This window comes from Mytilus trossulus, chromosome 8 (genome assembly GCF_036588685.1).
Source record: "Mytilus trossulus isolate FHL-02 chromosome 8, PNRI_Mtr1.1.1.hap1, whole genome shotgun sequence".
In the NCBI taxonomy this organism is placed as follows: Eukaryota; Metazoa; Mollusca; class Bivalvia; order Mytilida; family Mytilidae; genus Mytilus; species Mytilus trossulus.
In genome coordinates, this window is record NC_086380.1 from 9,286,898 (window position 1) to 9,358,986 (window position 72,089).

Sequence of the window (72,089 nt, forward strand, 5' to 3'; positions counted from 1 at the left end):
GAGCATATTCGCTTGACTCTAAGTGCCTGACTGTATGGAATGCTCTTGGTAAGATGAGCAGGATGGCAACTTTTAGGGGACAAATATTGATGAGTGTCAGTAGGCTTAGAATATAAATCTGTAGATATGATGCCCTCTGTGAGCGAACTTGAAGTATCGCGGAAGGCGATTTTGGATTTAGACTTCTCATGAGTAAATTTGATACTATGATGTATGTTGTTGGCATGAGTGATAAAAGTGTCTAAATCCTCGTCGCTTTTGTTCCATTTCATATCCACATCATCTATAAATCTAAACCAGGAAAGCGGTTTTTCGATGGAAGTTTCAAGGAGTTGTTTCTCTAATTTGCCCATAAATATGTTGGCATATGACGGAGCCATTTTGGTGCCCATGGCAGTTCCATTTACTTGCAAATAATGATCTCCATCAAAAGTAAAGTTGTTTTTCTTAAGTACCAGCGTGAGCATTTTGACCAGGCATTCAGTAGGTGGATATTTTACTGGTCTGGAATTCCAAACTTCTTTGCATGCATCGATGCCATCTGCATGTGGAATATTAGTGTAGAGGGAGGTAACATCCATGGAAACAAGAGTCGTGTCGGAGGGGAGTGGGTTTAAGGCCTGCATTTTTCTAAGATAATCGGTTGTATCTTTGATGTGAGATGGTAAGTCTTCAACATGTTGACGAAGATGGAAGTCAACAAATTCCGATATTTTTTCCGTCGGATGACCGTTCGCTGAAACTATAGGTCTTCCTGGGTTATTGGCCTTATGAATTTTAGGTAATAGATAAAATCTGCCCGGTTTTGGGTTTTCTAGTTTCAAATACTCAAGAGTTTTGTCATCGATGAAACCATCGTCATGCATTTCTACCAAACTATTAGTAATATCTCTGCTAAAAGATGTAGTAGGATCAGAGTCTAGTTTTTGGTAGAACCTTGCATCGCTAAGTTGTCGTTCAGCCTCTTGAATATAGGCAGTTTTATCCATGACAACCACTGCACTGCCCTTGTCTGCAGGTTTAATGACGATATTGTTGTTAGATCGTAAGTTTTTCAGTGCAGTCCGTTCTTCATTGGTAAGATTGTCAAAAGGTTTATTGTTATTTTTAGTATTTTTAATAATGTCCGACTTAAAGTTATCAATAAAAGATTCCAAGGTAGCATTTTTGCTCGGTCTAGGGATCCAAGAACTCTTTTTAATATATTTGTAGTTGTTCTCTACTTCTGAAATTTCTGAGTCCCCATCCGCGCTTATTATGTTATCCTCCTTCGACGCGAAATATTCCTTAATACGTAAACTTCTAGCAAAATTGTCAAGGTCTTCCGACAATTTGGTGTCATTGACAGGAGCAGGTAGAGGACAGAAGTTAAGTCCTCTAGAGAGAAGAGATGTTTCCGATTCCGTTAATTGGTGTTGAGAAAGATTGACCACGATGTTGGAGGGTGAATCAGTCTGTTGAGGTCTACGTTTAAAGCGTCTTATTCGTTTAGTCTTTCTCTCTGATGGTAATGAAGGGTGGGTGTATTCTATGCCATCCCTGCGGAATTTTCGTTTTTGTCTTTCACTTAAGTTGTTGGATTGTATAGTAGTTATGTCCTTGAGACGAGTGTTGATAGCATCACAATTGTCAGATGTTAGATCTCTTTTGCAGCTATTCAAAAGGGTGTTAAACTCGCCAGTGAGAGTTTTGAGATGTCCTTCGCAGTGTTGTTTAAGGAGGACCACTAACCGCTTTGAACAATGGAAGAGGGTTTGGTCCCATCTGCGAAGTAGTGTTTTGGATAAAGAGCCAGGTGCTTGTGGCTTGATCTTGATTTGTAGTCCGTTAGGAATACGTTCATTAAACTCGTAGTTAATCAAATTAGATAAATGGTGTTCAGTTCTAATTTGTTTTTGTTTAATAGCTCTAAGTTGTTTAAAATAATCATTGATGTTCATGATATAAGAGCTAAAAACTTAAATTTGCTGGGATTATGTGAGTAACATGATACAGGTCATTCAGGGGGAAAATAATATAAAAGTCTATAAAAAGGACCAACCAGCAAATTTACTATGTACCGGATCGTCTAGAATAGGCGATACTATGCAGATAAGGAAAACATTATATCAGTCTAAAGATTTGCACAACGGTACTGATATAAGGTGTTATAAAACGAAAATGTTGTTATAAAATCGTGTCGGAGTCTAAGCAGCCTTTCCACAAACGCCTCAATGGCCATAGGAGTAATATCTCGAAGAAGCCACTTCTTCCAGTCTCTCAGCACTTCAGACAGTCGGATCACAAACTTGATGACTTTAACCGCATGAAATTCAGTGATTGAACAGAACATTCACTGGAGTGATACACAGCGACAGGTTCGGGAAAGCTTTTGGATAAAGGAACTTAATGTACATCACCCAAACGGCATCAATAAGAAATACTAACAGTCTTGTTTTTCACTTATTTTTATTGTTAATATACACAGTCACGTATATTGATTTATAGTGTTTTGTTTAAATTATGATATGCAGGATTAAAATCAATCGACCAAAACTTACCTGTATTATCACTGATCTATTTTCACACCTTGTACATTATGTATCAGTATTGTTAAAACTTGTGACACAAGAAGAAGGCCATTTGTTGAGCCGAAATATTTGTCAACACGATTTTATAACAACATTTTCGTTTTATAACACCTTATATCAGTACCGTTGTGCAAATCTTTAGACTGATATAATTTTTTCCTTATCTGCATAGTATCGCCTATTCTAGACGATCCGGTACATAGTAAATTTGCTGGTTGGTCCTTTTGATAGACTTTTATATATATATATATATATATATAAACGAGTCTAAATTGAAAACTACGTTCAAACCTATGACTGCGTTGGATAAAAACCGCAATTTTTATACGTGTGCATGTCAAACAAATTTCGTTGTAGAAGGGTCTAAAAACAGCACAAACAACATTTTCCAAAAGACCAAAAGAGTGAAAAAGTATATTTAAACAAAACGCATTTGACTTACAGGTCGAACAACTGATGTTCTTTAACCCTGCTGACTGCCATTGGCGATTGCCAAATAAAATTGATCACAGGTTGTAACAAAATGGATCTTATTATAAATTTAATACGTCACAGAAAAAAAAATTGTTAACTTGTGGACAGGATGTTGTGCCACAAACATTCGGTGTCAATATTTCTTTAGTACACCATATCCGGATTTCGACAATAAATGTCTCTTCAGTGATGTTAGGGATCGAAACGGTATTTGGAAGGCCATATAAAAAGCACCCTCATTTTTAGAGAAAGTACCCTCATTTTTAGATTAACTCTTGAATTTTAAGAGTCAATATATAGGATGAACGGATCATATAAACCGGAGGGAAAATATGATACATGCCCAAACAAAAAAATATAAACGAGTCTAAATTGAAAACTACGTTCAAACCTATGACTGCGTTGGATAAAAACCGCAATTTTTATACGTGTGCATGTCAAACAAATTTCGTTGTAGAAGGGTCTAAAAACAGCACAAACAACATTTTCCAAAAGACCAAAAGAGTGAAAAAGTATATTTAAACAAAACGCATTTGACTTACAGGTCGAACAACTGATGTTCTTTAACCCTGCTGACTGCCATTGGCGATTGCCAAATAAAATTGATCACAGGTTGTAACAAAATGGATCTTATTATAAATTTAATACGTCACAGAAAAAAAAATTGTTAACTTGTGGACAGGATGTTGTGCCACAAACATTCGGTGTCAATATTTCTTTAGTACACCATATCCGGATTTCGACAATAAATGTCTCTTCAGTGATGTTAGGGATCGAAACGGTATTTGGAAGGCCATATAAAAAGCACCCTCATTTTTAGAGAAAGTACCCTCATTTTTAGATTAACTCTTGAATTTTAAGAGTCAATATATAGGATGAACGGATCATATAAACCGGAGGGAAAATATGATACATGCCCAAACAAAAAAATATAAACGAGTCTAAATTGAAAACTACGTTCAAACCTATGACTGCGTTGGATAAAAACCGCAATTTTTATACGTGTGCATGTCAAACAAATTTCGTTGTAGAAGGGTCTAAAAACAGCACAAACAACATTTTCCAAAAGACCAAAAGAGTGAAAAAGTATATTTAAACAAAACGCATTTGACTTACAGGTCGAACAACTGATGTTCTTTAACCCTGCTGACTGCCATTGGCGATTGCCAAATAAAATTGATCACAGGTTGTAACAAAATGGATCTTATTATAAATTTAATACGTCACAGAAAAAAAAATTGTTAACTTGTGGACAGGATGTTGTGCCACAAACATTCGGTGTCAATATTTCTTTAGTACACCATATCCGGATTTCGACAATAAATGTCTCTTCAGTGATGTTAGGGATCGAAACGGTATTTGGAAGGCCATATAAAAAGCACCCTCATTTTTAGAGAAAGTACCCTCATTTTTAGATTAACTCTTGAATTTTAAGAGTCAATATATAGGATGAACGGATCATATAAACCGGAGGGAAAATATGATACATGCCCAAACAAAAAAATATAAACGAGTCTAAATTGAAAACTACGTTCAAACCTATGACTGCGTTGGATAAAAACCGCAATTTTTATACGTGTGCATGTCAAACAAATTTCGTTGTAGAAGGGTCTAAAAACAGCACAAACAACATTTTCCAAAAGACCAAAAGAGTGAAAAAGTATATTTAAACAAAACGCATTTGACTTACAGGTCGAACAACTGATGTTCTTTAACCCTGCTGACTGCCATTGGCGATTGCCAAATAAAATTGATCACAGGTTGTAACAAAATGGATCTTATTATAAATTTAATACGTCACAGAAAAAAAAATTGTTAACTTGTGGACAGGATGTTGTGCCACAAACATTCGGTGTCAATATTTCTTTAGTACACCATATCCGGATTTCGACAATAAATGTCTCTTCAGTGATGTTAGGGATCGAAACGGTATTTGGAAGGCCATATAAAAAGCACCCTCATTTTTAGAGAAAGTACCCTCATTTTTAGATTAACTCTTGAATTTTAAGAGTCAATATATAGGATGAACGGATCATATAAACCGGAGGGAAAATATGATACATGCCCAAACAAAAAAATATAAACGAGTCTAAATTGAAAACTACGTTCAAACCTATGACTGCGTTGGATAAAAACCGCAATTTTTATACGTGTGCATGTCAAACAAATTTCGTTGTAGAAGGGTCTAAAAACAGCACAAACAACATTTTCCAAAAGACCAAAAGAGTGAAAAAGTATATTTAAACAAAACGCATTTGACTTACAGGTCGAACAACTGATGTTCTTTAACCCTGCTGACTGCCATTGGCGATTGCCAAATAAAATTGATCACAGGTTGTAACAAAATGGATCTTATTATAAATTTAATACGTCACAGAAAAAAAAATTGTTAACTTGTGGACAGGATGTTGTGCCACAAACATTCGGTGTCAATATTTCTTTAGTACACCATATCCGGATTTCGACAATAAATGTCTCTTCAGTGATGTTAGGGATCGAAACGGTATTTGGAAGGCCATATAAAAAGCACCCTCATTTTTAGAGAAAGTACCCTCATTTTTAGATTAACTCTTGAATTTTAAGAGTCAATATATAGGATGAACGGATCATATAAACCGGAGGGAAAATATGATACATGCCCAAACAAAAAAATATAAACGAGTCTAAATTGAAAACTACGTTCAAACCTATGACTGCGTTGGATAAAAACCGCAATTTTTATACGTGTGCATGTCAAACAAATTTCGTTGTAGAAGGGTCTAAAAACAGCACAAACAACATTTTCCAAAAGACCAAAAGAGTGAAAAAGTATATTTAAACAAAACGCATTTGACTTACAGGTCGAACAACTGATGTTCTTTAACCCTGCTGACTGCCATTGGCGATTGCCAAATAAAATTGATCACAGGTTGTAACAAAATGGATCTTATTATAAATTTAATACGTCACAGAAAAAAAAATTGTTAACTTGTGGACAGGATGTTGTGCCACAAACATTCGGTGTCAATATTTCTTTAGTACACCATATCCGGATTTCGACAATAAATGTCTCTTCAGTGATGTTAGGGATCGAAACGGTATTTGGAAGGCCATATAAAAAGCACCCTCATTTTTAGAGAAAGTACCCTCATTTTTAGATTAACTCTTGAATTTTAAGAGTCAATATATAGGATGAACGGATCATATAAACCGGAGGGAAAATATGATACATGCCCAAACAAAAAAATATAAACGAGTCTAAATTGAAAACTACGTTCAAACCTATGACTGCGTTGGATAAAAACCGCAATTTTTATACGTGTGCATGTCAAACAAATTTCGTTGTAGAAGGGTCTAAAAACAGCACAAACAACATTTTCCAAAAGACCAAAAGAGTGAAAAAGTATATTTAAACAAAACGCATTTGACTTACAGGTCGAACAACTGATGTTCTTTAACCCTGCTGACTGCCATTGGCGATTGCCAAATAAAATTGATCACAGGTTGTAACAAAATGGATCTTATTATAAATTTAATACGTCACAGAAAAAAAAATTGTTAACTTGTGGACAGGATGTTGTGCCACAAACATTCGGTGTCAATATTTCTTTAGTACACCATATCCGGATTTCGACAATAAATGTCTCTTCAGTGATGTTAGGGATCGAAACGGTATTTGGAAGGCCATATAAAAAGCACCCTCATTTTTAGAGAAAGTACCCTCATTTTTAGATTAACTCTTGAATTTTAAGAGTCAATATATAGGATGAACGGATCATATAAACCGGAGGGAAAATATGATACATGCCCAAACAAAAAAATATAAACGAGTCTAAATTGAAAACTACGTTCAAACCTATGACTGCGTTGGATAAAAACCGCAATTTTTATACGTGTGCATGTCAAACAAATTTCGTTGTAGAAGGGTCTAAAAACAGCACAAACAACATTTTCCAAAAGACCAAAAGAGTGAAAAAGTATATTTAAACAAAACGCATTTGACTTACAGGTCGAACAACTGATGTTCTTTAACCCGGCTGACTGCCATTGGCGATTGCCAAATAAAATTGATCACAGGTTGTAACAAAATGGATCTTATTATAAATTTAATACGTCACAGAAAAAAAAATTGTTAACTTGTGGACAGGATGTTGTGCCACAAACATTCGGTGTCAATATTTCTTTAGTACACCATATCCGGATTTCGACAATAAATGTCTCTTCAGTGATGTTAGGGATCGAAACGGTATTTGGAAGGCCATATAAAAAGCACCCTCATTTTTAGAGAAAGTACCCTCATTTTTAGATTAACTCTTGAATTTTAAGAGTCAATATATAGGATGAACGGATCATATAAACCGGAGGGAAAATATGATACATGCCCAAACAAAAAAATATAAACGAGTCTAAATTGAAAACTACGTTCAAACCTATGACTGCGTTGGATAAAAACCGCAATTTTTATACGTGTGCATGTCAAACAAATTTCGTTGTAGAAGGGTCTAAAAACAGCACAAACAACATTTTCCAAAAGACCAAAAGAGTGAAAAAGTATATTTAAACAAAACGCATTTGACTTACAGGTCGAACAACTGATGTTCTTTAACCCTGCTGACTGCCATTGGCGATTGCCAAATAAAATTGATCACAGGTTGTAACAAAATGGATCTTATTATAAATTTAATACGTCACAGAAAAAAAAATTGTTAACTTGTGGACAGGATGTTGTGCCACAAACATTCGGTGTCAATATTTCTTTAGTACACCATATCCGGATTTCGACAATAAATGTCTCTTCAGTGATGTTAGGGATCGAAACGGTATTTGGAAGGCCATATAAAAAGCACCCTCATTTTTAGAGAAAGTACCCTCATTTTTAGATTAACTCTTGAATTTTAAGAGTCAATATATAGGATGAACGGATCATATAAACCGGAGGGAAAATATGATACATGCCCAAACAAAAAAATATAAACGAGTCTAAATTGAAAACTACGTTCAAACCTATGACTGCGTTGGATAAAAACCGCAATTTTTATACGTGTGCATGTCAAACAAATTTCGTTGTAGAAGGGTCTAAAAACAGCACAAACAACATTTTCCAAAAGACCAAAAGAGTGAAAAAGTATATTTAAACAAAACGCATTTGACTTACAGGTCGAACAACTGATGTTCTTTAACCCTGCTGACTGCCATTGGCGATTGCCAAATAAAATTGATCACAGGTTGTAACAAAATGGATCTTATTATAAATTTAATACGTCACAGAAAAAAAAATTGTTAACTTGTGGACAGGATGTTGTGCCACAAACATTCGGTGTCAATATTTCTTTAGTACACCATATCCGGATTTCGACAATAAATGTCTCTTCAGTGATGTTAGGGATCGAAACGGTATTTGGAAGGCCATATAAAAAGCACCCTCATTTTTAGAGAAAGTACCCTCATTTTTAGATTAACTCTTGAATTTTAAGAGTCAATATATAGGATGAACGGATCATATAAACCGGAGGGAAAATATGATACATGCCCAAACAAAAAAATATAAACGAGTCTAAATTGAAAACTACGTTCAAACCTATGACTGCGTTGGATAAAAACCGCAATTTTTATACGTGTGCATGTCAAACAAATTTCGTTGTAGAAGGGTCTAAAAACAGCACAAACAACATTTTCCAAAAGACCAAAAGAGTGAAAAAGTATATTTAAACAAAACGCATTTGACTTACAGGTCGAACAACTGATGTTCTTTAACCCTGCTGACTGCCATTGGCGATTGCCAAATAAAATTGATCACAGGTTGTAACAAAATGGATCTTATTATAAATTTAATACGTCACAGAAAAAAAAATTGTTAACTTGTGGACAGGATGTTGTGCCACAAACATTCGGTGTCAATATTTCTTTAGTACACCATATCCGGATTTCGACAATAAATGTCTCTTCAGTGATGTTAGGGATCGAAACGGTATTTGGAAGGCCATATAAAAAGCACCCTCATTTTTAGAGAAAGTACCCTCATTTTTAGATTAACTCTTGAATTTTAAGAGTCAATATATAGGATGAACGGATCATATAAACCGGAGGGAAAATATGATACATGCCCAAACAAAAAAATATAAACGAGTCTAAATTGAAAACTACGTTCAAACCTATGACTGCGTTGGATAAAAACCGCAATTTTTATACGTGTGCATGTCAAACAAATTTCGTTGTAGAAGGGTCTAAAAACAGCACAAACAACATTTTCCAAAAGACCAAAAGAGTGAAAAAGTATATTTAAACAAAACGCATTTGACTTACAGGTCGAACAACTGATGTTCTTTAACCCTGCTGACTGCCATTGGCGATTGCCAAATAAAATTGATCACAGGTTGTAACAAAATGGATCTTATTATAAATTTAATACGTCACAGAAAAAAAAATTGTTAACTTGTGGACAGGATGTTGTGCCACAAACATTCGGTGTCAATATTTCTTTAGTACACCATATCCGGATTTCGACAATAAATGTCTCTTCAGTGATGTTAGGGATCGAAACGGTATTTGGAAGGCCATATATATATATATATACATAAGTACGTCTGAGTCAGTGACAACCCTACAACAGATGTATCCATCGGATCGCCATCAATGATGGTGATACATGGCTGTGTACATAATGTATTAACAACTCGTCTAAACATCAACCCAACAATGTTAGATCTGTAAATTTGCTTTCGCAAATTTTTGGTTCTTCCCTCGCCGGGATTCGAACCCATGCTACTGTGATATCGTGACACCAAATCGCCTGCACTGCGAAAGCAAATTTACAGATTGACTGAATAAATAGTGAACGATAAATCTTACGGGGCGATGGATCATATAAACATGATGCAGTACACTACATAATATAATATATAACAAGTCTAAAAGAATACAACATCACCAAAACACAATAAAACGAACAATATGTTAGATATTTCGGATAACAGATATCCTTCTTCGGTTTATTGCACGATGAAAAATGAATCATGTCAATTCAAATTAAGACTCTATCAAAATTTTGATTTATACAATTTAAGCGAACGCTGGAACAATTTTTAAATTTTCAAACACACCGCAAAGACTACAAAAATATGCCAAAAATAAAAAAAGTTATTTACGATGTGAACTGGCACAACTCTAAATTCCCAAAGGTGTTGACAGTTGATGTTAAACAACTGCGTTGGAATACAGTCCAAATAAACAGTCCTGACCGATCTAAACTGGTATGATATTTAAAATATGACAACGGTAGGGCAGTTGCATTAGAGACTGCGTATTTAAACATCGCAAAAATATAGTAATTTGATGATAAGAAAAGTGAGTAATAAATTTTTACTAAGGTTAAGTAATAGAACGTGGCTGCGTACTTACACATCCTTGCCAACTGTAATCAAAACTAATATAATTCAAATATTCCTGAAAAGTGTAAGGGTCCAGTACGGAAGCCGTAGTAACTGGCCACAAGTGATGGCAGGAAATTAGTGATGGTAGGAAAATTAGTGACTCTTCTATGTTTTTTCATTAATGCCCTCTGGGGAAACTGTCCGATCAATATAATCTTTTAAAACTTTTAATTCTGATGAAAATTATTTCTGATCGATGTAAGTAAGAGTTCAGTGATGATATGCGACTACATATCGATTGGGCAAATATGAATCTTATATCAAAGCAAAAACAACATTAAAAAAATATGATGAATTTTGTCAATTTTAAGCAAAGACGAACACTACGCTTCCTTACGATTATTTTCAAGATTTTCTGATTTCTTCAATTTCCACTTCCTTCTTTTTTTTCAGATAACTAAAATCTACGAATTAAAGCACCCAAGAATACATTAATTTTGTTAGAACCAGTTTAGATGAGTAGAAAAATGTTAAATGTTAATCTAATATACTACCTTGTAATTAGCATACACTTCAACTTCCGATTCCATTTTCTTGTGGTTAAATTCTGGTAAGGTCCTCCCACCTGTAACTCTTCCTCGTATAACTTTGATAATGAATAAACGTCCATTATATGATTTGGACCAAAACCTCATGCAAATATATTAATAACACAGCATAGCCCAAAGATATCAACTTGGAAACATAAGTCATCTGATTGAAGCAATATAAACGTTGCATATAGATTGACGTTCATCAATATAGAGAATAAACTATCGTTATCTACTTCGTGATTAACATGCACAATGAACATACAAATCTCCTTTTATTGTTTAGTATATCTCTTTTTCACAAAACAAAGTGATAGCAAACAATATATAGTTGGGTCGTCAGTATTTTCTACTAATCATCTTTATAAAGATTGTACTTTTTTAAATAGAAATGGGAACTACAGATACAAACATCTTGTTAAAGTTCTTGAGCAATCTTACTTTCGAAAAACCACACTGATTGCATAGACTGAGGCCGTGTTCACATTGACCTAAATTCGGTGTTGTGTAAGCGTAACTCACACGTAAACTAAACACAGTTGCGTTCCCATTGATAAAACTCAATGTTTACATGTAGTTTAAATCATGTTTTATCTACACACAGTCGATAGTCAATGTAGGCCTTGTGTAGGTTAAGTGTACACAAAACTAGGCATTTAGGACATTCGTTTTACCGTGTATATTTTTAAGGAGGAAACTTTTTTTGAGTAAAGTTGATATTTTTGATAATTATTAGTATAGTTCTTTACAGAAATTGTTGTCTAAATTTTACAGTTTTTTTTTTGTTAAAAAAAAATAACGTGATTTATTAACCCCTGATCAAGACTCAAAGCAGCATCATTGCCGAACCCATAAGGCAGCAATCAATTGATTTTCGGTGGAGCCTATTATAGTTGAGTATAAAACATAAAGGCACGAGGGGTGGGGCTATGGATTTTGTTTTGGAAAAAAAAAATGTTTCCAGTTTTTGGCCCTGAAAAAAAATTTGTATGTTTCACCCTCAGCTGCCACTATATATATAATGCTAAAATTGATTTCGACTTGTCACCAAAATTTGTCCTGAAAAAAATCTATAGCCCACGCCTCCCCCCTCCCAAAAAAATGAAATAAATAGTTGCTGCCTAATTCATTTGAAAAGGTCTTCCCGAATCGACTTGACTTTCACAGAAGTATTTGCCACTGGTCTTTACTCAAACAACGATTCACGCATAAATGCACATGACTAAAAAAGTGTGAGGTAAATGGTATGTTTGTCTAGTATCTCAGATCCGTTAAACAGCACTCAAAATAAAAAAAAAACCTTACCAATTTCCTTTACCAAAAACTCCTTGAAGAAGAAATACCATTTGAAATAAACAGAAAAGATAAAAATGTAATGATCCCTAATATCTCAATCCTTTTTTCGGCTGTAAGCACGCTACTAGTATATTAAAACTACTGCAAATTATAATCAAAGCGCGAAAGCGCTGTAAAGGCAGTTAATTACAGGTTGTGTGTATTTCTAGTCCAGTTATATCATTATCTTCCTTAGAACAGAGGTGGTTTGTAGAATTTAAGATTTAGAGATCTTTTGTACCTAAGTTCACCTATACATGTATCTATAGTCTACTGTTTACAGTATATTTTCTGTGCCTCGCCATGAAATGCATTTTTAGCCATGGCCTTGTCAGTTTTCTTTAAATTTATGAGTTTGACTGTCCCTTTAGTGTCTTTCGTCCCTCTTCTTTAGACATATAAGAACTTTTCCTTTTCAATATAAATAGACTATTTTTAATTATTGATTGTATACGCATATTCTATGACTCCCATAAAAAAATAGTTCACAAAGATTGACTAGTCTCTGTACTGTGTGTATAGCAAGAACATCAAGTAACATAATGGTAAATGTACATAGTAACATGTCAACTTTTTTGATGACCATACCTGCCAACTGTCAGTATTTGCATAGTATTTCCCCCATCGAGCTCGAGGCTCCCAAATGGAAATTTTGTAAGAGCAATTTTGTCGACTATTTAAAGAAAACAATTAATTCAACAATGGCTATAAGCTTGTTAATGCAAGAAGAAGCCAAAAACCACATTAGAATATATTTGAAGGGAAACCATCACAATTGCCCCACTTTTTCACTAACTCGCCCCACTTTAAAAAAAAACCTGCCCCAACCTGGATTACCAAATCGCCCCACTTGTGAACTGTGTTAAATCCCGTTAATATTACTCCTGCCAACTCGCCCCACCTAATAGAAAACGATAATATCTAGATAAATATATTATTAACCAGGAAGAATTTAGTAATGCCAACTCACCCCACTTATGTAAAAAGATGTTATCCCATTGTATATAAGTTAAATTCTGTTAATATAACTCTTGCCAACTGGTCCCACCTAATGGAAATCGGTGAAATCTAGATAAATATATTATTAACCAGGATGAATTTAGTAATGCCAACTCGCCCCACGTATGGAAAAAGATGTTATCCCATTGAATATAAGTTCAATTCCTTATATTGCATTATGATACAATTAACAGGTTTCTTTTCAATTGTTATGCAAATAACTAAGCTTCAAAACTTACATTTATTCTTCAGTATATATCAATAATAGTAATTAAATTAATTTTCGGTTTGTTTGTATTCTGCGTAGATTAGTTTTCATTAAAGTGGTGCGAGTTTTTATTTTTAATTATATATATATATATATTAATCTAAAAATTACCGTTTTTTTATAAGAAGGGCGAGTTGGCAGGAGTAATATTAAACAGGGTTCTCGCTAAGGCGAGTCCATGAGTCCTGGACTCAACAAAATCTGTCTGGACTCACCATTTTCAAAACTGGTGAGTCCACAAATACATCAATATTGAAATATTTTGTATAAACTGAACACAGTTACCATGACTCACCGTGGCCAAAAATGACGAGTCCCTGGACTCGCCTTCAAAAATCCTTAGTGAGAACCCTGATTTAAAATGATTTAACCAATTTCACATGTGGGGCGAGTTGGCAGGAGTAATATTAAACATGATTTAACCAATTTCACATGTGGGGTGATTTGATAAATCAGTTTGTGGTGTTTTATTAAAAAGTGGGCCGATTAGCCAGTGCGGCGACTTATCCTGCTTCCATTTGAAGGCCCCATTGAAGGTTTTGTATGACTATATGAACCATCTTTCACGTATAACCCCCATGTGCATTTTGAAAAGTTGGCAGATATGTTTCTTACTCCAGGCAAAATCTACCGGTATGAATGAAAAAGAAGTTTTCAATTAAGGCTCTGTGGCCATAACAGCTGTCTCATTAGCATTTTAACTACTTCCCATATTTGCAATTAAAACAATAGAAGAAAATTTATCAACGCAAAAACAAAACTTACTTGTAAATATGAAATTCTCTTTACGGTATGAGTTTTTCTCCTCGTTTGAGATTGTACAGTAGTACCTGTAACTGCTTATACCTATTTCTTATTCACTTTTGCTTGATAAACTCACTAAATATCATATACATTGTACCACATCTCCTTATTTTTACATGCATTCCAATAACATGAAAAATTATAATTCAATTCTATATACCAAAGCAAAATGAACTGCACCACTTTCATTCACTAGTATGCATCTTTTGGCAAAATACAAGACTTTGTTCTTAGATGACACAATTAATATAATATATATTTATTGATAAAAAAATAAAATTTGGTATACAACTCTTTACAGTATAAAAAAAAGCACAGCTGTGTCATAAATTGTGAAATTTGTGCTGAAAACATAGACATTGATGGTATTTGAGTAATTCCATATGTGAAGCTCAACATTAATTTAGCTCGTCAGTTGGTGGTGGACAGTTATAGTTCCTTTCTGCAGGCTAGGATGAATGACTTTTCAGGAAAACCAATTTCACAAATCAAAACTTTCCTCTAGCATGTCTAGATTTCTCCTACAATATTCATCCAGTTTAGTTCTTTTGTTTTAATTGGAAACCGTCCTGATTTTTAATTTTGCAAACCATTCAGTCTCTTGCTTGCAAATGGTGCATGAAAATAGGATGGGTATGGCAGTAGACAAGTCTCTTTAAAGTGGGTTTGTGCCCTGAAAAAAAGTTTTATAACTTAAGTTTAATTGAAACTTGTGCAACACATATACCTAAATAACTATATAACATAGAAGAGAGCATCATTCGTGTCAATGTTTTGTTCCTGTTTACATTGTCATTGATATTTTTTCAGAAAGCCTGAGGCATAGCTCATGAATTCCTGTCATTAGACATTACATCCTAAATTAACATAATTACTGCTAGAATGATTATCAGTATGATATACGTACACTATCATTGTACAGCCCAAGTCTTCAGTATATATAATTGTTGCATTCATTCACTCCTGTGTTCAGTCATTCAAAAATTTCTAAACATCAACAAATGAACTTTAATAACAACAAGAAAACACTAGAAAAGATACGTACATACAACCCGTGTTTAAGTGTATTTGAAAGAGAAATAAATCTGGTTAAACGATGTAAAAAGGAGAAATATATCTGGTTAAACGATGTATAAAGGAGGAAAGATTGTAGATATTGCATTACGATGCGTTCTACCTAATAGCACGTGGATATGTGTTTACATATTTAGACTTGACCCAGTATGACCCGTACCTTGTAGGTCACCGCCGTCGTTTAAACACTTGACTACAGTCGTGTATAAGCTAGACAATAAAAAGCTTAAGCCTGTACTATTTGTGTGAAGTAAATGTGTTTGTTCTGTACATTTAAATTGTTTTACCTGATAGCAATAACGTATATCTATCCGTTTCCTTCTCAACTCACTTTGTCAAATTCTTCGAGCTTCTTCAAAACATACGTATTACTGCGCCCCGAAGTGAAAAAAATATGAGAAATCCTCGTAAAATAATGCTATTATCAATTTTGTGGAATCCATTTTGTTATATTAATTATACAAAGATAAAAAAAAAGTTACGATTAATTATGAATTTGCATATCATTATACGGAACGTTTATGGACTATTTTTTAAGTCGGTCATTTTGGCGGTAAATCATGTACACATACACACGTAGATTGGCTGGTACCCGATTGTAATGTTACACATCAAATATATCAAATAGCTAATACCCGGAACGTAGTACCGGGAACCAGGATAATACGTAGATAACATACATAACTAATACCGAAATTGAAAACGCTTTACGGTTTCTCGTTCATAAACCGAATTCCGCTTTGAATTATAGAAGATGCAATATGAATCATGTTCAGTCGACTTTTCATTGTTATATCAACGTCTGAACTAATTAAAGAATCTTTAGATGTCAGATAACACTTGAAATTGACCCGACCTCTTTCCACACGGAATATACAACTATTGATAGTTTGTAGTCAGGTTGACTGCTTATAATGCAAAATACACACTTATAACAAGTTCTATAAAACGAACAATACACACTGATCGTTTCTTTAATCCCCAATGTAAATGAAAGAAACAAAAACCATATCATACCATAAAAAGAAGAGGAGAAATTCGAACATTTCCGGATCTATTTCTGGCCAAAAGACCCCCAGCATGGATTGCGTATGAAAAGATGAACCTCATGACTTAAAAGTCAGGCCTTAAAGCACTGCCTTTAAAAATGACTTTTATAAAGTAACAACCACTTAACTCAAAAAAAGGGGGAGGTGGTTTTTTTTTATCAGAGAAAGATTTTTTTTCGCGCGTACGTATTTATTCCGTTTTTTTTTATGCTGGTGATCAAATACTTTTATTCAATATTTAACACTATAATGTATGGGGAAACTCTTGATTCAGATTTTTTTTTTATCATCTGTATGACCAGATTCTTTTTTTATCAAATTGGGGATCGGAATATTTCCATCCCCCCTCATTTTGAAGTCAAATGGCCGTTCCCTTCCTGCTAGAAAAATTGTCCGAAAAATTTGCATTCGGTTCTACGTAATGGACATTTAAATGACACATAGTTTACAAGTGTGAACAAATCTTATGTACAGGTAGCTAAACAAGGTGTATAGATGTGAACAAATGTAATGTGAAACCAGTGTGCATTACGGTAAACTAAATGTAAACATGTTTACTGTACATGGCTTTTGGTGTGAACACGGCCTAATGCAGCGAATATAAATGTATGAATATGCTGAACATGATGATCGAGACATTCACTAGTAACCTTATGCTGATATGAAACTGGCATTTTGTTGTAAACAGCTCTCATACGACGAATTGGCAGTAATTTATGCTATTTCCAGTCTTTCAGTCAATTTTTAGACTTATCCATTTTACCAAATTCACTGAAAGCCAGGTACGTAAATATTGAAATAGGTAAATGTCATACAATGGAGTAGAGGATATTTTACTGCTGACAACTGGACAAAATAGATAGTTATAAAGAAATTATAACGTTTTTGATGATATCATCTTCGGTATATTTATTGTGTGAATCCCTTTGATTTTATACAAAGTAAAAATTCTTATCATATAGTCAAGCTTTCAATTGAATATGGAGAATAGTGATGTACAGCATTGCAAACGGTTCTGATTGAAAATGATCAGAAAATGGCAGTTTGTTATTAGGTATGTTGGATTAGATCTTTATAATTTTGAAAGAGTCCATACCTAATTGCAATAAAATGTTTAACGGTCAGCATCACAAATTGGTTGGGCAATACGAAACATTCGCTTTTTTATGTAATTCATCAAACAAGAGACAAATATTCGCGGCCTGAGATCTTTCAATATCAAAGTCTGTCGTTCTAAATGTACATATATATTTTTCTGTTTAAAACCCTTTTATAGCATTTTGACTTAGTTTGGTACAAACGGGTTTCTAATTTTTCTTTTTATGACTTTTTATAAATTTTTAAATTTGCTTATGATATTAAATCTGTAAAGGCCATTATTATTTTTTCAGGCTACTTAAATCGTTGCGTTTCCTTCTCGCAAATTACAAATCAAAGCTTCTTGAATATTTCTTCTTTCAAACCATGACCAGGCAATTATGATTATAATCTTTCTTTTTTTTCTTTCATTCCATTTCTTCGATATTTCTTTAACATGGCTTGCAAACTAGGATCCGGCTCTAGTATTTAGTGTCATTTAAAATTATGTCTCCTATTTCTTTTATAAAGAAAAATATTTAATAATCGTTAAACATACCGAAAGTAGCCCGACAGAACTTCTTTTGATTTGATTCATATTTTCTGCATTTTTGACATCTACCATACGCCTCAGAAATTATATTGATAAGCACAAGACAGAAGACAATAACAAAAGTTGACCTCATGGTTACTCTGAAAAAAGAATATTGAAAGTGAAATATTCTTCGTCTTTTGAAAACATGCATATGCCTTACACAGAAAATATATTACGTTCACTTTGGAAGTTTCAAATTTAACTGAAAATGTAGTTACATACCTGTAATAACAGTTCGATTTTTTATATATAATTATTTCTTGAAAAATAACTGACTACGCCATTTCTTCTATGTTATTATCTCTATTAAATGATAAATGATTGTTACGTAGAACTTAGATGTTAAGAAGTCGAAATAAAAGCGCTGAATTACTTTCGTAAAGTTTTAACATCATATCGAAAACAACCAAGTTTTTCGATACAAATGTTTCCGCGGTTCCTGAGTGAAGTATTGCATCATACTCAGATACCATCGGAAAAGAAATCATATTTTTTTTCAGAATTGAGAAATAAGCAAAGTCTTAGTTGACCTCAAATGTGAGGTCTACATAGCATTGTACATCAAATGAGCATGGTAAAACAACATTTTAACATACCACTCATATAAAGATATTTTTCAATGTTGTTTAATACTACGTAATACTCTACAAGAGAGCAATCATTTCCCAGTAACTACACGAAACTCCTGATACATGTAATGGATGTACCGTTTATGATATCCATAAGAAATCGCGTAGTGCTCTTACCTAATGTTACGAACCATGTAAGGCAATCATGAAGCTCATTTTGTTTTATTGAAATTTCAGATGTTTGGTTCTCCAACATTGATACTGAATGATATGGCAATATTATGCCCTTCGTTATATCAGGATTAAAAATGTGTACGTCAGATCAAAAAACAACATTCAAGCTTATCCTATGTATTAACTGTATCATGTGCATGGTGTAAAGTTGCTTGCGAATTATATATTATTAATACTTCTTTGACCGATCACTATTGAATTTATTCATTTAGAAGTACATAATATCAAATCATCATTTTGATTTCAGAATATCATTCTAACTTCTATATAATAATCGAAAGCCGCTGTTTAGAAAATATTTGATACCAACTTAAAGGATATAACTAAAGTATTTTCATCAGCCAAAATCGATTAAAAAAGTAAAAACACAAAAATACCGAACTACGAGGAAAATTCAAAAAGGAAAATCAAAAATCAAAAGGCAAAATCAAAAGTCCAAACACATCAAACGAATGGGTAACAACTGTCATATTCCTGACTTGGTACAGGCATTTTCTAATGTAGAAAATGGTGGATTGAACCTGGTTTTATAGCTAGCTAAACCTCTCACTTATATGACAGTCGCATCAAATTCCATTAAATTGTCAACGATGCATGAACAAAACAAACATACTCAAAGAGTAAAAATGTCAAAAATAGGGGTACAACAGTCAATATTGTGTTATCATCTTAATATCTCTACATAAACAACAAATGTAACAAAGAAGCACAAAAAGGCATACATTAATTTAACATTCTCATTTTGCTTTTCTTATACGGCTGAATTTATCTATGTAAAGTCTACCCATAATGATAGAAGGTTTCATTACTGGTTTAAAAATGCGCGTTTGAAATTCGCACAGGTAGACATAAAAATAATTTGGTCGTATGACGGCATACATAAATGAAGACTTACGTAAAGTTGATATAACAAAAACAGACTTAACAGTAAAAGTAATAATAATAAATAAAATAATGGTGTGGTTAAAAGTATGACGGGATACATAAGAACAGTTTCACGTCAAAAACGTCTGAATTTATCTATGTAAAGTCTACCCATAAATGATAGAAGGTTTTCATTACTGGTGTAAAATAGCGCGTTTGAAATTCGCACAGGTAGACAAAAAAATAATTTTGTCGTATGTCGGCATACATAAATACAGACTCACGTAAAGTAGATATACCAAAAACCAGACTTAACAGTAAAAGTAATAATAATAAATAAAATAATGGTGTGGTTCAAAGTATGACGGGATACATAAGTACAGTTTCACGTCAAATGTATATCATGAAAAACAGACTAAACAGAAAAAGTAGTGTTATTGAATAAAATAGTTTTGTCATTCATAGTATTCAAGATCCTTAAGTAAAAGTAATATCAATCAATGAAATAATTTTGCCGTTCAAAGTATGTGGTTTTACATAACCACTGAGTCACTTCAAATGATTATCTAAAAAAGACTTATAAAAGAATTCTATAATACGTAATTAAGATGATAACAAACGTCAGTACGCAAAATCTATCCTTCAAGACCATCTTGTATTATTTGTGAAGTTGATACGGAATATTTATCAACAAGTTCTTGGTATCTTCCGATGAACTTTTTTAGAAAAAGGACGAGACGTTCTTTGACATACCCCTGGTTCATCAACTTTCTGCTCAGACCCTGGTGACGTTTTACAAAGTCTGAATAGGAGCTGCAAGCTCTTGAATACCTAATAAGTTGGGAAATGCATATTCCATATGCAGGTGAAGTTGGTATATTACTACTAAGGTGGGGGAAATTGATAATTTCAAAATTAAAATCGTCTCGTTTGTCATAGATTCTGGTACTGAGATGACTGTGTATGTCAAATTCGAGGTATAAGTCTAAAAATGAGGCGGAGGAAGCCGTGTCTGTGGTCTCTTTAATTTCTAGTTCTGGTGGGTATATTGATGGAATCCAATCAGAAAAGTTCGGATTGTTAATGGAAAGAACATCATCAATATATCTGAAAGTGAAATTAAATAACCTGGCTTCTTTGATCTTCTTGTTTTTGACAAGTGTCCAAAGGAACTCCGATTCATATGAAAATAAGAAGAGGTCAGCAAGGAGAGGCGCACAGTTCGTTCCCATAGGAATGCCGACAATTTGTTGAAAAAGTCTACCTCCAAATTCAACAAATATGTTGTCAATAAGAAACTCCAGCATACTGATCACTTGTTCCTCTGTGTAGTATGTTTTACCCTTTTGTTCCTTATTAACAAAATATGCCTTATGGTATCCCAAAGTGATAAATTTATAGCGTATGCTACCATTTTTATGATGAAAAGCATTGTGGATTATTTCTTTTAGACGGTTTTTCAATTTCACATGGGGAATGGTTGTATACAAGGTTGAAAAATCAAAAGTTTTAATAGAACTAATTTCAGAAAAAGACCGAGATTTAAAATTATCAAGAAGTTCTTTAGAGTTTTTCAGAATCCACATATGGTTAATACCACTACGAGAGTAAACAGTTTCACAGTATATCTGAAGAACCTCTTTAACTGCGGACAGAATTTTAGTCAGTCTAATGGACAATTCTTTAGTAGAACAAGCAGATGAGCCGGCAATGTACCGTTGTTTGTACGGAATTTTGTGAAGTTTAGGTATCCAATACAAACAAGGTAAGTTCTCCGATTTGTCGTTCAATGCAATGTTCATAGAAGCCATGAAGGACTTATGATTCGCCAAAATCTCATCCTTGTCAAATGATATGTTTTTGTATGTGGGATTACCTGAGTGTTCATTTATTCCTAATTCTTTTATAAGACACTCGTAGTAATATGATTTACATACAAAGACAATATTATTTGAAGCTTTGTCCGCAGGAACAACAACATACTTATCTTGAAGAGATGATAGACATTTCACAGCCTCTTTGTCACTGAAAATGGACTTAGGTCGATCATTCACACAGTTTTTCAACTTATGAATGCGACGTTTTATCAGAGACCTGATTGTTTTGACCCATTCTGACAAAGTGTCCAGTTGAACTTCTTCTCGCTTAGCCCACGCTCTGGCGTAGTTCTCAATGGAATCCATAATTATTTTGAAGTTATGGTTCCAATTGATGTGTTGGGGTTCTCTAAACTTAGGACCACGAGAAATCACCTTTCGGAGATTTTCATGTTGAATTATGGTTAGATCCCCAGTAATAACATGGCCAGAGGGGCTGTAATTGTAAGGCGAGTTGGAACAATCACATGTCAGAGGTTTCTTTAGGTATTGTTCTAAATCAAGGTCATGTAATGCTTGTTTATAGTTAAATATTTTGGGTGCAATGGTTTTGGTGTAACTGTAGGATACAATAGGAACAGACTGATTTTGAAAATAAATAGGAATTTTAGATGTTACCTCCTTGTTATGTAGAACGTTGCTGATGTTGATTGCATCAATTCCTCTATTGTTAAAGTGAACAGGAAGGAATTTCCTCTTTTCCTCATGTAAAACAACCCTTTATTAAATTCATGCGGTCCGCATCACCTTGACAAGGAACCCTTAGAGCCGATTATTTGAAAATCATGGATGTTTCAGGATCAAGTGATTTGAGGAACTATATATTAAAAATGGATCTCACAGTAAAAGCCAAATCTATCTAAGGTCAACTTTGACTGAAGGATTTGAAATCTTAGTTTCTAAATCACTTATCGAATTTCTAAACAGATATCTAAACATTGAAAGAATTTTGAGGTCTGCATACAGAACAAACAATTATGAGCTTAATTTTACAAAAAATAGGTAATTTTTAAATTAAAGTTAAAAGTTGACAGGTATTTTGGTAAAAATTCAAATTTGGAGCCGACTGTATAATAATATTCAAGTATCACATTTATCTTACCTTGTTCAAGATGACTTGTTTGTCTGTTTCGTTTGTATGCGATTAAACGTCTATATATATACAAATAACCCGGATCCTGTGATCATTTCACTCTATTTATTATTTCTAAAAATACAATTACTTACAGTCTTGCGTCATATTTTTGTCAAAAACGTGCTTTTGTCATCATCATTTTTTTATTTGCACTAAAACGCAAACATAGATCTATCAAAGTGTTATTTCCTGGTTTCACGCTTTATCAAATATTTAATATTCGTGTACTTTAATGTAAACATTGAACAGTGCAAGATACATATATATTTCACCTCTAGTAAAACGAAAAAAAAAAGACAATGTTGTTTTTCTTTTTTTGACATGTTTTGTTTTTCCTACTTACTACCATTATGGTTGTTTCGTCCTTACGGTTTTCTTTGCCGTGGTCATGTTTGACACAACTATTGAGAATTGCTGATTTGATTACTTCTTTACTTTGTTTTCTTTTTGTCCTCCAGAAGAAACACGCATGCGATGTACCAAATAATAATTATAGTATTTTTTATGACTTTTTGTTCATAGGACTCCTAATGTTCTGTTTTAGCTGGTCTAACATTGTCTTTTATTGAAAAAATAATTGTAAATAGCAAAAAGTAAAATCACAAAATACTGAACTCAGAGGAAAATCAATTTGGAAAGTCCATAATCACATGGCAAAATCAAAAAACAAAACGCATCAAAAACGAATGGACAAGAACTGTCATATTCCTGACGAAACATATTAATATTATCAATTATTTTATAAGAAAACATCCTCGTCGCTTTCATAATTGTAAAATATTATAACAATAAGCCCTGATCATGTAAAACGAATCTGTTATTCTAACACGTATTGATATTGTGTGATACATCCAGGGTCTCGGAACAGTGGTGCACTTCTGTTGCTTTTATTTAGAACATAAAAAAAAACGAAAAATGAGTAGAACATTACTTTTGCTATTACGTGCATAAAAAAGATCGTGTCATACCATACTTAGCCATCAGAATGGAAGTAACGAAATTGGTTTTGTACAAAATAGTAATTTTTTATCGTACCAATAAACTCATCAAAGATATAAGCCATACAAATTTGTACACCAGAAGAGCGTTTCGTCCACAAACGACTAATCAGCAACCTTTGACCCATAAAAAAGTTGAACGCAAAAAAAGGATTAAATTCTATTAATTAATTACTGAAAGAGGAAGATCATAAGCTTTTTCAACAATTCAAATGTGTAAGGGGCTCTAAATGAGATTTATGGTGATAGAATGTCTTGTTCTTACATTGGTATGCATATTCCATTCCATATGATGAATTATGTGCAAACATGTAATGGTCACTAATACATTTTTAACACCAATTGTACTTGTAAAACATATTTACAATTTAAATAGGTCGTGCATGGTACTGATGTCTTAGAGGACACTTATCAAACCCTTGTCCTGAAATAGATAAATAGATTGCATAGTAAAGTTATCATAACAAAACACCTTTGTTTGACTTATTTCACTTAAATTGCATCCTATGAACGTAGTAATCACAAAAAAAAACCTTCAATGTCAAAATAGTATGACAAATACATATATAATTTAAATCTCCGGGTGTAGTACTTCATATATAATCAATGTTGTTAAATGTGAATTAATGAAAAAAGACTTGGTTGTGTAACTTTTTTCTATCGAAGGAATATATAACGAAAGAAATGCATGGCGAACGTTATTTTCGGTTTGTATTTTTTTTGTATTTGAAATGACCATGAATATAAACGGCTTCAGAAGCAATATACGTGTCACATGGGTTCACAGATGTATCCCATTAGCATTACGTAGATTTGTGAACTTATGGTTTTGCAATATTTCGGTCAAACATTGGCAGACACAGTAAAGAGACGACCTGCATCTAAGTTGCATATGCCTCCCATTCTACTGTTAAATTTTTAATCTGTGAAAAGTTAAAAGTTGAAGAATGGGTGTTTAAGACGAACTTAAGGTATAAGCATGCCGTTCCAGCTGTGCAACAAAGCATCCTGCTCAATCACACTGCATGAATGGTAATTAGCAGAAAAAAAGAGGAGTTATAGTAAGGCATACGTATGACTATAACACGTCTGCTTGGTCAACAGAATTGAGAAAAAAATACTCATTAGTTTATATCTTACATATTTTATTTTGTTTTGTAAGACGTTTTATATTGGTTTTTTTTTATTTTTCTTGTCGGGACATTTGATACCCAAATGTATGGTATGGAGTTTTCGTATCAATGATATCTGAACGGTTGACTATAATTTCTTACATCCAATGCATTTAATCTTTGGAAGATAGTTGTCTCATTGCCATTCAAAGACCATCTTCTTTATTTTTTGTTGTGTTGATCAAGTTGTTATTTCTTTATATGAGTTTGACTTTGATACATTGTACCATTGGTTCGCAGGAAAAAAATCAAGCAAAAATATAAATTGTGCTCAAGTACTCTAGACACCTTTTTGAAAAACACGTTAACATTTTTTGACTGAAATAAAGAAACAACAAGTACATATTTACAGATGCTATACCTAAAATTCCTATTAGTGTCATTCCTACGTCAGTGGCATGTTAATGTCCCAAACATGATATCAGCCGCCCTTATTGTTCTAGTACAAACGATTTGGCAGATCACCTTTCGTGACAATTTATCAAACTTTAGATGATAAAATTCAACTTGGAACACTCCACTTCTGCACAGCAAAAATGACTTTAAAGTCATCATACTGATTAAATGAGAAACAGAAGGATAGCCATCATATCACAGATTGAAGTACATTATCCTGTGGAAAAGAATTGACCTTATTTGACTTCAAAATCTTTTAAAGTTCAAAATTGAATATATCTTTTGTTACTTCGTCCATTGATTGTGTGAGGATATTTAACTTCATAATTTCATGTAAGAGCATAACTATTGCAGCTTAGTAAAGCTACAATGTGTATATTTATTCTAAAAAAATATATTACCATTATGGAAGTTAAACTTTGTTTGCCAAGTTGAATGTTAAGCCATAGGCGTAGACTGTTCGGTCACATACTCGATAGAAGCAAATGCAACTCCGTGCCTGGGAAGTAGCTGGCAGTCAGCAGTGTTTCATTGCGGAAGAATTGTTGGCACGCATTATCAATTCATTTAGCTATATGGGCATACGACAGTTTGTTCTATGTTAAATGCTAATTTGATTTCCATTTTGATAAACATTTGCACGTTAATGAACTTGAGACGATATTTTTTGTCTTTGGTGCTATGCATTGGTTGCAAGTATGACGTCGACACAATAAAATTGTTATGTGTTACAGAAACTTTAACAGTTATAGTATTTAACAGTGGATATTCGAATTAGTCGTTTAACTGTGTTTGTATTGTCTTTCAATTTTATTTTTTTTTTGGGGGAGGGGGTGTTTTGTATATGCAACTTCGTGTTTCTGTGGTTCTTATAACGTGACTCTGTTCTTTAGAAGATCCCGTCAGTATGATATTGTTCTATTTCATGTCATTGTGATATATTTCTGGTATGAATTTCAAAATGCGTTGAACCATAAACGTCAAAATCATTCAATCGCGTAGTGGAATTAGCTATTTGTGAATTCTTATATCATGTATAAATTCTAGATATACCTTTTGGACTAGTTTAAATCTCGGTCTATTTCTAAAATTAATTCTAACATACTTTTGATTTTTTAACCATGTATGCAAAACTTGGCTATGTGAAATGAAATTTTAAAATTGTGTGTATGTACATTGAACGACAAATATATGTGACGTATCAAATTTTTTGACGTCAGACACGCAAATAAATAAATGTGTTTGTAGATAGATGTGTTTGTGTTCTGTTAAATTGTTCCTTTTAAAATTAATATTGTTACACGATGATGAGTATTGACTGCTGTTCTCATATTTTGACTATTTTATTTATTGTGTCTGTTTAATTAACGCATCATTGTAAATATAACCGAATTTGATGAGACTGTCATCAAAGTGAGAGTGTTATTGCTATATAATCTGGTTTAATCTACCGTTTTCTGCATTTGAAAATGCCTGTACTAAAGTCGGGAATATGACAGTTCTTATCCATTCGTTTATGATGCGTCTTGTATTTTGATTTTGCCATGTCATTATAGAGTTTCCGGATTGATTTTTCTCTTGGTTCAGTATTTTTGGTGGTTTAACTTTTTAAATGGTTCCTTAATTCCTTTTTTTTTGGCACAGGAGCTGTAAATAATAAACCAAGGTTTGGAAGACAAGCCGTTTAACAACCTGTCGTATTAAGAGACTGCTTATTCGTCGTGCCCGGCAGCTCGATCACTACTGGCCTCCGGGTATTTTTTGTAGAGTTCGAACATTGTTCCGTCGACTTCAATGAGGCAATGTAAGAACGTTTTCAAGAGACCAGTCACCGTATGATCAATGGGATAATAACCATCGACGCTAGAACATGAGACGCTGTCAAACAAAATCAGTGGTCAGATAGGATTCGGGTTTTTTTTTACGACCAGTCGACGGCATAATACGAGGTATGGCGGGAAAATAAAACTTCCTATGAACAAAATAACATTTGCCCAACGGCTGCATTCGTTGCTGGTGTTGTTATAGTATGGGATTGCTTTTAATATGCATATTCTGAAGGGCAACATGATGAACGGACAGACATACAGGGATTTGGTGCTTAAAACATTGTAGTCACTCATTTTGATCATCACCAACTTGTACATGGACGACAACGATAGAAAAAAAGTGACAAGGACTGTAACCTAGTACAAAGACCAAGCAGTCATTGTTTGGTGTTATTTTCACTATTTCTATGAACGCAAAATTTGAAAGCATAGTAGCTTCATAAGTATCCAAACTTTTAAAAGTTTAATGTTTGTGTATAGAATATATGTTTGCAAAATTGCTACATGAAGATTTTCTCTTTTTCGAGGATTTAACTGATGTTTTTAAATGAAGAAAAATAGAAGCAATAAAATTTCGGTGCTGAACTTTTAGAGGACTGTATATAATAACATGAAAAAGTAGTTGATAATGCAAAAACATATTATGAAAGTTGTTGTCCATTGGTTTGATGTGTTTGAGCGTTTGATTTTGCGATTTCATAAGGGATTTTCCGTTTTGAATTTTCTACGGACTTTAAAAGTATTATTATTCAGCAAAATATATGACAAAAAATACAAACAAAAAAACATCGATATATGGTCTTCATGTGTTATGAACATTGACCATGTTTATGTGCGTCTTTTAGAAGGATATGTTCTTTATTCGCAAAACAAACAAAAACAAATTTTAGTTAATAATAGAAAAACAAAGGATATACTGGATCAGTCCTTACCACACAATCTGTTCGCCAAAACAAAAATTCAGAGAAAAGGTGCTTTTATTAATGTTTTTCATCTAAAAGTCACAGTGTTCTTAGATGTATGTACTGTCAAACTTTTTAAAACTTTTTCGAAAATTCGAAAGCAAGTTTGATTGTGTCTCACGTTGCAAGATGAACGAATGATTATATAGCCGCATGATAAATTGATATTAACTTCTTGTCATCTTTGTACAATCTCTACCACACAGAAGATTGACAATATTTAAAACAAGTTGGAGGTTACTTTCGATGTTATAAAACTGACTTACCAATTAGAATTATTTATTTCCAAACATGAGCTACATGACAAATAGCACATGTGGTGCAGGATCGGCTTACCTGTCCGAAGCACATGAGATCAACTCAAGTTTTTCATGGGGTTCATGTAGCTCAGTCTTTTTTAGCTCACCTGGCCCGAAGGGCCAAGTGAGCTTTTCTCATCACTTGGCGTCCGTCGTCGTCCGTCGTCGTCCGTCGTCGTCGTCCGTCGTCGTTAACTTTTACAAAAATCTTCTCCTCTGAAACTACTGGGCCAAATCAAACCAAACTTGGCCACAATCATCATTGGGGTATCTAGTTTAAAAAATGTGTGGCGTGACCCGGTCAACCAACCATGATGGCCGCCACGGCTAAAAATAGAACATAGGGGTAAAATGCAGTTTTTGGCGTATAACTCAAAAACCAAAGCATTTAGAGCAAATCTGACATGGGTTAAAAATGTTTATCAGGTCAAGATCTATCTGCCCTGAAATTTTCAGATGAATCGGTCATCGGTTGTCGGGTTGCTGCCCCTGAATTGGTAATTTTGAAGAAATTTTGCTGTTTTTGGTTATTATCTTGAATATTATTATAGTTAGAGATAAACTGTAAGCAGCAATAATGTTCAGCTAAGTAAGATCTACAAATAAGTCAACATAATCAAAATGGTCAGTTGACCCGTTTAGGAGTTATTGCCCTTTATAGTCATTTTTTAACCATTTTTCGTTAATTAAAGTAATCTTTTACAAAAATCTTCTCCTCTGAAACTACTTGGCCAAATTAATCCAAACTTGGCCACAATCATCTTTGGGGTATCTAGTTTAAAAAATGTGTGGCGTGACCTGGTCAACCAACCAAGATGGCCGCCACGGCTAAAAATAGAACAAAGGGGTAAAATGCAGTTTTTGGCTTATAACTCAAAAACCAAAGCATTTTGAGGAAATCTGACATGGGATAAAAATGTTTATCAGGTCAAGATCTATCTGCCCTACAATTTTCAGATGAATCGGTCAATCGGTTGTTGGGTTGCTGCCCCTGAATTGGTAATTTTGAGGAAATTTTGCTGTTTTTGGTTATTATCTTGAATATTATTATAGATAGAGATAAACTGTAAACAGCAATAATGTTCAGCTAAGTAAGATCTACAAATAAGTCAACATGACCAAAATGGTCAGTTGACCCGTTTAGGAGTTATTGCCCTTTATAGTCAATTTTTAACCATTTTTCGTAAATTAAAGTAATCTTTTACAAAAATCTTCTCCTCTGAAACTACTTGGCCAAATTAATCCAAACTTGGCCACAATCATCTTTGGGGTATCTAGTTTAAAAAATGTGTGGCGTGACCCGGTCAACCAACCAAGATGGCCGCCACCGCTAAAAATAGAACAAAGGGGTAAAATGCAGTTTTTGGCTTATAACTCAAAAACCAAAGCATTTTGAGGAAATCTGACAGGGATAAAAATGTTTATCAGGTCAAGAACTATCTGCCCTGAAATTTTCAGATGAATCGGTCAATCGGTTGTTGGGTTGCTGCCCCTGAATTGGTAATTTTGAGGAAATTTTGCTGTTTTTGGTTATTATCTTGAATATTATTATAGATAGAGATAAATTGTAAACAGCAATAATGTTCAACAAAGTAAGATCTACAAATAAGTCAACATGACCAAAATGGTCAGTTGACCCCTTTAGGCGTTATTGCCCTTTATAGTCAATATTTAACCATTTTTCATAAATCTAAGTAATCTTTTACAAAATCTCCACTGAAACTACTAGGCCACAATCATCTTTGGGGTATCTAGTTTGAAAAATGTGTCCGATGACCTGGTCATTCAACCAAGATGGCCGCCACGGCTAAAAATAGAACATAGGGGTAAAATGCAGTTTTTTGCTTATAACTATGAAACCAAAGCATCTAGAGCAAATCTGACAAGAAGTTAAATTGTTAATCAAGTCAATATCTATCTGCCCTGAATTTTTCAGATGAATTGGACAACTGGTTGTTGGGTTGCTGCCCTCCAATTGGTAATTTTTAAAGAAATTTTGCCGTTTTTGGTTATCTTGAATACTATTATAGATAGCGATAAACTGTAAACAGCAATAATGTTCAGCAAAGTAAGATCTACAAATAAGTCAACATGACCTAAATGGTCAATTGACCCCTTAAGGAGTTATTGCCCTTTATAGTCAATTTTTAACAATTTTCATTCATTTGGTAAATTTATGTAAATGTTTACCAAATATAGTTCTCTGTTACTAATGGGCAAAGTTCATGATAGATATAATTGTAAGAAGCAAAATCGTTCAGTAAAGTAAGAACTTCAAACACATCACCATCACCAAAATACAATTTTGTCATGAATCCATTTGTGTCCTTTGTTTAATATGCACATGGACCAAGGTGAGCGACACAGGCTCTTTAGAGCCTCTAGTTTATTTGTTGTTTATGTACTCTTTTATATATCTTTATTCATGGCGTTGTCATTTTATTTTAGACTTATGGGTTCCTTTGAATGTTCCTCTGTTATCTTTTGCCTCTCGTTTGAAGAAATAGAAAAACATTAATGTTTTAGACATCATAGATTACCTTTTTATTACTAGTTAGTTTCAATAACTTGACATGAGGTTGAATGAATTGTTCAATCCTCACTACTGATTGTTCGTGAGAATTAAAGCAAACGACACAGAACTTTTACACAGGAGGTTTTGTTATAATTTTTCTTAAACAGATGTAAAGGGTGACATTTGATAAATATTTGATTTGTTTTTACACACACCTGTATATTTCTTTACAAGATTATTACTACCCCTTCTGTGTGAACTAGTAATGTTCTGTGTATAATGTGATGTTCTATGCCAAGTTGTTAAAGAGTAATATGAATTCAGTACCCTGTTATATCTTACTTCATACATGACTTCTAATCAATGAAATATGTCAGTAATAGATGGTTTGTACGACCAGGTTACGTGTTAACATATTTTGAGATTGTATATCAGTAAAACTGCTATATGGTTCTTGAGGGCGTTAAACTGTCGCCCTAGTAAATATATTTGAAATGAATACTGTTTATAATTCATTTATTTTGCATATAAAACTTATTACTATTGTAATCAAATAGACATGCTGATAACATTTAAATGTCGGTTTATGAACTACATCTTGCATACATTTTTCCATTTGTGAGTTCTGTTTGCGTATTTGCTGGAATATCAAGCCATTGATCATTCCAAAAGCAGTTGTGTGTTTCGTAAGTATTTCCATATCGTGATTTTATGCCTGTAAAAAGAAAAAAAAGTATCATAATAACAAATTTTTTTTCCATTGCATCATCTATCATTTTAAATAATAAAATAAGATGTGTTTTTATAAATGATATGTGTGTTTGTGACAAAAGTTTCTAAATTCCCACCTCGTCAACTAACGAAGATATAACATAATGTTACCCACTTGTTTTTAATGTGGATTTATATGTAATTTTTTACGTAACCTGAATTGATTTTTTGGAAGATTTTTTTTTGTCATGACAATGTTAGTGATTGCATTTTAGATATTTGAGTTTCTCCTTTGTATCTTCTTTATCTTGTTCCGATGATTTTTTATCAACTTTAATGAATATGTCTTTTATTCTTTTATTCAATGAATATGGTTTGCTTTTAAAGTCAGTACAACAATATAAAGAATACATTGAAATACTCACCAGAAAAAAAATATTCATATCCTGTCGATAAGAACACTCCACATGAATTTGTCGGAGAAAGAATTTTAACAATACTTGGAAGCTTGATCTACAACATTACAAAAGTATATTACAAAAGACAAGTAATGATATTTAAAATATTCATGTACAACCTTTTAAAATTAATAATTGACTTGCAATCAAATATTTATTTCTGTATATGTATTTATAACACAGGCATATAATCCAAGAATTTTAACGAAATATGCATCATTCAAATCTTCGTTTTCTAGTTTTCTGTTCGTTAAGATGTGCTATTTTTTTCAATAATGTTTTGTTAGTATAACATTTTCAAATATGGGTATTCTTAAAATTTTTATATCTGGCATTTCTCCGTATGTTGTATATTATTTTCTGTAAAAATAATTCAGTTTGTATTTCAGAACACTTCCAAAGCAATGTTTGTTATTTTTCAGTCTTTAGCATTTTTTAATCCAGTAAAGTTTACCCAGACAGCATACTTCTGATTTTTAAGAAAAATAATAAGAAATAAATTGAGCACACATAAACCAATTTGATATGAAATGCTTTTTGGAACTGAACATTTCTTAAATGAAGAAAACTACGGGATTGTGTTCTAGATATTACGAACAGTAAATTGCGGTACATTTAAAAAAAAAACTATACATGGTTACTCACTATAAAATTATAATTCGGCTCAACTGTGTATTCAATTTTATCGCCCACGCGTCTCTGGCTTTTTATTATTCCTTTTGTTGCTACAATAAAAAATAAAATTATATTCAAATGATGTTTGTCAAACTTATCAGGTTTGCAAATACATTAATCATTGTTGCATATTAAGCATTTAAGATGAAACCTCTCAGAAGTATGTTTCCAAAACTCAGGCATAGCTTTGTTTTGTTCTTTTTTTTATTTTTCGGGATAATCATATATTTGTGTTTAAGCGCACACATGAGTCTTATATAAACGAACGTGACTTTAGCATCCATAGTTATAAACCTGCTATATTTTGATGACCATGCTAGTTTTCGTTTTGTCCCCAAGAGTATCACAAGAATAGAAGTTAGCACTTTTAAAGTGACATGAAATATCATTGAAATGTTCATTTTCATACATATAGTAAATTATTTATAGCATGTTATTCGACACATTCAGAATGATCCTGTCCCAATTACAAATATCTTTCTCAATTAAATAACTGAGAAACTATGAAACAAACTTTGATATAATTAGATATTGTATAATCTTCAAGCTTACCGAAAGTAGCCCGGCATAACTTCTTTTGATTTGTATCATACTGTGGACATTTTTTGCATCTTTTACCCCGTGCCTCCGACAAAACACATAGCAGCACAAGACAAATTATGGTCACAATAGTTAGCTTCATGGTTATTCTGAAAGATAAAATAGCAATTTTCAGGATAGTTAAAAATTATATGTTTCTCATCGAAAACTAAATTAATTTAATTATCAGGTTTACAAGACACAAAAGAGGTATCCCTTGAAAACAATTGCAACTTATCATGAATAGTCCTAGTATGCTTGATTGATACATTTGTTTTCTAATTCTTTTATAGTAGGTTGATATCAAGGTGTTGATAACAAGGAGGATTTGTTAAAAAGTATTTATATATATATATATATATATATATACAACTCGTCTAAACATCAACCCAACAATGTTAGATCTGTAAATTTGCTTTCGCAAATTTTTGGTTCTTCCCTCGCCGGGATTCGAACCCATGCTACTGTGATATCGTGACACCAAATCGCCTGCACTGCAGCCGTCCCGCTAGACCACACGACCACCTGGGCTCTCAAAAAAAGAGCTTTCGGTGGCCATATGTTACCTTTCCACGTCAGTTTTATATATATATATAAGCACGTCTGAGTCAGTGACAACCCTACAACAGATGTATCCATCGGATCGTTGTCACTGACTCAGACGTGCTTATGAATATAATTATTTTCTGTGACTGTATCTTGTAAACATTAATTTGTAGGATCCTTTACTATAGATAATTTAGCTGATCTGTAACAATAACATCTTCATGCCTTATATATCATGTACTGTAGTACGCCGCTAGATTAAAACTGACGTGGAATGGTAACACATGGCCAGCGAAAGCTCTTTTTTTGAGAGCCCAGGTGGTCGTGTGGTCTAGCGGGACGGCTGCAGTGCAGGCGATTTGGTGTCACGATATCACAGTAGCATGGGTTCGAATCCCGGCGAGGGAAGAACCAAAAATTTGCGAAAGCAAATTTACAGATCTAACATTGTTGGGTTGATGTTTAGACGAGTTGTATATATATATATATATATATATATATACGAGTCTACATTGAAAACTACGTTCAAACCTATGACTGCGTTGGATAAAAACCGCAATTTTTATACGTGTGCATGTTAAACCAATTTCGTTGTAGAAGGGTCTAAAAACAGCACAAACAACATTTTCCAAATGACCAAAAGAGTGAAAAAGTATATTTAAACAAAACGCATTTGACTAACAGGTCGAACAACTGATGTTCTTTAACCCTGCTGACTGCCATTGGCGATTGCCAAATAAAATTGATCACAGGTTGTAACAAAATGGATCTTATTATAAATTTAATACGTCACAGAAAAAAAAATTGTTAACTTGTGGACAGGATGTTGTGCCACAAACATTCGGTGTCAATATTTCTTTAGTACACCATATCCGGATTTCGACAATAAATGTCTCTTCAGTGATGTTAGGGATCGAAACGGTATTTGGAAGGCCATATAAAAAGCACCCTCATTTTTAGAGAAAGTACCCTCATATATATATATATATATATAGATATCGGGTTATAACTATATTAGATTAAGGTATACGAGTTGTTTGTCTTTTATTATAAAACATTTATTACTAATCAAAGCAGTGTAAACACATTCCTTGATCTTTGAATTAAGGTGTGAACTAATTTATCTGTTTGTTGTATTTTGATTTTTGAATTCAAAACATACTTTAACAGAAGATACTATAGTGTTTCAACATTATCAAATGAATGAAGATGACTCTTACAACATTACTTTTATAAAAAGAAAAGTTGCCTATTTTGTTATGTAGAAAGAAAATGAGTTCCGTAACCTCAATTTTTCTGACCAACTTTTGAAGTGCTATTTTATTTTAAAATGCTATCGCTTAGATCTTTGTTCATATAAAAAAAAGAAATGAGTATACCATATATCTATAGACTATTATACAATTTTGAAAAAGCTACATTATATATATTTTTTTTTAATTCTAACAATTTTAATGTTTAACATCACCTAATCCAACCCCTTTTTACCTTCAATATGAAAAAAACAATTCTGACATGTAGTAAAATAGTGTAAATTGTATATAATTGTTTAAAATTGATTTTCACATTTTAAACAAATAAGATAACTGCTTTGTTAAATGACAAAAATCTTAAGTGTAGTACCATAAAACTTGTTTGAATAAATAGACATCGGATTAGTAGAATAAGTTGAAAATATGAGTAGCGAACAATCCAAACTTTTTAAACAACTGAATATAAATTAATCACATCTATCTTACCTTGTTCAAGATGAAAAAATGTTTGCGTGTTTGTTAATAATAAAACGTCTATATATATACAGAAATTAACCGGTTTATATCATCGTTACTTTTAATTTATCGTTTCTTAAAACAATCGCTATTGTATTGTTTTGCGTTTTATGTTTTGGTTGAAAATGTATTAGTGTCAGATTCATTGATAAATTTCTACTAAAACAACAAAAAATATATTATAAAAATTGCATATCCGGGTTTACAGGTTTCTCAAGGACGTTGAAGTCATCTGTCATTAATAATTTACATTTATCATGACCACGATCAGTAAGATATATCACGTATATAGCCTATGAAAAACATATAACGGAATGCATAGCGTTCTTTTAGAACATACTTACATTGTTATTCCGTACCTTTGAGTACCTTCTACCTGTAGTTGTAAATTATCGTACTTTGTAAAATCTTTTATAATTGTATTGGTCTTTTCATGCACATCTCCATGTACATCAAACTTGAATCTCATGTTTACCAACGCTCGTCAGGTTTAGCCAAAAGTAAAATGACAAAAATTCCAAACTCGAAGAAAAGTTCAAAAGAGAAAGTAGTTTATCAAATGGCAAAATCGAATCGGAAATCAACTCTCAGATTATTGACTTGGTAAAGGCATTTTCCAATGCATAAAATGGTGGATTTACCGGTGATTTATAACTAGCTTAACTCTCCTCACTATATGACTTTTAATTATGGTGACTATAAAAATTATTTACTTCAGAATTTATTTCCATATACAGTAATTCATCTAATGACAGAAGTGTATATTGCAACGACTTTCTCTAAAGTTCTGGAGTTGACACTCATATTGATATATTGTAAACTATATTGACTATCTTTACATATCTTTAAGCAAGATAGAATCTTATTTTATTTCATACACATTTTTTGGAATATGATAGATTAAAAGCAACCGTTTTGCTCTCATTCCATATGGAATTTACTGACACCATATATACCGTATTAGATACCTAGCACACTATGAAGCCAGCAATATTACATTTTCGATTGTTGTATTGGATATAATTGAAAATCATTGAAAAACATGAACGTATCAAACGTAACGGGCTTGTGCAAGTTATACTATACGTGTATTAACTTTATTTTCATGAATATGGAATGCGTGGTTTTACTAACGTGCTTCCAATTCTATAAATATAGGCAACAGTAGTTTACCGCTGTACAAGTCAAAAATCGATTGAGAGAAAGCAAATACGGGTTACAAACTACACCGAAGCAACACACCAACTATATAAAATTGTGTAGGTTGTTGAACACTTAAATTCGAGTATCACCTTTTTCTGCAAAATCCAGCAAATAAAACGGAATACACATTAGTTTGTAGCTTGCACGTCATTTGATAATTTGTAGAGTGTTGTCTCGTTGAAAATCATTCCGTATCATCTTGTTTTGTATAATACCATGCAATTGAAAGATTTTTCTGATTTTGTACTTTTTAAACTTGTCCATTTCAATTGTAAACTTTAGGTTTCATTTGTCGTGCTTAAAGTAACTGCAAAAAGTAGATACAAAGGACAATAGTTGACAATAAGCCAGTATCACATTTAGCAGACAAAAAGCTTTGAATTGTTAAGCAGAACATGCAGAACCCTTTGTGTATATCAATGAAACATATGCATTCCGGATTGAGGATCGTGCTTGTATTATAACAAAAAAGCAAAAAAGCATAAGATAGATAAGAAAGAATCAATACTCAAAATTTGAAGAGGGACCAACAAAATCACAAAATGAAAAAATAATAGACAACCTATTGTGGAAACCGATTATTAAATCTATATAATAACAAAATCACAAATGTTAAGATAATAGACAACCTATTGTATAAATCGATTATTTAAACAGAAAAATTAGCATAATAAACTCAATGTAACCTGTGGGTCTAAGATTGAATAAGCAGATCCTACTAATTAAGTAACAATTAAAAAAATATTTGTAAATGTGTTAAAATGTTAAAAGACAAATAATGTATTAAGTTACTTAAAATATATAATAAAGAGATCGAAGACAATATTAAAAAAAAAACATCGAAAAAGGACGATGAAAGGTCAAAAAAGAAAATTTTGAAGGTAGGTGATACAAATAAATTGTAAACCAAAAAAATTTACGTACTTAAATAAGATGAATCATCAACACACATAATTTATTATAAAAATTATAAAAAAAAATGCGTGGAAGGTACTGACATCTTAGGGTTCGCATAAAATTCTTATCCTGAAGTAGACGAATATATTTCCTTGTGCAATTAACAACATGTTTTTATATTTGTATTCCTAAATATATTTACGTGTTACTTTACATCAATATAACCACATATGTGTACATGTTACATTACACATCAATTACATTTGATAAACATTAGGATATAAACATTATCTTTTGCGTTTGTCTTATAGAAAAACATTAGCAGTTCACATGATTGATAATTAGATTTAAAATACTATGGACTCATTTTTATTAGTTTGATACTAGTTCTCGTGAATTACGTGGATACAGACGAGTCACGAAATTAAATGTTCAACGAATGAAAAATTTCTATTCTGCATGAAAGTCCTTAGTTTCTGAATTGTTATCTTAGTGTGATACGAAGCTTACTTCAATAAGAGACATTGGTGAAGATTATCCCCACTTAATTACAGGTGGCACTGTTGTAGATCAGGTCCAACATCTGTTTGTATGATAAGAAATCAGCATGCATTCATTGGCACATGATACACAAATATTGGCACTCACACCACATCTTCCTATATCTATATTTGTTGATAATTAAGCCTTAATTATAATTATTTCGTTTGTATTATTGTTTATTTTAAACACTTTTAATAAATTAATGATAAATGTTTCAAATTTTGAATATATTGCCCAAACAAAAAGAAAGAACTATTAAAATGAGTGTATGTGTATTATCATGCAGTGGAAGAAAAAAGCGAGATTTTTGTCACATAATTACAAGTAAAAGACTATTATTTCTTTATTTATTAATAAAAAAATGGAATGTAAAAGAGTTGTTAGATACATAGGTACATGTATAGGAAGGTGTGGTATGAGTGCCAATTACTAAGACATCTAAGTAACAATTTATAAAAGTAAACCATTATGTACATGTATGTATTTATGACTATATTATAATAATTAAATATTTTACACAAATATATAAATTAAGCATGTTTTTTTATTTGTTTAATTTTTCAAATATTTTTCACTAATTGAACTGAAAGAAATCTTTATATTTATATATACATGTATGACAGCTTAAAAACAAAACTCAGCTTTCAATTCCAAATTTGATGGATTTTTTCATGAAGACACTTTTTAAATTTTCAAATGAGAATCAAATGACAGAAATCAGAATTTTGGAAAAGACTTTGCACATTTTACATCAATATCAAAAGAGATATAGCTGGAACCAATAGTGTTAAATACTCTTCAATACAGCTCCGCAATTTAACAACAATAGATTTCTGAAATTCCAGTGACTATGAACCAAAAATCATTTAAATGACTATTTTTTGCCAAAGTAAAGTGGGATATCAAAAAGAGCTAGAAATCACCTACAAAATGATTACATAAAGAAAGACCTCAACAATTGTTATGTAATATCAGTGTGACTGTGTTCCAGGTTACATAATACAGGCCTAACAGCTCATTGTAAACATGTCTCTGTAGTTTACTTTGACATGACAGTTTTCCTCTTTTATAAAAAAACGAGAAACGAGAAACACGTATAAATTACATAAACAAACGACAACTATTGTTCATCAGATTCCTGACATAGGACAGGTGCATAGCTGTTTAGATTTTTTGAGGTCCGATTTGAAGGGTCGGAAGAATAAATAATTCAAGGTAAATGCAATAAAAAACCGACCAATATAGAAGGTGTTTTCTTTTCACGTTTATTATTACCATTGTTGGCAAAAAAAAGTACTTTATTAAACTCACGAACCTTATTTACTGGTTGCCTCTCTTAGAAACAGTACATTCTCATAATTTAAGAGCGAGGGAATAGATATAGGAAGATTTGGTGTGAGTGCCAATGAGACAACTCTCCATCCAAATAAAAATTTAAAAAGTAAACCATTATAGGTTAAAGTACGGCCTTATATACATATGTACCCAAATTAAAGTTATGTAGCTTATTGATATAAGACATTTTGGTATGAGCGCCAATGAGACTGAATAAGAAAGACATTAGCTTAAAGGATTTGGGATCTTGGTATCTGTATTGGTTTGTATTCTTCCACTGCCAAAAAAGGATTTTATCTTCCCACTTGATACATTTGAATTTATATATAACAACATTACAGAGGCGCCTTTATATATGGAGTATTTACATCTATCAGTTAATACAATATTCCAGACATTTCCTTTCATGATTCCCTTAAGGGTTTCTGTGTATAAGGAATCCTTAATTCAAACCAAGAGTTATAAGGGATAAATCTTGAAGAATCCCTTTACAATTTGACGGACGCCATCATAGATTGGTTGATCGTTATGGAATATCTGTTTTTCAGATAACGACAAATATGTTTCAATTGAAGTTATCCTAGCCCCGTCCTGTTTTTTTGTCAAATGTGACTACCGAATAAGACTCGTAAGCGCGTTTTGTTCTTACATGACCAACATGACGGGTGCCACATGTTGATGAGGATAGTCGTACCCTATAGAGTACATAAAAGCAACCTTGAATTTTGCTGTGGTTTGGTTGGTCGATTTTTAGTTTTGTAGGTTATTTTTAGTATACTGTTGTTTGATATTTTTTCATGGAATTGTTATGTGTTTGTTTTCAACTTATAACTTTAATTATCTCTTTGATAATTGTTGCCTCTCTTCCATTGCTGTTGAATTTCTGATATAAAGAATCGTTTGTATAATTAGAAATTCTAAATGATAACACTTGCCATCAATATTACAGACAAAATTTGTTTTATTTGTATTATTAAATCATTGAATTTAGACGGGTCTTTGCTAAGATTGATAATATAATAGGCTTTTTAACTAAACAGTAACAAGTCTGGCATTTAAGGGGCACACTTCGTACCAATAGGATATCCATACCACCTTTCCGTAGACTGTATTTTCTAAATGCACATAGATTGTTTCCAAGGATAAAAAAATAAACAGCTTTCATCATCTAGTCACATTGCCAGTAAGTGTAGCAAAAAGGTAACAAACTAATATTGGAAAAAACATTTTATATCTTTTAAATATTGTAAATATGTGTGTTCTCCAGCATACATACTATATAATATACATATCTGCACAAAGAACAGTACTTTGTGGTGAAATACCATCGAAAATAGTTTGTCACATTTGTCACAACCGGTTGTATCCGGTTGCATCCGAGAAGAAAATGGTCGAAACCAATATTCCCTTGAATTTGACATTTGTAGAAAAATAATCCTAATTGCAGTTAAAAGGATTGGGTCATAATCTTACTTTTTTTTGTGTTTCAAAGCACCGTTATATTTTCTATTTGTTGTTTCTATGGAATATTTTAGTAACTTGAGGTTATGTTGGACCCATTCTATTTAATATTTTTATTAATGATTTGTTCTTTTTTGTAAAAAAAATGTTCTTTATATAATTATGCTTATGACAATACTTTGTCAAAGTCTGGAAATTCCTTACAAGATGTAATTTCTGCTCTTGAGGAAGACAGCAATTTTTTAATACAGTGGTTTTCGTCCAGTAAATTCAGGCCAACCCAGAGACATTTCAAGCTATCTCTCTTAGCCAAAAACCACAGATTGTGTTTGATTTGAATGGTATTTCTATATCATGTGAGGATGAGGTTAAATTACTTGGAGTTATGATTGATTTTGAATTATACTTCAATTTACACATTTCAAATATTTGTAAAAAGGCTGCAAGGCAATTAAATGTTTTGGAAAAAATGGTAAAACATCTAAACAAACTGAGTAGGCTTACAATTTACTATTCTTTATTATGTCTAACTTTAGTTACTGCCCTTTGACTTGGCATTTCTGTGGGGAACAAAATATCAGAAAAATAGAAAAAATACAAGAACGAGCGCTTCGATTTATTAATGAAAACCATCAGAGCTCATATGAAACACTCCTACAGATTTCGAACCTTCCATCATTAAAAACTCGTAGAATGCGCTCAATTGCCTTTGAGACCTTTAAAATATTAATAAAAAATGTCCTTTATTTATTCAAGATTTAGTTGTAATAAAAAAACAGTTCATATAATTTCAGGTATGTGAACACTGCTGAGGTACCTAGACTTAGAACCTCCAGTTATGGTAATTAGTTATCAAAGGTACCAGGATTATACAATCCTTTAGATTTGAGGCAGCACAAGTATGGAACTCATTTCCTAATGAGGCTAGACTCATGACTTCTTTTGACCAGTTTAGGAATTATATAAATTCCTGGTGTGGGGGTCAAAAATGTTACTGCAGTTCATGTCGTTTCCGCCCAGTGCTGTCTCAAAGCTGAAATTTCTTTCTTTCTTTTTATAATGGCCTTTTGCTCTGCTTTTTATGCATTTTTTAATATATCTGCCATTAAATGCTCGTGCTTATATTTATTTATTTATTGCTTTTATGCTTTTAGTCTGTTATATTTTATGATCTCAAGTGATTTGCTGATTCCCCCGTTTCAATGAACATAGAGACAGTTGCTACATGAATTTTGACTCTGGAGGCTCACAAATCAAATAGAGTTGCTTTCATTATATTGCATGTTTGGTAGTATTTCCATGCTGCTGCATGGTTTTTTATTCGATAGTCGGTAAAAGAGCTCACCAGAGCTCATGTTTTCTCTGTTATTATATATATATATATATGCTGACTCTAAATAAAATGTATTTACTTACTGACTTACTTACGAAATGTGGTTGCTAAAGCTTGTACACAGATAAAAAAAAAATGTAAATTTGATTGGTTAACTTCAACTGGTGGCTTTTTTATTTGAAGCAATGAAATTTTATGTGGACAGATTTTTATTTGAAACAAAGATCAATTTTGCACAATTTTTGGAAAAGTGCAAATTTAACAAATACTAATAGGGTAAAATCAATGGTGATATTACATTTTAATTAAATGTTATGTCTCATGCTTAAATTGTTATATCAAAGAACCTCAACACATTGCAAGCCCAACTTATGTTTCATTGAGCAATTTTTAAAAGGTTACGGTTCCATGGAGGTACTGATTTATCTTCAATTTCTTGCTTCATTTGGCCTTTTTAACATTTTTCTATTCGAACGTAACTGATGAGTCTTTTGTAGACAAAAAGCACGTCTGGTGCAAATACAAAATTTCTACCCTTGTATCAGTGATGAGTTTATCTAAATATTACACCATAACGAGAAGATAGATTAAATTCATGTTAATGTTGTATGTTTATTTAAGGTTTGTATGCCAGTTGTCATCAGTTTCGTCTTCAACTTTTCCAAATTGCATATAAATCAGTATCAACTGTAAAAGATAAGAACATGTGTTAAAAAATGTAGTTATAATTTATTAATTCTTCAACTACCATTGATAACTAAACAGTAAAAGATAAAAGTACATACAATATATTGTATAAGATAATTTGATTGAAGCAAGATACCACTAATGATATCAATATTAATCTTCAAGGTGTCTGTTTTTTACAACTAACAGTTGAATAAAAATATTGAGGAAGGCATATTTCAAACAATGAATACCTGTTGCTCATCTGAATGATTTGTTAACTTAGTTACTTAGTTACATTTTTGTTTTTAAATGTCAGTTTGTCTGGCCCCTCCAGCGCACATTAGACCCCCCCCCCCCCGAGAATGTGGTGGGGTGTGAGTTCCGCAGCCTTTAGTTTTCTATGTTTCGCTTTCTGTACTTGTGTACTGTTGTTCGTTACCATGGCATTGTCAATTCATTTTCGACTTGTGATTTTAAATGTCCGTTTGGTATAATTGTATATCTTTAATAGTACAGGTCAAACTCCAGACTCAAACTCAAGCGTCAAAATGAAATGTTGTTTAAGTTTCGTGTACGCTTTATATTGTAATCTGACTTCTAATGATAATGGTCAGTGAAAAGGAGGGGTTTTGAATACCACGAACCCTGTACAGCAGAGAGTTATATATGAATATGTATGTCGATATCGTGACATGATGTTTTCCACCATGAGGAAAACTACTATAGAAGAAGGAATCTTCTCTTGGATTTTTTTTTACAAGATAATCAAATGTAGTTTGTGATTATTTCAGTCTTTAAAAAGTGATATTTTAATATACAAAAGAAGATGTGGTATGATTGCCAATGAGATAACTATCCTCAAAAGACCAAAATGACACAAACATGAACAATTATAGGTCATTGTACGGCCTTCAACAATGAGCAAAGCCAATACCGCAAATAGTCAGCTATAAAAGGCCCCGATAAGACAATGTAAAACAATTCAAGCGAGAAAACTAACGGCCTTATTTATGTAAAAGAATGAACGAAAAACAAATATGTAACTGAATTACAGGCTCCTGACTTGGGACAGGCACATACATAAATAATGTGGCGGGGTTAAACATGTTAGCGGAATCCCAACCTCCTCCTAACCTGGGACAGTGGTATAACAGAACAACATAAGCACGAACTATAAAAATCAGTTGAAAAAGGCGTAATTAATCAGATAGACAAAAAATAAAAGTGGACGTGGCCGGGTACTTATACATCCCGACACAATGAACAGATCTGAGAGTACTCGCAGTTATCTGACAGCTAGTTCAAAGCCATTAACAGCTTATAAAAAAACCATGCCTCTAAGACTAAGCAATCAATCTGTACACATCCAACATTCAATGGATTTAGTGTAAAGACGTCATAAACAGCTATAGAAAAACATGACCTTGTGCAATGCTCAGTTACAGGTATCGACAGATTGTAGATCAGTGAAAATGTATATGTATAATACATACTAGTAATATTAAGTTATTAAGTAAGCTTTTAATCTACATGTAACAAAGTCAATATTTATACCAATGAAAACAATATTCAATGATCTTATTACAGTGTTGAATAGGTAACCTTTTAGAAAAAGTTTATTTAAAGGAGCAACAAGTTTACATGGATCATTTCTAAATTTCCGGGCACGGTAAACAACAATTCCGTAAAAATGAGGATGTTGTATCCCGTTTGAAATAAGTTACAGGTACAACCAAACTCCAAAACCAAATCTTTATATTTATCTTTTTAAGTTCATATACCAGATATTTCTATATTACCTAAACAAAAATGTCTGCTTTTCATATTGACACGAAAAAGCTATATTAAAACACTTTTTTTAGAAACAATATCAGATTAACAATTTATTTACCATTTTTACCCAATTTTGTTATAATCTAATCATTTGCCACTCAGTATAAAATAAGGAGTTGATGTATGATTGTAAACGAGCCAACTATACAACAAAGCCAGATGAACTTTAAATTTGTCCATGTCTCTTAGTTGTGAATATATATTGTGCATGCTGCAATCTTAATAAATTCTTCTTATTCTTACGTCTGATTGTAAATTTCAACTCAACTATTCCAAGACTGCTTTCCGTTTTTACGACATAGGTTCCAAGATCTGTTTGTTTAAATCTGTCCATTTCTAAAATGTGTCCAGAATCACGTTCACAAAAGAAGGGCAATTCATCGTGTATATTAAAGCCGTGTTCTATACTATTGTCTCCTTCGGTTATTCTCTTTCTACCATTTTCAGTTTCCTTCCACCAGGTAACAGTTGGTTCAGGGCAACCTTAATTTAATGCAGTAAGCACAAATATAAAATTATGGTCCTAAAACAAAAAAAATCTACCCTGTTGAATGTTCAAGATAATTTCTGTAATAGTGGCCCAACAGGATGACGATCGGCAAAAGTGTTGTACATTGGAGAGGAACAGAAGTTTACCACTTGCAAAAGGTCACCTATAAACCCTTCAAAGTTTCTTCCAATTCTAACTGGACGTAGCTCAGTACATGAAAAAAAAACTCACAGCTGAAAAGACGCCCCATTTTTACAAAGTTTTTTACTCCCGATCGGAAAATGTGTTCCTGCATTCAATTGAGCAATTTTGAAATTTTTTAACAACTAAATAGCCACATTTGTAAATTACCTAATTCATTATGTCATAATTATTTTTATCAATACACAATTTCCGTCTTTACATCTATTTTTATGTACACCCACCAAACACAAGTCATATATTGACTATCGACCGACTGTTATCAAAACCTGATGTAAACTTTATGTAAACATTGATTTTCATCAAGAAAAACGTACCAGAGTTTAGTTAAAGTGTTGAGTACACTAACTCAACATCAAGTTCAGCACAATCAACATTACTGTCAATATACCAATGTATTGGGGGGTTGGTCTTGTTTTTTTGGGTTTTTTTTACAATATAAAATAGACTAAACTTTATATGATTTTACTATTTTCATTTTCATGTCAATATCGAAATCATATTGCAACATATGTTTTCTTGAAAGAAGTGATAACAAGATTGTTCTTAACACCAAATAACTGACACATTACCAGTCATAAACGGAAAGTCGGAGGTCGCTATCTCAATGTCGTAAATCAATGCTAGTTGCCAGTTAGTTATATAAATCGTAAGATACTTCATTCATGCGCGTTTAGACATAAAAAAAATCCTTGTTACATGATAGACATTCTGTCAAAAAGCAATAAAATGAAACAAACAATAATATTTTCAATAATGGAAAATCGATTTAACTTAAACACATCGATAATAGTTGTATTAATAAGCCACAGCTGACAATGTTACAATAAAAAGAGGTCAAAAATTGACATGAACGTCTCTGACAGTTTGTGTATATTGGCGTTCAATTTTGTAGCAGTTCAGTGTTTCTGTTGTTCCGTTTCGTTTGATTCACTTCGAATTTGTGCAATTCTTTAAATGTCCTTTTTGGGTAATATTTTTCCTTACATTTCTCCGTATTTCTAAATCCCGGCTGTTCAATGGTTTGATATAGGTTTTCCTAATGGACGTTTATCTAGTCCTGAATAACACATTGGACACACAAAAATTAATATGTTTTACTATCATTTACTAGCACAAAATGAATACCCTAGCTGATAGACTGTATGTCCCGGGGAAAACAAATGGCTCTGTAGTCAAGGCAAGATTCATTTAGTGTGTTTGCTCATCTGGTTTCTGAATTTTGCTATATATTCAAAATCTTCTGGTTTTATCCACGTAGTGCCATTAAAGATTTTATATAGTAGCCAAAGCTTTACTCATATTCAATATTACTTAGCTACAGGTTTGTTCTTGCTTGATTTTACAACACAATGGCTTTTATCTGATCATATAACTTGATGATAAACCACTAAAAGACCTAAGGTATTGCGCGTTTTGGATTTTTTAATTGAATATTGAGGTAGCATCTACGAAAATTGGACAAGTTTGACTCAACCAATTATCAAACTGAGAAATTACGTTTGTCAAAGATTGAACAATCTAAATCTGAAATGTAAGAAACTAAAGATTCATACATAATTATTAAAGTTACCAGGATTAAAATTAAGTACACCAGACGCAGGTTTTGTCATCATAAGACTTATCAGTGACGCTCATATAAAAAAGCTATAAAACCAACAAGTGAAAAGTTGAAGAGAACAGAGGATAAAAAATTCCAAAAAGTTGTGCCAGATATGGCTACGGTAATCTATGCTTGGGATAAAAAAAAATCCCTAGTTTTTCAAAAAATTCCAAGGTTTGTAAACAGAAAATTTATGAAAATGACACTATTGATATTAATTTAAACATATAAGTGCTGACTGCAAGGCTGTTGGTGCCTTTGGGGACAAAACGCCCACCAGCAGTGACATCGACTCAGTGGTGTTAAATGTACAAGGATTATAATTTAGTTCGCCTGCCGCATCTTTGTTCACCTGACGTAACGTTGTTCATCATCTTAGTTTCCAGTTAAAGTTTGTTTTATATATTATTTATATAAGCGTGTGTTACTTTTAAATTCATTTTTGATTACTAGTATATACTTATGCAATGGCTCGGTACTTATGCATCCCACCATTGTGTTATTGTTGTAAGAAAAAAAATTTGAATTCTTGTATTTAATGTTTGCGTATGAAATATGTTCTTTTTCTTAATGCCATTTTGCGTTTCATTGTTGAAAAAGTTACTTGTTTCCATATTGACTAAGCGTTTATTTCAATGGTGACTGCTTTCCGCGACTCTTTGACGTTTTTACCTGTTATATATGTTTGTGTGTTCGCACATTTTCGTCGGAATTCGATACCACTGTCATACCAGTGAGAGGAGGTTTAGCTAGCTTTAACACCAGGTTTTATTCACAATTTTTTACATAAGGAAACGCATATTCAAAGTCAGGAATATGACAGTTGTTGCTATTTGTTAGATGTGTTTGAACTTTTGATTTTTCCCATTTTATAAAGGACTTCCTGTTTTGGCTTTCCGTTTGAATTCTGTATTTTTGTCATTTAACACCTAATAAGTCAAGTGACATATTTAATATTCCTATTGAAATTCATTATGAAAAATATTTGCCGATAATTCAACTCACTGTAACGTATTGCTTAACATATTTGTAAGACCCTAGGTCATTCCTTATCATATTTTCATGTCTCTCATTCACCTTAGTTTATGACCAAATGTTAGACAATTTTTTTCGTAATAAAATCATGTCGGTAGAATAAATGAGTTATAGGAAAAGCATTTCGTTTACAGTATTGTATCTAGCTTATGCACACAATGAATGGTAACCTTATTAATATTTCTTCGAAAGAATTATTCGTTTCGTAAGCTTATATTTTACCATGTACTAAGACTTTCATCTTTCCATCTACAGAATTATTGTTTATGTCAGCCTGTGTAACTGTTCTAATAGGAATAGAATCATATTTCATCATTGGTTTGTATTTTCTAACTTCTATATATGTTCCTGAATCTTGTGCAGTTTTTCCTATGCCATTATCAGCTGAACAAAAATACTGTCCATTGTCAGCTCTTGTTATGGATGGAAAATGTAACATCGGGCCCTGTTAAAGCAAACAAGGTCAGGAAGAATAGACTAAACAGATAATGTAACATGAAAAAGGCTTTATGTATCGATAAATTGTGTTTTGGGTAAAGAGTTATACTTGTTTTTACAAAGAAAAACCCAGTACATGCCATAGTGTGTGACCTATTCCAAACAACAATGGTATTAAAGAGATAATCGTAACTGAATTTACGATTATCCCAATAAGGCGACGGTAGATACAGGTAAAATCTTTACACTAATTTTTCTTAAATGTAGCATATCTTTGTCAATCGTTACTCAGCTGAAAGGTTTATCTATACCATTACATCATATTTGAATCGTAACGATGCACTGGAATTGTCTAAGCGCTTTGAAAATTGCCGTTGAAAAATTCGGGATGATAATTGAATTGTGCTTTCCATTAATAACAAGATTGTTATGTTGATGAAAATAAACCTATTATTGTTAAGATTTAACGAAAATGATATTTACGATATCGAGTAAATATACAACATGTTTACTTGATATATTTGTGTTCAATTAACAGCAATGACAGTAACGTTGTATAACAGATTACATCTATAGATGTAGAGTAGGATAAAACTAAAAACTTAGATAAAATTTGGTAAAGGCAAGAATATTTAGAAAATTAATATACCACGTGCACTGACATTATAGTCAAGGCTTAATTCTATCTATGTTATTTAAGGAACTGAATATAAATGAACAAAAGTGATCTACAGTCGTTGTCGTGTGTTTATGTAATTTATACGTGTTTCTCGTTTCTCGTTTTTTTATATAGATTAGACCGTTGGTTTTCTCGTTTGAATGGTTTTACACTAGTAATTTTGGGGCCTTTTATACCAGTAGCTTGTTGTTCGGTATGAGCCAAGGCTCCGTGTTAAAGGCCGTACATTGACCTAAAATGGTTTACTTTTTCAAATTATTATTTGGATGGAGAGTTGTCTCATTGGCACTCACACCACATCTTCCTATATCAAATACAATTAATGCATACTAGTGAAGTATTAGGTACACGACATCCTATTATTTTTACTTTGGTGTCTCGGATGTCACCAGTTGTAATCATGTAGATCAAGCGAGTGTTTGGCGTACCAAATAAATGCGAGGGTAGTATATTGCTGTTCAATTTTTATAATTCGAATACAACGTTAACAAACACAAAACCACTCAGTACATGGAAATGCATAGGTAATATAAAATTACAATACATTATGTCAAGATTTTCTATCTTAATATACAAATAAAATAACTGTAATATACGGCAATAAAACTATAATCAGGTATGTTTAATTATTGTTGTACATTTTGTTTATACATTTTATCATGACTTATGGTCCTAGGGCTTTACTCAGTGGTACTTAAATAATTCTTATATGTCTCCTTCTTTTGAATAATATTCCTGTTACTCTTTTTGCCCTACTGCGGAATGACTGTACACTACTAGTTGTCTTCAATTTAATGTTTATACAAAAGACCAATATTGTAAATTGTAAAAAATAAAATATTTGCACTGGAAATTATATATTAGAATTAAAGGAATGATATAAATCTAAAACATAAATAGCTAATTCAGTATTTACTACTTAGCAAAGCCTTTTGTCCAATCGAGGAACACGACGTTATTTTTTGCTATCTATTACAACATACCACTGACAAAAAATGTTTATCTCCTCCTTTTGTCCATGTTATTTTAGGTTCTGGGAAGCCCGTGGCTATGCATTGGAATTTTAAATCGGTACCATTAACTAAATGCCATAGACTCAAATTTTGATCATATCTATGTCCTATGATTTTTGGAGAAGCTGCAATAATCAAATAAAGAGAGATTGCATGCAAATGAGCAATTGGTCTTGGAGTCTTTTAGGTTTGCTTACTTTATCGGTTTTGCTCATTGTTGAAAGCCGTACGGTGACGTTTATATGTAAACGCTGATTAATTTTAGTCTTGTATATATTTGTTTATTTGCATTCTCGCTACGCCTTCTTACTTTTAAAGAAACATTGGAATGTTGCAATAAAAGTGGTATTGATTGGTTTAATAACTTGAGATGTAAAATATGATATTTAACTTTATGACAAGAATCTGTTATACACCACGATATTAAGAAATAGTTTAAAAAGTGAATAAAACAAGTGAGTTTGATCGCCACCTTTAACACTTTAGTAAATTGTAGTTAAGGTCAGACTTCTTGGTAGATTTACAGCTTAAATTATAACGGTCAATACTATTTTTGTTAAGTGAAAGTGTGTTCAGTTAATATTTATTATGGTCATATGTAAAGAATTCTATATCGTGGACGAAGATTTATTAAGTGTTTTGTTTAATAATTTGCAGGTATTTTTATAAATGACTATCGATTAGATTAAAGAATAATTTTTTTCTTAAGTTAAATAAACCGTCAATCATGAGCGTAAAGTAATCAGTCGAAATAGTTGTCAAAATTAGTTTCAATCACACTGACATCGATCTGACTGTTTATTTCTAAAACGTAAATGTAATCTCCGTATATAGATTGTTTCCTATCCGTATAATAAGTACACTACACTATAATTTAAGTGATACGCAATTAGTATGGAATCGATGGAAATAACTCTGATATTGTGTGCCAAAGTCAAAAGTGAAGGATGTATAAAAACCTAAAATACTTTTATGGCTATAGCATCATAAAATCTAACAAAAATAATTCTAATTACTAATGTTGCCTTAAATTTTTTCTCATAATTTTTAAAAAAAACAATTGAACGAAAATAAAACTTATAAAAGAAGAAGATGTGGTATGAATGCCAATGAGACAACTATCCACAAGAGACCAAAATGATACAAAAATTAATAACTATAGGTCACCGTAGACCTTCAACAAGGACCAAAGCCCATACCACATAATCAGCTATAAAAGGCCCTGATACGACAATGTAAAACATTTCAAACGAGAAAACGAATGGCCTTTTTTAAGTAAATGCATTTAAAAAAAGAATGTTTTTCACTTATTTCCTTTACTCTATTTTAAATAAACATTTATTATCAAATAATTTTCCCTTTACAATTCTGTAAGAAAAAAAGCAATTAATACATACTTGAGAACAAAGCTTCTACTGATAAAATTAAAACTAAATTAATCCACCACATTTTACTGGTGGCTATCAAGCCTGCACTTGAACACAACAGGTTATTTCTTGTCTGTGTTAGTAGCATTTACACTGAACTATTCACTGGTTATTATAGTCACATTATAAAGCGGAAATAATTTACAATTATAATTATTACAATTATTCATTTATCTGATAAGCTCAATTTTAAACTTAAAATCAAATTTAATGTCTTAATAGTCAATGTGTGTCTCTATCAAAACTACGAATTAGACACACATTTTAGCCTCTATTTTTCTTTTATAGTATGCATGGCTAGAATAACAAACATATCTTGAAATGTACGCCCAATGCAACCATAAGTGTTTTCATTTTTTTTTAAAGAAACATATATGATGAACAATAATCAAATAACAAAATAATATAGATATACTTTAACAAAATTTGGTATTGTTAAGTTTTGTGCAACAGTATTTACTTCTGTTAATTTCATGTACTTTTTAACAGACACAAACAAAACAAACAAAACTAAAAACCTGATTCTTGTGAAGAGGTTCAATTATTTTGAAAGATATGGTATGTCTTTTTGTTGTTGTTATTTTTTTTTTTTTTTTTACTGTTGTCAATTCAGCACTGATTATTTTCAGATTTTTTCAGTTTGACAGTCCCTTTGGTATCTTTCGATCCTCTGTTATAGCAATACCACTTTACCTATGAGAACGAGTTGTATCAGTGTTTCAGAAATGATTTTTCTTTGTATTCATGTATATATATATTATTTGTGAAATATCAAATGTTTTAAAAAAGTATATTTTCTGTATAAATTTAATAAATATGAAGACTTTTGAAACCCAAACTTCCTATTGCCAGGATACAACAGAAAAGCCTCTAATGCAATGTTTTATTTCAAATGTCAAATTGAATGTAATTACTACCACCACTGGATCGATACTTCTACCTGCGTATTGTTTTCATCAATCAAGTAGCTTTCACGTTTGAACTAGTTATCAAAAGTACCAGGATTATAATTTTATACGACAGACGCGCGTTTCGTCTACATAAGACTCATCAGTGACGCTCAGATCAAAATAGTTTAAAAGCCAAACAAATACAAAGTTGAAGAACATTGAGGACCCAAAATTCCAAAAAGTTGTGCCAAATACGGCTAAGGTAATCTACTCCTGGGGTAAGAACATCCTTAGTTTTTCGACAAATTCAAAGTTTTATAAACAGAAAATTTATATGTCATGTATTTTCTTTTTTGGCTTCGAGCGTCACTGATGAGTCTTTTGTAGACGAAACGCGCGACGGCGTATATACAAATTTAGTCCTGGTATCTATGATGAGTTTATTTACAATTGTACGTCATTTTGTATATCTATTGTTTTACAATTGAGTATTTTAGAGTTTACTTAGTACAGTTACTGTCATGGAAAGTGCTGTGAAAAACTAGCTTATTTTTTTAGTGTCAAATGAGAACAGCCAAGGCTCCGTGTTGAAACCGTACTTTAACCTATAATGGTTTACTTTTTAAATTGTTATTTGGATGGAGAGTTGTCTCATTGGCACTCACACGACATTTTCCTATATCTATTAAGTTTCAATGAGTATCAATATTGTGCATTTATGAATATATAGACACTAGCAAAGAAACATTTGAAGAGTGTGATTTTTGTAATATTTCAATTAGAAAAGTATTGTTCAAATTAAACTTATTTATGTGACTGGACATTTTTTAATGGCACTAAGAATGTGCGCTGAACCGGTATTATACCGTTATTAATCAACCAAATGTAAAGTACAAACACTTGTTTTATTCCTGACATGGTTTCACATTTCTTATATAGAAAAAAATTGAATCAATAGGGCGCGTACATCTAAATCAGCTAAATAAAAACAACTAATTACCTGTTATCAATACAAACTCCGAAAAATAATAGAATAATTATGATTATTTTATTCATGAAATATATATTGTATCATGTAGTCAGATCGATTAACTGTAACACGTCAGGTACGAAAATAGTTCATACTTAAAACTTCTAGTTATATAATGTATAGCAATGCTACACTATATTTATAATTTTATCAAATTTTAATTCAATGTATTCAATACCAGATGTTGGCATTGCAATCTTTTCTAGAAAATATTAAAAATGATATTTGGTTTTTAAGCGCAATAAGGAAAATTATTTAGATTTTTTTATAAATTTAGATATCCATAAAATAAAACTTTTGCCTGTCATCTAATATCTAACATGCATAACTGATTTATGAAGGTAAGTAGCTTACGGTTGTAAACCTAGTTTCCTGAAATTTGTGTTAATAATCTATTTAAGAAAATAGCACACAATTACAATTCTAGACCAAATAGTGCAATGTCTTGGAATATCTGACCAACTAAAACCTATTAAAATGATAAAAGTATTAAACCAACGATTTAAAACAAATCGAACGAGAAAACTAGCAAGATTCCTTTTTGGACAATTTTTTAACAACTGAACCTACTTTACACATTTTTCTAATAATGTCCTATAAATCAGGTACGAAACTAAACTACACAAAATTTAATATCTTATGGCCTAACTATGGTATTCATAGGATTTTCAACCGCTGCAGAATAAACATATATGTTTATGCTTTCAAGATTATTGGCAATAAAAGGGATGATAATAAAAAAAGCATATTTGCAAAACAAATAAACAAATATAATCTTGTTTAAGATCATTTCTTGTCTTCTTCTGTCAATGCGTTAAAACTTAGTTTTATTACAATGGTCATGGAATTAAAAAAAATATGTTAGAAGAGATATTTCATGATCGTACACCCATTTTTTTTTAATCTTACAACACATGTGTTTGGACTGAACTTCATTTGGAAAATGAGAATATTTGATTAAAAAAAGCATCATTATCATGGTTATGATAAGAAAGTGTCACGTTTATACAAGGCTTTCTCTCTCTACACTTTTTTTTTAATTATTTTATGGATATAATTTTTCAAAGGAGCTTTCAATGTTAATATATATCAAATAATTCATTGATCAATTGACACATCATCATAAAATATTAAAACGAAATCGTATACTTACTCCTTGTTTTTGTATTACGTAATCTAGTCTTTTATATTTATTTTCAATTCCAGTTTTATTGATGGAGATGTTAAACACTAAATCTAAGCTAAGAGAAATAATAATTTTCAGGTAAAATTGTAGTAAGACTGATATAAATTGTATGCAATGGACTTAACTTAACAAATGTGTCATTTTGTTTTGGTTTTGTTTTTTTATTGAGGGGAAACATTGTGTTATTTCTTGTCAGCAGTTATGGTATTTCCTAGGTTGTGTAACTGTAGCTGTGAGCGTATAACAATATTATTTTGTATCAATTAAATTTGATAAAATGAGTTATTTAAAAGTATATTTTATTTAAACTTCATCAATCTGTATCAATTAAATTTGATAAAATGAGTTGTTTAAAAATATGTTTTATTTAGACTTCATCAATCTGATATGCTTTCCAATTAGAGCTTCTTTTTTCTCAATCATCTCTTTAAACAGCTGATTATATCTTAGAAAGCTTTCAAGATGGAGTACTGTTGGTTGTTGATGTTGAAGCGGTAACAGTTCCTTCACTACCACAGCAACTTGTATCAACACATGTTCTCTGTACGCATGCACAATCACACTTTAATATGCATAATTTACAGACCCCAACGGAACGGAATACGTTTCGAGTTGTCAGTTCGTCTGACCAAATTATGGATGCATCTGCTTCAGTTGGGTATTTATATGGCGACGTTGTTATTTTAGCTGTGAAGTTTCCGGGTTTACACGGCAAAGTTGTTGCATCTGAAAAGGAAACGCAATCTAAATATAAAGAATTAATAGATAAACTTTTATAGAAATCAAGCTAAATTAGCTTGCCATGTTTACAAAGGGTATTACATCTTTTAACAAGATGAAAATAAAAAAGAAAAAATCTTATTATAGTCTTTACATTATGCAGTCCTTGGTTGGTATAATTTCCCTACTAAAATCATACACATGTGCACCATTCAACATGCACCATAACACCATACAGCCTGTGCCATTACACCATACACATTTGCACCATGCAATGCAACTTACACATTCTATTTATACCATCTGAAATTACCCACAATGCAGTTCAATCTCATAGAAAACATGCGACTACAAAATTATGTATCTATTAAGAAATAACGAATTTTGATCACAATATTGTAAATAAATGTATAAAAATATCAATTAGTTCTTGTCAATATTTGCAAGGTTTTAAACGTTTATCCATCATAGAATCGTACACATTATAACATTATACCATACACAAATACACCTGTACTGTTTCCTTAAATGGTGTTCCCTGATTGAACATAGTTTCAAGTGCAATGTTTAAACTTCAAATACCGCAATCATTTTAGCTAATCAATATAAAAAAGTAAAAAACTCAGAGGAACATTCAAAACGGAAGGTCCCTAAACAAGTGGCAAAATCAAAAGCTCAAACACATCTAGCGAATTAATAACAACTGTCAGGTTACTGATTAGATTTGGTACCGGCATTCTCTGTTGTAGAAAATGATGGATTGAACCTGGTTATATAGAGCTAAATCAACCACATGTACGACAGTCGCATCAAAGCAGAATTGGTACAGAACTGTCTCAAATGCATCTTACTATTATTGATTTATCTTTCAGATATATTGAATTGTACATTTACTATTAAAACAAACTTCGAAGTCAGTGCTTGCATTTAAGATATCCTGGTTATACTTTTAAGTACGATTACACATTTTCTTAAGTTCTGAATACACTCGAATGAAACTCGTCGATGTATTATGATAAGTACACCTGAATCTTCAATCTCATTCTTTACATTTCTGAATAATATAAAAAAAAAGTGTACTCATTTCACAATAAATAGATTGACCATACCATCTCATTTAAAATATGTAGCAATAAAAAAAATGTCTTACAGATCAGCTTCATAAATGTAAAAACGTTATATAATCAAGTGAATATACTCGTGATACAATAACGATAAAAATATTTATCATATCATTTCATACATGTACTTATTGTTTATTCTAATTTAATACATACCAGCTCTAGAATGAAGAATGCGCGTGTCAAAACGTCGAACGGGTCCGCGATTTAAAATTAAAAAAGACTGGCATTGCAAAATTCCAGTAGAAATTATTATAAAGATAAAACTTTGATAAAATATATGTATCGCCATCCTCTAATCCTCAGATTTTACTGATAAATCAACAACAAAAACTAACGTGTTTACGATTTATAGATCAATAACATGCATATTCTTCCTTATATTATATGTTAAAGCTCTTTTATAGGTTAATACCTGACGGCAGTTGAACAGGATCGAATCATCTTATTTTCTTGTGCATCAGGGCTGTAAAAACAGATGACATTAGCACAAATATCTGCAAATTAATCAGAAAGAATATCAGTGTTTGTATTTGTATTATGATAATTACGCTGAACAAAGGAGGGGCAAAAGATAACATCAGGCGGTGCTGAAATGTTCCTGCTTATAAATGGACAGTTCAAAATTGGGAAGCTGAAATTATCCCTTTTTTCATAAAGTTTTGTTTTCAACCGACCCTCATTTTCAATTTCTAGATGTAAGTCAAGACATGAGGCCGACTTAACTGTATCTGTTGTATCCGTTATCTCTTATCTCGATGAGATAGATGCTTTCATCATAGTCACCAAATGTTTTGAATTATGTAGTGAGAGAACATCGTCTATATAACGGAATCCACAAAAAAAATTAAATCCGAGAAGCGTAGATGTGTTAGTACATCCAGTGAAAGTACAATAATGCTTGACTATGTTCATACTACTTGTTAGATTATATTGTAATCCATACTAGATGTAGGAGTTGTTTTATCTGTTATCGTAGATGTGCTTTAATTTTGGAAAACATTACGAAAAGAAAAAGATTGGCAATGCAAACTTCCAGTTGAAATTAACACAAATAACAATTTGAATGAATTCATGTATCCCCATTTTCTATATTTTTAAACAATAATAAGGAAATGTGTTTAGAACTATTCTATATATTCAGAGATTCATCAAACATATATATTTATAAATGTTTCATATTGATACGTTATGTAGGTTAATAGCTTCCCGTAGTTAAGCCAGAACAAGTCATGTGATTTGTTGGAATTTTCCGATCAAAATATCACGTTGAAAGAAGAGAGAAAATTGTTAATAATTCTTTAAACTTGTACTTTGAATTGAAATGAGTGATTCCACTAGCTATGAGGAGAGGACTTGTAAGGTTTGTTATTACAATACAATTACAAAATGAGTATGATTACGTATTGCATATGTCCTAAAGGTTCTGGTTTGAAAATTATAAAAAAACAACGAAGAAACTTATATCTTGTTGCCTTACTTTATTATGGGGTTTCCTAAAGCTGCTTAAACCATGCATATTTTATGCTTCTCATATAACAATTTATAATGGGCAGTTTAAAACAAATGGTAATAAACGTTTTTTTATTTCCAAACATTATTGTTTTTCAGTGCATTTTATTACCCATTATTTGTATGGTAAAGTAAAAATAAACTAGGCCATTAACGTTTTTTTTTAGGAAAAACAAAAGTACAGAAATGACATTGCTTGAATAGAAAATACGCTACCTCAATATACACGTATTTGAACATATTTCAATTGAAATAGTGCGTGGTAGATTGAAAAAAACAGAACTAAATGTTTTTAGATAAGGCCAACATTATCTGCCTGATACGATAGTATAATAGTAATATAAATCAAAATCAATATATATCAATGAGACACGTTACATGTAAAATTAATACAACGTGTACCTATCAACACTGCTTAAAATAATGAATATATTTAAAACGAATGGCAAACATATGCTTCTCACTTTCATAGCATGTCAATAAATTCAGCCGCATACACAATTCACACTCATGCAATTGTGATACCGAGGCAACACCGACTGCACTGTGTTTACAATTGAAGACCGCTTTGTTACCTAGACTGACCTTATCATTTAACTTTTAGTGGCCTAGTTCCATAGTGTTATCTTTATTTGTTAGTTGAATCAAGAGCTGTAGCACAGTACATAAGGCATGTAGATCGAATTTGTTGAAGATTAACAGAATATTTGTCTTAACGGATCAGATGTTACAATCACAGACCTAATTATTTTGATAATTGCGTCTGAATATTACTCTAGGATTTTTGCAGTTTGACTGTCCCTTTGGTATCTTTCGATCCTCTGTTATAGCAATACCACTTTACCTATGAGAACGAGTTGTATCAGTGTTTCAGAAATGATTTTTCTTTGTATTCATGTATATATATATTATTTGTGAAATATCAAATGTTTTAAAAAAGTATATTTTCTGTATAAATTTAAAAAATATGAAGACTTTTGAAACCCAAACTTCCTATTGCCAGGATACAACAGAAAAGCCTCTAATGCAATGTTTTATTTCAAATGTCAAATTGAATGTAATTACTACCACCACTGGATCGATACTTCTACCTGCGTATTGTTTTCATCAATCAAGTAGCTTTCACGTTTGAAATAGTTATCAAAAGTACCAGGATTATAATTTTATACGACAGACGCGCGTTTCGTCTACATAAGACTCATCAGTGACGCTCAGATCAAAATAGTTTAAAAGCCAAACAAATACAAAGTTGAAGAACATTGAGGACCCAAAATTCCAAAAAGTTGTGCCAAATACGGCTAAGGTAATCTACTCCTGGGGTAAGAACATCCTTAGTTTTTCGACAAATTCAAAGTTTTATAAACAGAAAATTTATATGTCATGTATTTTCTTTTTTGGCTTCGAGCGTCACTGATGAGTCTTTTGTAGACGAAACGCGCGACGGCGTATATACAAATTTAGTCCTGGTATCTATAATGAGTTTATTTACAATTGTACGTCATTTTGTATATTTGTTGTTTTACAATTGAGTATTTTAGAGTTTACTTAGTACAGTTACTGTCATGGAAAGTGCTGTGAAAAACTAGCTTATTTTTTTTAGTGTCAAATGAGAACAGCCAAGGCTCCGTGTTGAAGCCGTACTTTAACCTATAATGGTTTACTTTTAAATTGTTATTTGGATGGAGAGTTGTCTCATTGGCACTCACACGACATTTTCCTATATCTATTAAGTTTCAATGAGTATCAATATTGTGCATTTATGAATATATAGACACTAGCAAAGAAACATTTGAAGAGTGTAATTTTTGTAATATTTCAATTAGAAAAGTATTGTTCAAATTAAACTTATTTATGTGACTGGACATTTTTTAATGGCACTAAGAATGTGCGCTGAACCGGTATTATACCGTTATTAATCAACCAAATGTAAAGTACAAACACTTGTTTTATTCCTGACATGGTTTCACATTTCTTATATAGAAAAAAATTGAATCAATAGGGCGCGTACATCTAAATCAGCTAAATAAAAACAACTAATTACCTGTTATCAATACAAACTCCGAAAAATAATAGAATAATTATGATTATTTTATTCATGAAATATATATTGTATCATGTAGTCAGATCGATTAACTGTAACACGTCAGGTACGAAAATAGTTCATACTTAAAACTTCTAGTTATATAATGTATAGCAATGCTACACTATATTTATAATTTTATCAAATTTTAATTCAATGTATTCAATACCAGATGTTGGCATTGCAATCTTTTGTAGAAAATATTAAAAATGATATTTGGTTTTTAAGCGCAATAAGGAAAATTATTTAGATTTTTTTATAAATTTAGATATCCATAAAATAAAACTTTTGCCTGTCATCTAATATCTAACATGCATAACTGATTTATGAAGGTAAGTAGCTTACGGTTGTAAACCTAGTTTCCTGAAATTTGTGTTAATAATCTATTTAAGAAAATAGCACACAATTACAATTCTAGACCAAATAGTGCAATGTCTTGGAATATCTGACCAACTAAAACCTATTAAAATGATAAAAGTATTAAACCAACGATTTAAAACAAATCGAACGAGAAAACTAGCAAGATTCCTTTTTGGACAATTTTTTAACAACTGAACCTACTTTACACATTTTTCTAATAATGTCCTATAAATCAGGTACGAAACTAAACTACACAAAATTTAATATCTTATGGCCTAACTATGGTATTCATAGGATTTTCAACCGCTGCAGAATAAACATATATGTTTATGCTTTCAAGATTATTGGCTATAAAAGGGATGATAATAAAAAAAGCATATTTGCAAAACAAATAAACAAATATAATCTTGTTTAAGATCATTTCTTGTCTTCTTCTGTCAATGCGTTAAAACTTAGTTTTAATACAATGGTCATGGAATTAAAAAAAATATGTTAGAAGAGATATTTCATGATCGTACACCCATTTTTTTTTTTTATCTTACAACACATGTGTTTGGACTGAACTTCATTTGGAAAATGAGAATATTTGATTAAAAAAAGCATCATTATCATGGTTATGATAAGAAAGTGTCACGTTTATACAAGGCTTTCTCTCTCTACACTTTTTTTTTTTATTATGTTATGGATATAATTTTTCAAAGGAGCTTTCAATGTTAATATATATCAAATAATTCATTGATCAATTGACACATCATCATAAAATATTAAAACGAAATCGTATACTTACTCCTTGTTTTTGTATTACGTAATCTAGTCTTTTATATTTATTTTCAATTCCAGTTTTATTGATGTAGATGTTAAACACTAAATCTAAGCTAAGAGAAATAATAATTTTCAGGTAAAATTGTAGTAAGACTGATATAAATTGTATGCAATGGACTTAACTTAACAAATGTGTCATTTTGTTTTGGTTTTGTTTTTTTATTGAGGGGAAACATTGTGTTATTTCTTGTCAGCAGTTATGGTATTTCCTAGGTTGTGTAACTGTAGCTGTGAGCGTATAACAATATTATTTTGTATCAATTAAATTTGATAAAATGAGTTATTTAAAAGTATATTTTATTTAAACTTCATCAATCTGTATCAATTAAATTTGATAAAATGAGTTGTTTAAAAATATGTTTTATTTAAACTTCATCAATCTGATATGCTTTCCAATTAGAGCTTCTTTTTTCTCAATCATCTCTTTAAACAGCTGATTATATCTTAGAAAGCTTTCAAGATGGAGTACTGTTGGTTGTTGATGTTGAAGCGGTAACAGTTCCTTCACTACCACAGCAACTTGTATCAACACATGTTCTCTGTACGCATGCACAATCACACTTTAATCTGCATAATTTACAGACCCCAACGGAACGGAATACGTTTCGAGTTGTCAGTTCGTCTGACCAAATTATGGATGCATCTGCTTCAGTTGGGTATTTATATGGCGACGTTGTTATTTTAGCTGTGAAGTTTCCGGGTTTACACGGGAAAGTTGTTGCATCTGAAAAGGAAACGCAATCTAAATATAAAGAATTAATAGATAAACTTTTATAGAAATCAAGCTAAATTAGCTTGCCATGTTTACAAAGAGTATAAGATCTTTTAACAAGATGAAAATAAAAAAGAAAAAATCTTATTATAGTCTTTACATTATGCAGTCCTTGGTTGGTATAATTTCCCTACTAACATCATACACATGTGCACCATTCAACATGCACCATAACACCATACAGCCTGTGCCATTACACAATACACATTTGCACCATGCAATGCAACTTACACATTCTATTTATACCATCTGAAATTACCCACAATGCAGTTCAATCTCATAGAAAACATGCGACTACAAAATTGTGTATCTATTAAGAAATAACGAATTTTGATCACAATATTGTAAATAAATGTATAAAAATATCAATTAGTTCTTGTCAATATTTGCAAGGTTTTAAACGTTTATCCATCATAGAATCGTACACATTATAACATTATACCATACACAAATACACCTGTACTGTTTCCTTAAATGGTGTTCCCTGATTGAACATAGTTTCAAGTGCAATGTTTAAACTTCAAATACCGCAATCACTTTAGCTAATCAATATAAAAAAGTAAAAAACTCAGAGGAACATTCAAAACGGAAAGTCCCTAAACAAGTGGCAAAATCAAAAGCTCAAACACATCTAGCGAATTAATAACAACTGTCAGGTTACTGATTAGATTTGGTACCGGCATTCTCTGTTGTAGAAAATGATGGATTGAACCTGGTTATATAGAGCTAAATCAACCACATGTACGACAGTCGCATCAAAGCAGAATTGGTACAGAACTGTCTCAAATGCATCTTACTATTATTGATTTATCTTTCAGATATATTGAAATGTACATTTACTATTAAAACAAACTTCGAAGTCAGTGCTTGCATTTAAGATATCCTGGTTATACTTTTAAGTACGATTACACATTTTCTTAAGTTCTGAATACACTCGAATGAAACTCGTCGATGTATTATGATAAGTACACCTGAATCTTCAATCTCATTCTTTACATTTTTGAATAATATAAAAGAAAGTGTACTCATTTCACAATAAATAGATTGACCATACCATCTCATTTAAAATATGTAGCAATAAAAAAAATGTCTTACAGATCAGCTTCATAAATGTAAAAACGTTATATAATCAAGTGAATATACTCGTGATACAATAACGATAAAAATATTTATCATATCATTTCATACATGTACTTATTGTTTATTCTAATTTAATACATACCAGCTCTAGAATGAAGAATGCGCGTGTCAAAACGTCGAACGGGTCCGCGATTTAAAATTAAAAAAGACTGGCATTGCCAAATTCCAGTAGAAATTATTATAAAGATAAAACTTTGATAAAATATATGTATCGCCATCCTCTAATCCTCAGATTTTACTGATAAATCAACAACAAAAACTAACGTGTTTACGATTTTTTGGTCAATTCATAGATCAATAACATGCATATTCTTCCTTATATTATATGTTAAAGCTCTTTTATAGGTTAATACCTGACGGCAGTTAAACAGGATCGAATCATCTTATTTTCTTGTGCATCAGGGCTGTAAAAACAGATGACATTAGCACAAATATCTGCAAATTAATCAGAAAGAATATCAGTGTTTGTATTTGTATTATGATAATTACGCTGAACAAAGGAGGGGCAAAAGATAACATCAGGCGGTGCTGAAATGTTCCTGCTTATAAATGGACAGTTCAAAATTGGGAAGCTGAAATTATCCCTTTTTTCATAAAGTTTTGTTTTCAACCGACCCTCATTTTCAATTTCTAGATGTAAGTCAAGACATGAGGCCGACTTAACTGTATCTGTTGTATCCGTTATCTCTTATCTCGATGAGATAGATGCTTTCATCATAGTCACCAAATGTTTTGAATTATGTAGTGAGAGAACATCGTCTATATAACGGAATCCACAAAAAAAATTAAATCCGAGAAGCGTAGATGTGTTAGTACATCCAGTGAAAGTACAATAATGCTTGACTATGTTCATACTTCTTGTTAGATTATATTGTAATCCATACTAGATGTAGGAGTTGTTTTATCTGTTATCGTAGATGTGCTTTAATTTTGGAAAACATTACGAAAAGATAAAGATTGGCAATGCAAACTTCCAGTTGAAATTAACACAAATAACAATTTGAATGAATTCATGTATCCCCATTTTCTATATTTTTAAACAATAATAAGGAAATGTGTTTAGAACTATTCTATATATTCAGAGATTCATCAAACATATATATTTATAAATGTTTCATATTGATACGTTATGTAGGTTAATAGCTTCTCGTAGTTAAGCCAGAACAAGTCATGTGATTTGTTGGAATTTTCCGATCAAAATATCACGTTGAAAGAAGAGAGAAAATTGTTAATAATTCTTTAAACTTGTACTTTGAATTCAAATGAGTGATTCCACTAGCTATGAGGAGAGGACTTGTAAGGTTTGTTATTACAATACAATTACACAATGAGTATGATTACGTATTGCATATGTCCTAAAGGTTCTGGTTTGAAAATTATAAAAAACAACGAAGAAACTTATATCTTGTTGCCTTACTTTATTATGGGGTTTCCTAAAGCTGCTTAAACCATGCATATTTTATGCTTCTCATATAACAATTTATAATGGGCAGTTTAAAACAAATGGTAATAAACGTTTTTTTAAATCCAAACATTATTGTTTTTAAGTGCATTTTATTACCCATTATTTGTATGGTAAAGTAAAAATAAACTAGGCCATTAACGTTTTTGTTGAGGAAAAACAAAAGTACAGAAATGACATTGCTTGAATAGAAAATACGCTACCTCAATATACACGTATTTGAACATATTTCAATTGAAATAGTGCGTGGTAGATTGAAAAAACAGAACTAAATGTTTTTAGATAAGGCCAACATTATCTGCCTGATACGATAGTATAATAGTAATATAAATCAAAATCAATATATATCAATGAGACACGTTACATGTAAAATTAATACAACGTGTACCTATCAACACTGCTTAAAATAATGAATATATTTAAAACGAATGGCAAACATATGCTTCTCACTTTCATAGCATGTCAATAAATTCAGCCGCATACACAATTCACACTCATGCAATTGTGATACCGAGGCAACACCGCCTGCACTGTGTTTACAATTGAAGACCGCTTTGTTACCTAGACTGACCTTATCATTTAACTTTTAGTGGCCTAGTTCCATAGTGTTATCTTTATTTGTTAGTTGAATCAAGAGCTGTAGCACAGTACATAAGGCATGTAGATCGAATTAGTGGAAGATTAACAGAATATTTGTCTTAACGGATCAGATGTTACAATCACAGACCTAATTATTTTGATAATTGCGTCTGAATATTACTCTAGGACAGATCCATTCATTTGATCACCTATGATAGTGATACAAGTCTGAAATAATATAATAAGCCAGTATGAAAGGATACAACATAACCAAAATAAGATAAAATCATGAACAAATGTTAAATATATCAGATAACTAATATTCTTCATCAGTAAGATGTAACATGGTTCTTATCTTGTCATGTGGAAGTCCCACTGTATTGATAATACATGTTAATGTGAGGCAGCTAAATTTAATGTACAATTAGCTGTAAAAGTTTCGTATCTGCATCCGACTTCACCTGAAAAGTAAACAATAGTATTGCATTTCCCGGTTTCAGTTGACCTTTTGTGTTCCCAGGGCAGTAAAGGAAGTCATATTATAAGTAGAGGGGGTTTTGATTGCTTGTTGGGTTATACACAAATTATTGACATGAAAACTGCAATGTGTATATTATTAAAGTATTCATAAATGTATTTATTTTCGCCTATGAAAGAATAATAATACCGTTTTCCTTGACAGATGCATGTCTGATGAAACTAGTTCGTCTAGAGAAATATTGAGTTTTGTTTTATCGCAATATAGATGATTATAAAGTTTAACATACTTAATTGTGTGTTAAAGGTCAATTGTAAGGCCATTAATAATTTTATTTCTGTAACTGTATTAAGTTTTGTACTGACATATCCACTTTCAAATAGTTTTGAATGTTATGTTTTGCTATCTATTGGAAATTATAAGGACGACGTCGTGCGGCATCAATATTACCGAACAATTGACAATTTCAGCTACAAATAAGTAAACCAAAATATAGTAACAATAGCATTATCGTATGACGACGACTGCTTATTAATAATATATTTCTATATGTATCGTTTTAGTTTTATGAAACATTCGTTAAATAGTACCCTTTATCCAGTAACTTTAGTAACAGGAAGAATCTCTGATAAAATAGATTGATATAAGATTTAAGTGTAAAAACTTAAAACCATTTCCGTTCAAAACAACCTCAAGCATTTTTCTGTTTAATGTTTGCAATGTAAAGAAAATTAAATCACTTGTTTCATCCTGAATTTGGTCTTATATAAATATAGAAAAAAAATGGGGAAGGAAGTCAATATACTCATAGTAAAAAATATCATTAGTTAAAACGGGTAAACGTATTTTTTTATCAGGGCTGCATATACTGCATATGGGAAATTTTAAACGGAATATTATGTATTATAGAATTCGAATAGGGGTCATTGTATTTTGTCTGATTATGAGCGATATTTCATGTGAGAACAATGGTACATGCAAGGGAGGGAAATGCACGAAATCGTTACCAATTCCGCTTTTGGACCATTTGAACGCACCACTTGTTGCTAATTTAGATATTTCACAGTTCAACAAACAGCTACAGGAGTACATATCAGATCAGATCAAACAAGGGGTGGAAGAGGCAAAGACAGATATTTATGAACGAATGCAAGAATTCGTCAATATGTTTGAAGACAATAAAGTAAACGGTAAATATGAAATTTAATTTAAAAAAATTGCTGAAATGTATTAATTGTTATCGGCTGAGTCTAACGATCAATTAAAAAACAAGTTTTTATTTTAAAAAGACACTTGCATTTCTTTCACATTACATTCCTTTCGTGTTTTATACAGGAAAGCCTGTGGAAATGTCACAAAATGTTTTGAAACATTTTCCATTTCGTGTTACTCTTACCGCACAAATATGTAAAAAGTCAATTTGATTAGTAAACCTGTATATAGTGTTTTCTGAGATTGATTTTCGAAGTAAATAAAAAACCTGGTACACGAAAATTTATATGCAAACAAATACCAAACTATATCCAAAATCTATAACAAAAACACACAAAAATTAAATGTAGTGTCCAATGACGCCCGGAAAAACAGAGCAAAACTTATATAATTTTTATGATTAGTTTAAAAGGAACCCAATTTATCTTGGTTTCAGTTTCAGAGAAGTTTAAATTGTCTAACAACAACTTAAATCATTATTTTAACAATCGCGATAGAGTTCAGTATGTTTGTGATTTTGCTATCTATCGGAGGTAATTTGTTATTATTTGAAGAACCTTAAATACTCTGATAAAACCATCGAGCTTCTATTAAAAGGTAAACAAAAGACTAAAACATTTTTTTATTCTTATTTTGTTTAAGAAAGTTTAGTGATGATAAACAGGATCGAAAACATAAACAGAGATATGAACATAATGAAAAATCAACAACACCAAATGGAAACTCGTACAATTGAAGAAACTGAAAGATCAGGTATGACAAATAGTATTAGGACGAAAACAAACACATGAACTTATAACAAAGGTTATGAAAGAAATAAAAGGGGGATTATAGAATTATAAAAAAATATGAATCTACCAATAACAAACACACTTCATAAAAAGAAAGATAATGTTATTCGTCATACTGTTTCAGTCACAGATAGTTGCGACGTCAGGGCGTCATATTTTTTTCTGATCTGATTTTCTACACTAAAAAATAGCATGACAAATAAAAATGAATAAAAACAAACACAAACTGAATATATTGAAATATTTATTTTTGTTGCGAGTTCTAAATCAATAAGGATCAATTATCTTGGGTGTAATCTGTTAAATACGTCGTTATGTTCCTAAAATATTAATAAAAGAGGCAGACAGCAAACGGAAAAAATATTTTAATGACATCGACAGGGCAACATTCTATCTGTAGTCCGCCATAATTCAATCTTTTAAGCAAGCAATATCTAAAAACGTTCAGAATGAGTTAGAGTATTAACATTACAAATCGATTTCATCAATATAACTTTTACAATGTATGGTATAACATTATTTCCGACAGTAAACAATATTTGAAAACCATCAATTCTAATAAAATAACATGATTACAGACAAAAATACGATAAGACGTTCGGAATGATTAATTCTTTTTTAAGGTACCTGGATACAGGAATTGTCATGCAATGTTAAGTTTATATTTTGAACAAGATAAAGTAAACAGAAAGTGTATTTTTAAAATAGAGAAGAGACAAAACTAGGTCAGTTAAATGTAAAATATTTGAATTCATATAGAAAAAAACACTTTTCTCGCATTTTTAAAAATGTTATTTCTCCCCTGTCACTAAAGGTAATTTAACGTCTGAGATTGTCGCTGAAATGAAGCAATTAGGAAGACAGCAACAAAAATTCGTAACAGACGTGCAACAGTTGAAACTGTATACAGAATCATTCATCTCTACAAAAGAAGAAAAAGGTAAAGTCATTTTGATATCATTTAAAGATGTTAATCATGATAGTTTATACACTCAATTAAATTCAATTCATTGCAATTCCGTTTTTATTGAAAATAGCACAACAATAAAGTAATCTTTAATTTCGACATTGAGTCGTGGAATCAATTCATAAGACATATAGAAACACACTTTAAATAAAATTAACGGTACTAATTTTCTTGCACAATATGCGTATTTCGACAATACATGTCTCTTCAGTGAGGCTCGTGGCCAAAATATTTGATATCCAAAGCTTACATAAAATTATTAATAATAAGATTGCAAAAGTCACAATGTGTATCTCTATAACAAGCTCTTCTCTAATTTTTACGCCTTTTTTGGCATAAAAGTCCCCCGTAATCAACATTTCCATTTGTTCCTCTGTTCCTAAGATTTCAAACGGTGTGAAAAGGTTTTTCTGTTATAGATAATGCATATATTTCGGGATTTTTTTGTCGCAGGGAGGTCTTTCTTTGAGCAATCCTGACATCCCGAGATGTGTTCTACGACAAGAAAAACCTTAAAATATGCATTATCTGACTTATATACCGTCGAAAAATGATATATTTTATCACCAGCCCAGTACTCAGCACTTCGATGTTGACATGAATATCAATTATGTGGTCATTTTTTAAAATTTCCTGTTTACAAAACTCTGAATTTTTCGAAAAACTATGGATTTTCTTATCCCAGGCATAGATTACCTTAGCCGTATTTGGCACAACTTTTTTGAAATTTTGGATCTTCAATGCTCTTCAACTTTGTATTTGTTTGGTTTATTTCTATTTCGATATGAGCGTCACTGATGAGTCTTGTGTAGACGAAACGCGCGTCTGGCGTACTAAATTATAATCCTGGTATCTTTGATAACTATTTACACCACTGGGTCGATGCCTCTGCTGGTGGACGTTTCGTCCCCGAGGGTATCACCAGCCCAGTAGTCAGCACTTCGGTGTTGACATGAATATCAATTATGTGGTCATTTTTTTTTAATTTCCTGTTTACAAAACTTTGAATTTTTCGAAAAACTATGGATTTTCTTATCCCAGGCATAGATTACCTTTGCCGTATTTGGCACAACTTTTTTGAAATTTTGGATCTTCAATGCTCTTCAACTTTGTATTTGTTTGGTTTATTTCTATTTCGATATGAGCGTCACTGATGAGTCTTGTGTAGACGAAACGCGCGTCTGGCGTACTAAATTATAATCCTGGTATCTTTGATAACTATTTACACCACTGGGTCGATGCCTCTGCTGGTGGACGTTTCGTCCCCGAGGGTATCACCAGCCCAGTAGTCAGCACTTCGGTGTTGACATGAATATCAATTATGTGGTCATTTTTTTTAATTTCCTGTTTACAAAACTTTGAATTTTTCGAAAAACTATGGATTTTCTTATCCCAGGCATAGATTACCTTAGCCGTATTTGGCACAGCTTTTTTGGAATTTTGGATCTTCAATGCTCTTCAATTTTGTATTTGTTTGGTTTATAACTATTTCGATATGAGCGTCACTGATGAGTCTTGTGTAGACGAAACGCGCGTCTGGCGTACTAAATTATAATCCTGGTATCTTTGATAACTATTATTAAGATTTGCAAAATTTAGTATCCTTTTTTACCGACAACACCAAAGGGGGTATTCCTTTCAAATGCGTTCAGGTTTTTATACGCCCTACGGCTCATTTAGAATGTGAAATGTAACTTACTAATTAATCTAGATATAAGACACGAATATAAATACATGTTGGTCACAGTATGATTTCCTATTCAGCGTTTATCGTCCTGAACATGCATGCAATATTTGACACTGAACGTTAAGCAAACAACTAAAAATCAACCAACCTATTCAGTCTGACCCAATAAGATTTTCAGATCTGAAGCCTCGGTCACACCTTACCGGATAGCATAAACGGATGCCTAACAGATGAAAATAAAAGTTGTCTGTTGACAAAATTGTTATCCGTTGGGAGTCCCTTGATGTACAGACCGAAAAAACGGACGTGTAATGGGTGCATAACGGACACAAACCGGATATGCAACGTACGAGAAACGGACACGTACCGGACAGAACGGATGTCGAACGTACATGCAACGGACGAGTACCACATAAAAGGGACACCTAACGAAAGCTTACCGGATAAAACGGATGAACAACATATACGGAAAAAAAACAAAGGCGACAATAATAATACATGTAAATGGCTCAAAAATTCAAAATTTTTCTGAGTAACTGGTTTTGGTTAGTTCTTCAAATCTCCTCCAAAGGGCAGTGTATGGCCTGAATTAGGACTGCTTGATTGTGAAAACGTGCCTATACTCTAAGATCGATTATTAATAATAAGAATGCATTAATCCTTAAGAAATCTGACATACCAATACTTGGTGTTTCTGATGAGAAATTTCAATTGGAATTTATCCGTTTTAGATCCGTTCATCATCTGTTTTATCCGTTATACGTCCGTTTCTCATCCGTTCAACATCTGTGTTATCCGTTTAATGTCCGGTAGAAGTCCGTTGTTGAATTTATCTTCCAGAAATCAAACGGATGTATAACGGACACGTAACGGACAAGTAACGGATTCTAAACGAAAACGAAACGGACGAGAACCGTACAAAACGGACGCCTAACGGACGTCCGTTCAAAGTGTTGAACATGCTCAAACTTTTCCAACGGCCCAGAACGGACGTCGACGGATAAAACGTACCCTTAACGGACATGAAATGGATATGGACGTACGTCTAACGGATAAGAAAGGACGTTTAACGGACATGAACGGATTGAAAAAAGTTATCCGTTAGGTCTCCGTTCCAGCTTTCCGGTAAGGTGTGACCGAGGCTTAACACACGAGTATGTTAAATCTGGCTTTTTATTTATGAGAGTCTATTTTAACATTCATCTCACATATATGGTAATGTTTCTTTATTGTAGGGAGAAATTAACAAAACTTCACGTTATTTGTTTCTAAAATTAAAATGCGGGCAATGAAGGTTTCTGTTACATCTATCATCGATTGAAATTTAAAATATAAATTTCCAAATCGG

The 72,089-nt window shown here is 32.0% G+C and overlaps 3 protein-coding genes and 1 long non-coding RNA gene across 7 annotated transcripts in view; 1 reads left to right on the top strand and 3 right to left on the bottom strand.

Moving 5' to 3' along the window:
* Positions 1-10,947: 10,947 nt before the first annotated feature.
* Positions 10,948-22,891, bottom strand: LOC134681634 (uncharacterized). The gene is made up of 3 exons (XR_010100650.1): positions 22,831-22,891; positions 18,149-18,282; positions 10,948-11,039 (listed from the first exon to the last, which is right to left on the bottom strand). It is a non-coding gene; the product is annotated as an uncharacterized LOC134681634 (long non-coding RNA).
* An 8,642-nt stretch (positions 22,892-31,533) lies between these two features.
* Positions 31,534-37,921, bottom strand: LOC134681635 (NTR domain-containing protein-like). Of its 2 annotated transcripts, none has more exons than XM_063541287.1 (5): positions 37,900-37,921; positions 33,431-33,567; positions 32,849-32,928; positions 32,171-32,258; positions 31,534-31,749 (listed from the first exon to the last, which is right to left on the bottom strand). In XM_063541287.1, exons 2-5 carry the CDS (start codon positions 33,558-33,560, stop codon positions 31,619-31,621), a joined length of 429 nt encoding a protein of 142 aa, XP_063397357.1. In that variant the 5' UTR covers positions 33,561-33,567; positions 37,900-37,921; the 3' UTR covers positions 31,534-31,618. The 2 variants fall into 2 exon arrangements, with proteins under 2 accessions (XP_063397357.1, XP_063397354.1); XM_063541284.1 differs by lacking the exon at positions 37,900-37,921 and adding an exon at positions 35,743-35,873.
* Positions 37,922-43,175: 5,254 nt separating this feature from the next.
* LOC134681636 (hemicentin-1-like) lies at positions 43,176-51,980 on the bottom strand. The gene is made up of 5 exons (XM_063541288.1): positions 51,903-51,980; positions 50,476-50,630; positions 48,598-48,820; positions 45,290-45,529; positions 43,176-43,231 (listed from the first exon to the last, which is right to left on the bottom strand). The coding sequence occupies exons 1-5, from the start codon at positions 51,952-51,954 to the stop codon at positions 43,197-43,199; spliced, it is 705 nt and encodes a 234-aa protein (XP_063397358.1). The 5' UTR covers positions 51,955-51,980; the 3' UTR covers positions 43,176-43,196.
* A 14,929-nt stretch (positions 51,981-66,909) lies between these two features.
* The window catches only part of LOC134681637 (uncharacterized), a 12,386-nt gene continuing 7,206 nt past the window's right edge, over positions 66,910-72,089 (top strand). For 2 of the 3 annotated variants that reach the window (XM_063541289.1, XM_063541291.1), the window contains exons 1-3: positions 66,910-67,274; positions 67,939-68,049; positions 68,902-69,027. In XM_063541289.1, the coding sequence (XP_063397359.1) occupies positions 66,959-67,274; positions 67,939-68,049; positions 68,902-69,027 (553 nt within the window). In that variant the 5' untranslated portion in view covers positions 66,910-66,958. The remainder of the gene's footprint in view (positions 67,275-67,938; positions 68,050-68,901; positions 69,028-72,089) is intronic. The other variant, XM_063541290.1, reaches the window with a different exon arrangement.

Excerpts from the sequence above, each read along its gene's own strand:
- LOC134681635 (XM_063541287.1), bottom strand. The coding sequence starts at position 33,560 with ATGAAGCTAACTATTGTGACCATAATTTGTCTTGTGCTGCTATGTGTT. Across the intron at positions 32,929-33,430 it reads GTTATGCCGGGCTACTTTCG|CAACAAAAGGAATAATAAAA; the intron begins GTAAGCTTGAAG and ends TTTTTATTGTAG. Across the intron at positions 31,750-32,170 it reads ATATGAATATTTTTTTTCTG|GCATAAAATCACGATATGGA; the intron begins GTGAGTATTTCA and ends TTCTTTTTACAG.
- LOC134681636 (XM_063541288.1), bottom strand. The coding sequence starts at position 51,954 with ATGTGGTGGATTAATTTAGTTTTAATTTTATCAGTAGAAGCTTTGTTC. Across the intron at positions 48,821-50,475 it reads ATAAACATTTTTTGTCAGTG|GGCCCGATGTTACATTTTCC; the intron begins GTATGTTGTAAT and ends TTGCTTTAACAG. Across the intron at positions 43,232-45,289 it reads GTTGAAATTTACAATCAGAC|TTGATACTGATTTATATGCA; the intron begins GTAAGAATAAGA and ends TATCTTTTACAG.